The sequence below is a fragment of the Talpa europaea genome (assembly GCF_964194135.1).
Source record: "Talpa europaea genome assembly, chromosome: 10".
NCBI classification, from domain to species: domain Eukaryota; kingdom Metazoa; phylum Chordata; class Mammalia; order Eulipotyphla; family Talpidae; genus Talpa; species Talpa europaea.
In genome coordinates, this window is record NC_140077.1 from 63,750,567 (window position 1) to 63,821,618 (window position 71,052).

General features: G+C 49.1%; 4 protein-coding genes across 5 annotated transcripts in view; 1 reads left to right on the forward strand and 3 right to left on the reverse strand.

Moving 5' to 3' along the window:
* SLC2A11 (solute carrier family 2 member 11) overlaps positions 1 to 5,401 on the reverse strand; it is a gene marked incomplete at both ends in the record, with an annotated part of 20,376 nt that extends 14,975 nt beyond the window's left edge. Inside the window, 2 exons of the mRNA XM_084245388.1 lie at positions 2,009 to 2,107; positions 5,381 to 5,401. Coding sequence (XP_084101514.1) covers positions 2,009 to 2,107; positions 5,381 to 5,401 — 120 coding nt within the window. The remainder of the gene's footprint in view (positions 1 to 2,008; positions 2,108 to 5,380) is intronic.
* A 10,784-nt stretch (positions 5,402 to 16,185) lies between these two features.
* Positions 16,186 to 18,301, forward strand: DERL3 (derlin 3; the record flags this gene model as incomplete). Its single annotated transcript, XM_084244446.1, has 7 exons — positions 16,186 to 16,278; positions 16,386 to 16,451; positions 16,534 to 16,607; positions 16,720 to 16,813; positions 17,283 to 17,478; positions 18,025 to 18,115; positions 18,220 to 18,301. The coding sequence occupies 7 exons, from the start codon at positions 16,186 to 16,188 to the stop codon at positions 18,299 to 18,301; spliced, it is 696 nt and encodes a 231-aa protein (XP_084100572.1).
* A 2,326-nt stretch (positions 18,302 to 20,627) lies between these two features.
* Positions 20,628 to 58,117, reverse strand: SMARCB1 (SWI/SNF related BAF chromatin remodeling complex subunit B1; the record flags this gene model as incomplete). Of its 2 annotated transcripts, none has more annotated exons than XM_084245810.1 (9): positions 20,628 to 20,866; positions 21,266 to 21,397; positions 26,872 to 27,062; positions 40,687 to 40,853; positions 47,413 to 47,540; positions 48,843 to 48,980; positions 52,249 to 52,378; positions 54,059 to 54,170; positions 58,025 to 58,117. In XM_084245810.1, 9 exons carry the CDS (start codon positions 58,115 to 58,117, stop codon positions 20,827 to 20,829), a joined length of 1,131 nt encoding a protein of 376 aa, XP_084101936.1. In that variant the 3' UTR covers positions 20,628 to 20,826. The 2 variants fall into 2 exon arrangements, with proteins under 2 accessions (XP_084101936.1, XP_084101935.1); XM_084245809.1 differs by having other exon boundaries at positions 54,032 to 54,170.
* A 1,965-nt stretch (positions 58,118 to 60,082) lies between these two features.
* On the reverse strand, positions 60,083 to 70,534 carry MMP11 (matrix metallopeptidase 11; the record flags this gene model as incomplete). Its single annotated transcript, XM_084246140.1, has 8 exons — positions 60,083 to 60,216; positions 61,166 to 61,423; positions 62,212 to 62,428; positions 62,545 to 62,786; positions 62,932 to 63,065; positions 63,146 to 63,289; positions 64,250 to 64,479; positions 70,418 to 70,534. The coding sequence occupies 8 exons, from the start codon at positions 70,532 to 70,534 to the stop codon at positions 60,083 to 60,085; spliced, it is 1,476 nt and encodes a 491-aa protein (XP_084102266.1).
* Between the last annotated feature and the right edge of the window lie 518 nt (positions 70,535 to 71,052).

Below are 71,052 nucleotides of genomic sequence, written 5' to 3' on the forward strand. Positions count from 1 at the left end.
GAGTTTCCTCAGGACCCGGACAATGATAAGCTCCTGTAAATGTTCTGTTAGATACACCTTCTGCTGTTCATTGTTAAGACTGGGATTTAGGTCCAGAGAGGTGAAGATTTGCCCACAGCCTTAGCCATAGGTCAGGGCTGTAGCCGGGTAGTTTGGATACCCTGGGCCCTTACCCCCAGAGCTGCCACTTCAGGTAATGACTGCACTTGGAGAACCTAGACACCCTCCCCCCAGTTAGAGATGAAATGTGAGTGTCTGGATGCTCTCAGGCCACCCAACAGGACATGAGGGCGGATGTGAGAGCGGTGGGTTTAGGTGTTGGCAAACTCTCTCCTGCCCTGGCGGGTCAGCTCAGGGAAATATCTGTGCCGCCAAGCACTTCTGAGGGGAGGATCTGTCCAGGTAGCTGAGATGTTGGCTGGAACTCCTCAAGAGTGTTTATTCAGGAAAACAGGGGAAGCCTCTGAGGCCATATTTGGGGACTAGTGATAACCCATGGGAGTCCTGAGAATGCCCAGCTGCCAATGGATCCCTTCCAGACCTATAAATTTGCAATGAAGTGGGTGCTCTCATGCTTGTTGAATACAGTCAGCTCAGACTTCCTTTCTAAACTCTTCATCTCCATTCATCCTTTCTTTAAGGGGCTGGGCTGCTACCTAGAACGTACTCCTATTCCTGGCTCCTGCTAACCGCTACTTTCCCTGGGGAAGTTCTCTCCCATTGTCAGTTTCCCTCCATAAAAGTGGTCAATTGACCCAGACTTGGCCCATCAAGGTGCTCCACCCTCCTTATTACATGACTGCTCTTGAGGTGATCATGTGATACAAATCAGCCAATCAGAGTCTTCCCAAAACTTGCTGCAGCTACCAGGCAAGACTTGTTTGGGGGTGCCCAGCTGGCACCAGGTGAGTGTGGTGACCAATGCTCTCTTGTCCACTCGGAGGAGAATGAGGCCAGGCAACGTCAGAGGAGAACACTAGTTCCCTCCTAGGGCCTGGTTCATGCAGCTCTTCTTCACACACACACACACACACACACACACACACACACACACACACTATGCAGATCCACATCCTCCCTAATGATATATGACTGGGTATTTGTCCTTCTTAAGCAAGTTAAGAAATTGGCTTCTATCACTGAGTCTGAAAGATTCGTCTTTTCCATAGGCATTCAGTGAACACCCACACAAGCCAGGTCATCCAGGTGCAGGACATTCAAAGATGACTCAAAGTGAGAGCAAGCCAGCAGGAGGATGTACTGGGCACAAACAGATACAACCTGAGTGATGACAGCCTGCACCAAGGGCTGGGGAGGTAGGGGTGATTTTCAGTTGATGGGATGGTTACAGGAAGGCTTCAGGAAGGTGATGGGATTTGGGCAGGACTTGAAGGGCTTCTGCAGGTGGGGCAGAGAGGACATCCCAGTGGAAGGAGGCTTCCAAGAAGGGCTGGGTACATTTGGGGAACTGCATTTTACCTACTTTGGTAGCAGGGTCGGAGGGAGAAGAGGTAAGTGGACAGGTTCTGATTCTAGATCTTGAGCTTCAAGTGGATAGTCTATAGGCACTGGGGAGTACAGAATGTTTCTGGACAAGGTAATATCTTGACCAAACTTGAGAGGATGCAGAATGCAAGGAGGCAAGTGAGGAAGCTAAGTCTAGAGATCTAGCAGAAGAAACAGGGCCTAGCTGGTGCTGTGGCAGAGACACAGGAGAAATACATGGATGCTATAGGTAGTTAGGAAGGACTTGGTGTTGGAGAGATGGAGGCAGAGTCAACACTGATCCCCAATCATTGGGAAGATATTGGAGTCATTCGCTGACAGCAGGGACTAGGGAGGACATGCAGGTATAGGAGAGGATGCTGAGCTGGATTTGAACCTACAGGACCTTGGGACATCCCACCTATGGGAGGTGAACACATGGGAAAAGGCGCCACCATGAAACCCCCCGCAGCAGGCAGCTGCTGGCCCTCACCAGGAACCCACTCACACTGAGGATACATACCAAGGTTGGGGCATTGATGATGGAGAGGTTGTAGCCAAATTGAAAAGTCCCACCAATGCCAGCTGCACAAATGGTCAGGAACAGGACTCTGCCCTGAATCTGAGGAGAGAGGGGAAGACACAGAGTGACCATGAACAGTCTCTACCTCCATCCCTGGGCTGGAACATACCAATCACAGCATTACAATCTGTTTGAAGCAGGCAACAAAATCTCCACTTTGAAGATGAGGAAAGCGAGGCACAGAGGAGAGGCATTATCCAGATACAGGGCTGGCAGGTAGCAGAGAAACCCAAACCTACAATTCTGAGTACAGAACACCACTGCCTTCTTACCCTGCCACCCTGTCAGCTTTTTCTCAAGATGGACAGAAGTTCCCGGCCCTCCTTGCCAGGCTGATGCTGGGCATGCCTGCTGTGGTTTGGAAGGCCACCCTGAGTTGGGGCTCCAGGAGGGTGAAGGTCTGCCCCTAGCAGAACAGGAGCTCCTGAGTCCAGTGACTCTTACCCCATCAAAACACTCTCCAACAGTGGCTGGGTTCCTTCTCTTGTCTCCAGCCTGTTCTGCAATGAGGCTAAGAGAACAGGTCACCCAAACAAACTTGTGTTGAGATTTAGAGAGCATAGCAGCCACAGAGCAGTCGCAGCTGGCAGCAGTGCCTAAGTCCCAGAGACGGCTCTGCCCTACTCCTCAACCTGAGTCACTTCCTTGCCTGGACCTGGAGATGACAATGCCTACCTCCAGCCCAGGGCGAGGGGTAGCCAAGGTACACATGCACCACACACACCTGGTACAATAAAGTACAGCTCTCCATCCTAGTGGGACCCCTTAGAAATGGAGGGAGAAGTCCCCAAGACATGCAGTCATGAGATCTGATCTGATGCCCTGTCCCATTTAATTGGCAATTTTTAAAGGATTCACAGTCTTATTCATATTTTCCTTTTATGATTTTTAATTTAAAAAGAGCAAACTCATCAAGTTTTTAAAAATTCAACGTATACTCAAAGCTCCTCACCCCCTCAAAGGAACAATGCACAGCTGCTCTCAGATATTTTCCTAGGCATTTACAGTTAATAATACAAAAAAATCAAACTGTCATTTTTTTCCCCTCAACACATCAAATTTCTTTTCTTGTTCTGGCGAATGTTTCTACAAATCTAAAGTCCTACAAGCCAAATTTTTAGAAAAATACAAATTTCATAGTAGAAAAATGTTTGGTAGAGGTTTTCTAAAGACTTTTCAGAATATTGAACTATTTATTAATTCATCAGTCAAATACTGAGTGCCTGTCCTGGCCAAGAACTGTTCTGGGGGATGAGCAGGCGCAGCCAGGGAAAAGACAGAGGTGCATTCAGTACTTGGTCAGACTGTACAGGGGGTTTGAAAAGGCAGAGGAAGCTCCACAGATCTTGCCACGGATTTGGAGACAGGGCCTTGTCAGGCACCCTATCTGCCTACCTATAATTCCTATATGGCCTGACTAACTTCCTCCCAAGCCAGAAGCCATGGAGGAAGCCAGGTGAGAATCTGGGAGTCTGGTCTCACTGGAGTCATACTGAAGCTCTACATGTGAGAGTTCTACTAGATAGTGCATTTCCAGGAAGTAGCAAGAGACATAGTGCCTGATTACCACTGAGCCCATGAGGCAGGGGATGCTGGCAGATCTTCAAGACGGCAGAAAATTATTTAATTCAATGAGCTCGTGCCTAGAAATCACCTAGTGCATTCCCTGGTCATGGAAAGCATTCAGGTTATTAGCTAGGATGATTAATTCAGTGAATGAATATTTATTACCTCTCTACAAGGCATAATAAATCTGTCTTTGGTGCTGGGGATATCACAGTGAACAAAAGAGACACAATCTGAGACCTCGTGGAGCTTTCCTCCAGAGGAAGGAGAAAGGCACAGGAAAGACTACAGAAAAGATTCGCACACAGTATGTCAGCTGGGTGACCGAGCCATAAAGCAGGAAGCTGTGTTCAAAGAGGTTGGTCAGGGGTTATGTCCTGCAGTGACATGCACACAAGGACTTGAAGGAGGTGAGGGGGTGTTCCATGCAGACAGCTGAGGGAAATCATGCAGGTTGGGGGTCGTGGGGACAGATGAAGTGGACATTCTCTTCTAGCTGCTGCCATTCCCTCTGTGAATGCGGAGAGAGGAGAAAGGACGCATAAAGGAGAGGGTGGGAAACAGGCACAGGAGGTGGCCAGGAACACTGTGCCTCTTGGGGCGTGTCTGTCCTGCACAAGGACCCAAGAACCTCCTAGGGATTAGGAGGGGGTGCCACCAGTCCTGCAGATGTGACCCCACGCAGCCTTGCACTAGCCTCCAGGCTATCCCTGCGCGTGAATACCTGCTTATGCTTGTCTAAGCCTAGCACCTAACTCCACTATACAAACAAGCACAAGATATTTTTCTACATTTGACGCCTTTCTTAAGACTTCCAGAGTGGCTTACGCGGATCCGAAATCCTTCATCTGAAACTCCTGGCCGGGATGGGTTTTGGAATTCAGATCTTTCCAGGTGGCAGGAAGGCATTAAGCACTCACACGCTTTTCCAGCATTCGGTGGTTGCTCTGCCGGCGCGGTTGGGCTCTGCATGGATCCACCCTGAGCGCAGGTGCCCAGCCCAGGTGGAGGCGCATGCGCGTTGAGAAGCCTGTGCAGCCATTTCAATGGGACGCCGGCAAAGGCTGTGAGGGGAGCGCGAGGGGGGCGCGTGCGCAGTGATCCCTTGGCTAACGCAGGAGCGCGCGCGCAAGCGCGGTGGGTGTTGAGGCAGGTCTGGCGAGCAGGAGGCTCGCTGGAGGCGCAGCCTCGATCCGGCGCGCTCGTTTTTAAAGGGGTCCGTGATCCTCTGAGCCTGAGGCCGTAAGGGCGGTTTCTGTTCGTCCTCCATCCCGCCCTTTCAGCAATTATGAAGCTCAAAAGCCACTCAGTCTTATTCGGCCCAGCTCAGGGTCCCTCTCTGCACACCGACGGGCTGTGGACGAGGTGACCCCAGCCAACGCCCCGCATCCTCCCCGGCGGGCCCCAGCCGGTCGCTCCCTCCAACACGCTGCCCACCCGCCCGGAATTCCTGCCCCCGCCACTGCCGCCTCGGAAGTGCATCTCTGAGGCGCCGGCCTCGCCCCGGCGGATCTCCGCAGTCACCCCGCCTGCCTGTCCGCCGGCCGCCCCTCGCCCGCCCCTGGCGCCCCTGCCCGCCACGCGGCCCAGGGTGGCCCGGGCTCCGGGCACTCGGGTACCAGGGCCGACCCTTGATTCTGGAGGCACCCCCACCCTTCCCCGGCCCCCGCGTCCCTGCTCTTCCCGACCCCCTCCCCCGGCCGGACGGAGGAGAATTTGGAGATGCCGAGAGGAAACCCCACCCACCAGTCTCTGGAGCGCTCCCATCTGCGGGCGCCGGCGGAGCCGCAGGCTGGATGAGAGGGAGAACGGGTCTCAGATCGCCGCCCGCGCCGGCGGGGCCGCTCCGGGAGAGGCCGGCCGCAGATCCGGGCACGCCTGGAGCTGAAGAACAGAGTCCACTGGGCCGTATTAATCTTTTGTTTCTCAGAGCTCCTCAGGACTTTATCCAGGAGTAGGATGAAGTCCAAAACAAAATTACACTTGCCAAAGGTGCTATTTTTGTGATCACAGAAACACAGACTTGAATGTGACCTTAGGAAGCCATCTGAGCAATCGGACACGTACCACAGTGATAGCGCAGTATCATTTTCTCACGCTTGGGTTTTGTTGCTCTGAACTTTAAGATATTTCTAAAAACATCACGCATTTTAAGAAAAATTACATTAGGAGTTGCTAATTGCATGCTTTTTCTGGTTTCTGTTTTACTTTTTATGCTATCAGTTATATTAATAGTGTTTAATGTTACTCATCCTTGAATTCTTGGGGTAAACACAACTTGCTCATAATGTTATTGTTGCTATCAACACCAACAACATTGTTGATTTCAGTTGCTAAAATTTAAAGATTTATTTATTCATGCATACAAGAACTGGGGTACAGACCAGAGGTGGGGGGAGGTGTGTGAGAGGATTCACCAGAGACAGAGTAGGAACAGAACAGACTGACTGAAATGCGCTGCTGAGGGGAGCAGCAGATGGAGGCAGGAGAGGTCTGCTGCGCCATGTGGGTAGCTCCCTGGCCAGCCTGGGATCAAGCTCCTGCTGCAGAGGCTGCGGATAGCTTTATAGTGCTGAGACTCAACCCCTGCGTCACCAGGGAGGCCCCTCAATTGCTAACATTTTAAATAGATTTATTACTTTAAAACAACTATTGTTTATTCCCTTTTAGAAAATTGGTAGACAAACAAGGAATAAATGGAGCTAGACAACTGATTATTTATATGGGGAAATGAAGTTGAATCTTACCTTACTCTATACATAGAAACTATTCCAGGGCCTCCCTGGTGGCACAGGGGTTAAAGTCTCAGCGCTATCAAGCTATTGCCAGTCACTGCTGCATGAGTTTGATCCCTGGCCAGGGAGCTTTCCCTCATGGCTCAGCAGACTTCTACTGTCTCGCCTTCTACTCCCCTCAGCAGTGTATTTTTTTTTTTTAACATTTATTTATTTATACAAGCACTGGGTACAGTCAGAAGCGCGGGAGGATGAGAGAAGTCACCAGAGCCAGAGGGGAGAGCAGAGCAGGCAGACTGACGAAGTACACCGCTGAGGGGAGCAGCGGGCGGCAGGAGAGGTCTGCAAGCCGTGTGGGACCCTCGCTGGTGGCCAGGGATTGAACCAGCGCTGCAGAGGCTGCGGGCAGCTTCGCAACCCAGCACTCAACCGCTGCGCCACCGGGGAGGACCAGCACTGTATTTTAGTAGATCTGCCTGCTCTGCTCCCCACTCTGTCTCTGGTGAATCCTCTCACACTCGCGCCCCTCTTCCCCCCGAACCTCTAGCCTACACCCCAGTTCTTCTATGCAAAAATAAATGAAAATAAATCTTAAAAAAAACCATTCCAGGTGTATACAACCCTAATGCAAAACACAAACTTTAAACATAGAAGAAAATATGGAATATTTGTATAATCTCAGGATAAATAAGGAAAAGCCATATGAGTGTCATGAGTATTTAACCTCATTAAATTAGGAATCTGTGTTACAAGACAACACAAGGTGAAACTAAAAGCTTGGGGGCCTCCCTGGTGGTGCAAGGGGTTAAGTCTCAGCACTATCAAGCTACTGGCAGCCATAGGAGTAGGTATCCACAAGCATATGACCAACAAAGTATTAGTATTCAAAATAAAAATTTCCCATATCAGTAAGGAAAAGAAAATAGGCAGTCTACAAAAAGAGATTTTACAGAACAGGAAACTGAAGTGGCCAGAAAAAAGAAAAAATTTTACCTGTATTAGCAATCAGAAAATAGAAATTAAATTCACAACAGCATATTGTTTCACACTCCACTGCCTGGCAGCTTAGTTCTGGAAATTCCATGATGTTAAGAATCAGTTAAAATTTCCTAGTACTTTTGAAAATTGGTGCAACGACCCTGGAGAGCAATTTGGACATGCATCTAGTAAACTGAAGTTGCAAATTCCTGACAAGTCAGCAATTCCAATAATTCCTCCACTCCTGGGTATGTCTTAAAGAATTTTTAAAAAAGATTTATTTTAATTTATTTATGCATACAAGAACTGGGGTGTAGGCTAGAGGTGCAGGGAGTGAGAAGATTCACCAGAGACAGAGTGGAGAGCAGAACAGACAGATCTACTGAAATACACTTCTGAGGGGAGTAATGAGAGAGACAGGGGATGTATATAGTGCTATGTGGGTTAGCTCCCTGGCCAGGGATCAAATTCCTGCCCCAGTAACTGGAAATCGCTTGATAGTGCTGAGACTTTAACCCCTGAGCCACCAGGGAGGCCCAGAATTTTTTTTTATTATTATTTTTTTAATAGAGACATGTTTTATTTATTTATTTGTTTGTTTGGTTTTGTTTATACAAGCACTGGGTACAGTCAGAAGCGCGGGATGGTGAGAGAATTCACCAGAGCCAGAGAGGGGAGCAGAGCAGGCAGAAGGACTGAAGTACACTGCTGAGGGGAGCAGCGGGCGGCAGGAGAGGTCTGCGCGCCATGCGGGACCCTCCTCTGGTGGCCGGGGAGCAGCCGGGGATCGAACCGGCGCCGCAGAGGCTGCGGGCAGCTTCGCAACCCAGCACTCAACCGCTGTGCCACCGGGGAGGCCCCAGAATTTTTTTTTTTTTTAATAAATCTGACATGTAACATTGTGTGCATCAGAAAAACTCATAATCTCAAGCTCAAGAACTTCTGCTCATAAATGCAGCATTGTTTATATCAGAAAACTGGAATCCATCAGGCAAATGGAAAAATAGACAGTTGTACACACTAGGAAACCACTCATCTGTTAAAAACAAGGAACCAGAGGAACAGTACTAATATGATTAAATCATAATGCTTTGTGAATAAAGTTGCATAGACTATAATGTCTTTATATTTGAAAATACACAAAACAACACCTTAAGTCTATGGCTGATGGGAATACATGCACATGTACTGAAAGCTTAAGGGTGTACATGGGATGAGAAGTCCCAAATTCAGGATTCTGCTATGCTGATATTCCATTGCTAACCCCCTTCCCTTGGTTATCCCTGAAATGCTACTTGGACACCCTAAAGCTATCCCACCTCACTGGAGTCAGGGTCCAGGTGTGTAGGTACCCACAGCTAGTAATTTTTATCCTTAAACAGAAAAGCCTGAGGTTTCTCCTTGGCAAATACAAGGTAGGAGTATAAAAATCTTGACTATATGAAAATCATGGTTATGAATATTTGTGGCATCTGGGTGCTGATTTCGATTCCTCTCAACAGCCCACAAGAGGTAGCTTTGACATCTGTGGCTGGAGCCCTAGACTGGTGCCCCCTGAAAGGGATTGCTGGTGAGGCTAGATAGCCCCAGGGAAAATGCCAAAAAGTGGGATGAAGCGACTGATAAGTAATACAAGTGACTGCAGAAGGGCACTGATGCAGTCAGTCTCTGTAATTTAGCTTTTGGGGTTAGTGGATTTGGGCCCCCACCAATCCGATTTTTCAGAAGGCTGTTGTGGCCTGGCGAAGAAGGTGGAGACCAGGAGCCAAGCCTTTTATTTGGATGCATGAGTGTGACCATCTGTCAGGGCTTTTCATGTAGCCAAGTGACTAAAACGGTTTCAGTTTTGCTGTTGTTGCCGGAGCCAGACACCTTGCTGAGATGTGTGAGTGTGGTTGCTTGTGGGGCCGTTTGGCCACTATTGTTTTGAGTGTCACTTATCTGGTGTTGTGCTGGGGCATCCCAGCAGCTCATGGAGCATCTCCTGTTGCATATTTTGTTGTCTTTGTGAGTCAAAACCTGGCCTGTAGTCTGGCTGCCATGTGTACAGTGACAGGAAGACGCCATTTTGGACACGTGGCCTATTGTTTGGGAGAGGAGCTCCGCATCCTCGTGGCGGGAAGACGCCATTTTAACTGCCTTTGTGCAGGACTAGAAAACACTGGACACAGCTTTGGGTAAAGTAAAGGCCATTTTGGGCCTCAGTAACTCTCTGTTTTTCCCTGGCTTTTAAATGAATCCCTTTGTTGTTGTTCCCTGAGCCTAAGTAGTCTTACAATTGTGTGCATGGGTAAAGAACTCAGTGACCAGTAAACTATGTGGACAGTGTCCTTGGCTGGTTTTAATGCCCCTTGCTGCCCTGTATCAGCTTCAGCCTTTTAGAGGGAGTCCCTAAGATTCTGTAAGGTCAAGCACTGGAAGGCATCAATCCTACAACTCTCTGGACTTTGGAGCTGTTGTTTTACAATCTCCAGATCCTGATAGCAGATCCTTTGGTGTAGGGTTCATAGCATTGCCAAACCAAATGGTGAGGTATAACAGGGTGGTCCCCAGGAAAAAGGGAAGTTCCAGGTTTCCTGCCCCACCCAAGGGATGGTGGAGCTGAGCAGGGAGAAAAGAAGCTACAGAGGAGACTGAGAAGGAAGGAAGCAGGATGGAGAGCCAGAAGGAGACCCGGAGGAGGCAACACATGGAGCAGAGAGACATGTGAAGAAAGTGCCCTTGCCTTTTGGTTGTGGACTGGGTGACACAGATGTGGGTGAGAGACCCACAGGGAGGTGACAATGGTGGTTTTTGTCTTGATTTTGATTTTGCTCTTTTCCTCCCAGACTTATCTGGGTTTCTGATCCTTTTCTGTGGGTCCCCACTGAAAGGGTCTTTAGACTTGTGGCAGGCTTTGGGACCTTGCTCTGGGCCAATCCTGCTTGGGTGGACTTTTACCCATGAGGGGATGGGTAACCGTGGGTGCTTGATTTAGAAACTATATTCATTGCCTTTCTTGCATTGTTTACTAATTGTGTTAAAATTTCTTTTCATTAAAGTCTCATATGTTTTGTGTTGATGGGGTGGATGGCAGAACCTATTTAGAGCAGGTAGGTTTGCGGGGTCTGGGGTGCCCCTCTCCCTGCCCTGTAACAGGGGGAGTTTTGAAAGAAACCCTTTACTTCTGGGCCTTGCCTTCCTGCTTTGCATTCTCATCTGGCCCTTGTTCCCCAGGTGTGAAAGAGGAGTGGAGGCGAGTGGAGGAGGTATAATTGACCCAAAGTCACTAGCTGCTCAGGGACTTTTGGGCAGATGATCAGTGGTGGATGAGGAGCCTTCACCCTGGCCCTGAGAGCCATGCCCTCACGTTCCTTCCTACATGCTATACATGCCACAAGCCTCTCTGCAGACGAGGAGACTGAGGCCCAGAACAGATAGGCACTCCGCAGGAAGCCGGGAGAAGCTCAGCACACACTAAAAATAATACAGCAAACTCTGCTGCTCCTCTCTGACCCCAACCTGTCCCATAAAATACCTCTGCTGGCTACTTGGGTTTCCAGACCAGGCCCGCACGAGGGGCGTCCCTGGGATTGGGCTTCCAGATGGGGAGGAGGGCGGAGAAGAGGGGACGGAGGGCAGAGGGGCAGGTGTGGGGGTGTGGGGGTGTGGGGGTGTGGGGTGTTGTGGGCCACGCATTCCTGGTAGGTTTCTGGGGATTTCTCCCACACTGCCGAGACAGGCTTCCACCACAAGGGGGCAAGAGAAACCCGGGCTTTGCAGGAGCAGGCACCTACCAATCCGCAGGAGCCATCAGCTCTGAGGATTCCACTGCAGGCGGGGAAACAAAGAGGCCTGCGCTGGTGCGCCCCCAGATCTGGTGATATTTCTTTGAGCAAGCCGCCTCCACAGTCCTAGACGCTTAGACCCTGGCAGATATATCCGTACCTAGGTGCCTCCTGTTCCATCCAGCCCGAGGTGATTTCACTTTATCCTGGGGGTGGGGTTGGTCGTGGGGGGAAGGTAAAAGCTGGAACATCTCCTTCTTTCCCTGCCATGTCTGTGCCTCTGTGCCCACCTGGTGGGACCCAGGTCAGGGCAGTGCCTTTCACTAGAGCCAGGGCTGAGGTTGGAGCTCAAAGTCCCTGATCTCTCCCCCCCTACCCCACTCCCAAGCTCAATCTAGCAACATTACTGCCTGAATGTGGTAGGTGGGTTCCCATCACAGTTTGGGGTAGTTAGCACTTGCTCACCAAGGGGCTCAGCAGTTCTGGGCCCTCCTCTCTCTCTTGTTGAGCCTCGGTTTACTCATCATTCAACCTTGGTATTGAGGAAGTGCTGCAGAATGGAAGCAACCCATTACTCTAATAGGTACAAAGCTACTCAAAGGGCCCTCTTCGCAGCCTTTCCTGTTCTTCCTACTTGGACTGGAACGCAGCCCCACACCAGGTGCCTCCCCAGGGGGCACTAGGGTAGAGGTTAGGAGGGCCTGTTGACCTTGGGCACCAGACGACCAGGATGGGCAGTAATCTGCCACCAAGCACAGCAGCCTGGCCACAGGCCTGGCTATGGCCCATGTAGGGTAAATGGAAGTGATCAGGTTTTTCTGCCCTCCTATGCTCAGTCTCTAAGCTCAGGTGCGCCAACTCCCGCACACCCACACTGTACTCCAGGTGCTGCCATCAGGCTCGCATGTAAGACCACAGGTGTCAATCATTGATGCTAATGGCAGGAGGGCGGGAAAAACCTGATCACTTCCATTTACCCTACAGTGTCTGAGCATCAGCGTTTGGGATTCAGTGTTTTTGGATCTTCAGTGATTCCAGGGTCAGTGATTTCAGCCTCCACTGCACCCATCTTCCAGAAGGCTGTTGCAGGCCTCAGAAAGACATGGAGAGGCCTTCAGCAGCCAACCTCAGAGAGGAAAAGTTCAAAGGCTTTGCAAATAGCCAAGAGACTGCAACTGTTCTGGTTTTGCTGCTGTTACAGCCTGGCATTGAAGGTGAAGACCCAGAGCTGGGCACCTCACTGAGCTGCATGAGTGGCTGTTTGTTGGGTCATTTGGTTGCTGCAGATGCTGTTTTGAGTGTCGCTTGTGTGGTGCTGTGCTGAGGCACCTCAGCAGCTCCGGGAGCATCTCCTGTTGTCTTTGTGAATTGGAACCTGGCCTATAGTCTGACTACTACGTGCTCCAGGCCTGCAGTGGCAGGAAGACGCCATCCTGGGCATGTGGCCTATTGTTCAGGAGAGGAGCTTTGTGTCTTCAATGGCAGAAAGACGCCATCTTAGCTGCTTTTGTTTAGGACTTGAAAACACTGGACATTGCTTCGGGTGAGGCAAATGGCCATTTTTGGCTTCAGTAACTCTTTGTTTTTCCCTGGTTTGTTAAATAAATCCCATTATTATTGTTTTCTGAACCTGAGTAGTCTTGCAATTGTGTGCATGGGTGAAGAACTCAGATAGTGACTGACCAACTATTCAGGCAGTGTCCTTGGCCAATTTCAGTGCCCCTTGCTGCCCTGTATCAAAACCATTTCTACTCTTATCCCCTTCTTCCTCCAAAGTGTGCGATGTAATCCTAACCTACTGTCATGCTTGAAACTCTGTCTGGCTCCTAAAAGGTAAATGAAGTTAATGAAGTTATCAGGCTTTTTTTAAAAAAAAGATTTATTTATTTATGCATACAAGAGCTGGGGTACAGGCCAGAGGTGTGTGAGGGAGGGAGGTGAGAGGATTCACCAGAGACAGAGTGGGGAACAGAACAGGCAGACTGACTGAAATACACTGCTGAGGGGAGCAGTGGGTGAGTCAGGAGAGGTTTGCTGCACCATGTGGGTTGCTCCCTGGCTGGCTGGGAATCGAACTCGTGCTGTAGTGGCTGTGGATAGCTTCATAGGTTGCGTCTCAACCCTTGTGCCACCAGGGAAGCCCGGCTTTTTAAGCCCTCCTGCCATTAGCCTCTATGGCCGGCACCTACGGGCTTGCTGCCTCCTGTGATTGTGGGTACATGGGCCCAGAGTACAGGCATGCGCATGTGTAAATGGGGCCACTTGTGCCAAGGGCCGAGGCAGGTCACTCTGAGACGGCAGGGAGGAGAGAGCCAAAGAAATGCTCAGGAGAAAGCTGGTCTGTCCCCTGCTTCAGTATTAAAGGCCTGTAAAAATCTACTGAAGGCCCCCAGATTATCTTTTCATCTGTGAGAACCGAAAATGAACCTACCCAGCCTGGATGGTTCCAAAACCGCTCCCCACTGCCTGTGGGACAGATGGTCCAGCCCTTCACAGCCTTACACGTCACATACAATTCCTGGCTCCCACATTGTCCCTATCCACCCCCACCCCATGCCACATCACAGTTTGACTAATATTCATCCGCTGCCTCCCTCCCCATTCCCCCCAGGGACCCACTAATTGCTGGGAAATCCAGATTTGGCTACCAGCTTTAGGAGGCCAGCCCTGGTTACTTCTTCCGCCACCCAGGCCTGACAGAGGCCACCTGGATGCTTTGTGGCTGTTGCACACGGGCCTGAGCAGCTGCTGCTAAGTGGGTTCCGGATTCAGTGCTAAAAATATCCCCATGACCCAGACAGGAAGGGCCAACATGACACAGCTGCTCTTGGGAGGGGCTGACTGGAACTATGGTGGAGGCCAATTCACTGTGGTTTTGGGGGTATCCATGTGTTCACAGCCCCCAGGAAAGGCCTCTGATGGAGGAGTATGCAGAGCCTGAGCGGAGCACCATGTGTTGTCAAAAGGAAAATGCAACTGCCTCCAATATGTTCACACGCACTCAGAGTGAATGGGATCTATTCTGACAAATGTGACCATGGCCTGCTTGATTGGAAATGGAAGCTCTCCAAGGGGGGCTCCCTCAGCCTGCTTCCTCTGCCCAACCTCTCAGTACCTGGGTCCAACTCCTGTATCAGGCAGACTAGACCTCTCATTACTCCTAAGCCAAATGCACCTCCCCCTTTATTGCTCCCACCTGACAGAGGCTCCTCAAACCACTCCTAGGGAACCTTTCTTAGCACCCTCATTATCTTGGGATCCACTTGACATAACTTTCTTGGCTGATTCTTCCCCGTTTCAGGAGAGGCCCTTAGGGACTTCAGGGCCCCGACCAAAGCATCCCTCATTCTGGACACTTTTGTCCAAGGCTGAAGACCCTGAGTTAGTAAAGGCACACCCATCTGGCACCTTCGTCTCCTTCATACCCACCACTGTTCTAGTCACCAGCGAACCTGGCATGGCTGCGTGCCACAGGCCCCCGGTCACATGTCCCAGGACTTCTTACGGCCTTACTTCTGAAATCCTTACGTGGCTCAGCTCCTGGACCACCTCCTTCAACCTTCCCTAGTCTCCCTGGCTGGGTTGGTCTCTCTCTCTGACCACTGAAGTTCAGGCTACACAGCACTGCCTTTTCTCTTCTCTATAGTCTTGCCTGTGGGGCACCTCATGCAAATTCAAGGCCACAAATGCCACTGGTCTACTGATGACTGATACCCACACTCAGACCACTTGCCCAACTTCTCTCCCAAAACCACACTTGGATTTCTCCAGGAGCATGTCATACAAACACTCCACTCAACAAGGCCAGACACAACTCTCCATCCATCTGTCCTTTGCCCACACATTTTTCATCTCACTAAAGGCCAGTATCATTCATCCACCTTGTGGCTCAGACCTGGAAGTCAGCATTGACTCCTCTTTCACAGCTCTGTCTAGTCTATGAGAAAACTTTTTCCACATACTATCCCTGATCACCCTTCAGGCTGTACTTTGTCCAAACCACCAATGTCCTCTGCAGTAGCCCCCCACTCCACCCCCCCACATAATTGATTCCTCTGGCTGTCTGCGGTCCTTATAGCACCCGCAGTGACTTGTTAAAAAGTAACAAGCATCACCTCACAGGCTTCCTGGATCACCCCATCGAGCACTGGGCCCGCTGCACTATCTCCCACCTGCTGTTACTCCCGTCAGTACTGTCACAGGCCTACTGATTGCCTGTCTCCTCCGCTGCATCGCAAGGGATAGTCGTTTGTTGGCTACTGAATCTGCAGCATCCAGAACAAGGGCAGGTACACAGTCGTCACTCAGTAATGGTTAATGAATGGATAAGTGGACTCTCCCTTTCACCAAAGTAGTAAGGGCCTCTCCAGTCTGTCCACTTGTTCCGGTCTGCCGCGACACCCTTACGCCCCGCCAGGGGCTGCAAGTCTCCAGTCCTGCCTCTACTCCCGTCGGTCCCAAGGCATGTTCAAACGGGCTCCTGGATGTTAGGGGCGGAGGTGTTTGGGGACGCTGCTGAGCATCGCCTTTGCTATGTGTGGGTTAGGAGGCGCTGTGTCTGGTTCTCAGCGGCAAGAGCTTGTACCTGGTCGCAGGCCCACAAAGGTGGACCAGCGCTAGCCCCGTGCTTAGCTCCCCTCCGCCCCCACCCGTCTCCTCCCCCACCCGTCTCCTCCCCCTTCCGGTCTCACGGAGCCTGTATCCGGTCTTTTCTCCCCTAACAGAGTAACCTTAGTCCCGCCCCCATGGTGGCGCCGTGGGTCTTCGCTATTGGTCCTCCTCTAAGAAGGCCGCGAAGCAGGCCAGCTTCCATTGGCTACATATTCTCTTGCACCGCCCCCACGGCTACCACAACAATCGCCACGTGCTCACCCTTGGGGCCTACTCATTGGCCGCCAGGCTCATCCCCATCCTACTCCAGGCTTCCCGCTTCCTTCCCCTATTGGTTACAGGGCCCAGGGCCCCGCCCACCCCGCGTGCCTCCGACGCGGATTGGCAGAGGGAGCGAGGCGGGACTTGGAGAGATTAAAGACCACGCCGCGGGTCTGGCCCCGGGGGCAGAGACGGCTCCATGGCGTGGAGGGGACTGGCAGCCGAGTTCCTGCAGGTGCCGGCGGTGACACGGGCCTACACCGCGGCCTGCGTCCTTACCACCGCCGCAGTGGTAAGAGGGCCGGGAGGGTGGGGCGACGCCATGGTTAGAGCGAGGGGTTTTCATGGTTACAGATGGATTTCCCCGGGGCAGCCTCTGACCCTCCCCTGGTTCCGCAGCAGCTGGAGCTTCTCAGCCCCTTCCAGCTCTACTTCAACCCGCACCTCGTGTTCCGGAAGTTCCAGGTGAGACCACCCCGCCCCTTGCACCTGCCGGCTCAGCCCCCGCCCCGCGCCGCGCCTGACTGCCCGCCCCACTCCCTCGCAGGTCTGGAGGCTCGTCACCAACTTCCTCTTTTTCGGGCCTCTGGGATTCAGCTTCTTCTTCAACATGCTTTTCGTGTATCCTGCGCCGCGACCCAGGCGGGAGTGGGAGGGGCTGAAGGGCTGAAGGAGGTCGGGAGCGGGGAAACCGAGGCCCTGCCAGGTGGCATTTCCTATATGAAAGCCGCAGGTTCCGATACTGCCGCATGCTGGAGGAGGGTTCCTTCCGCGGCCGCACGGCCGACTTCGTCTTCATGTTTCTCTTCGGAGGCATCCTTATGACCGTATCCTTCCCGGACTCTACAAACACAGCGTCTCTGGTTCCAGCCTTTGTTGGTCTCAGGCCCTGATGTGAGCGCCGGGGCCGGGGAGGGACATCACTCCAGCTTAGGCATCATCAGGCATACATCCTGTGCTTGCTCAGGGGCCTGGACTAGATCCTCAGTGCTGTACCACAGTACAAAATACCACCAGGCGATAGGCCAAAGAGCCAAATGGGGTGCTGAACCCTAAACACCAGTGGTCGGGAGAACCTGGGTCGGGGGTAACCGGCAGCTGGAGACAGAGATGAGGTGGGAGGCAGGGAAGATACTTTGGGCCTGGGAGTTAGTTTGGCCTTGAATGGAAGGGTGCATATAGGGGTGATGAGAGATGGGAAACTAGTGTGAGGATTGGTAAGTCAGAGGACCCCAGGCAGGAGCCAACTTGGCCTGCACCAGAGGAGGGCCTCTCAGCACCTTGACTCTGGCTCAGCTCCTGGGACTCCTGGGTAGCCTGTTCTTCCTAGGTCAGGCCCTCACAGCCATGCTGGTGTATGTATGGAGTCGCCGCAGCCCTCAGGTGAGGGTCAACCTCTTCGGCCTCCTCACTCTTCAGGCGCCATTCCTGCCCTGGGCACTCATGGGCTTCTCACTGCTGCTGGGCAACTCCATCCTCGTGGACCTGCTGGGTGAGCCTGTCTGTCCATCCAGCCCATCCCAAGCAAGTCTGTCTGTACCTGAAGTTATGGGGAAGGGCCACCCCAGGCTGGCTGCTTTGTTAAGAGCCCTTCCCTCCCACCTGCACTGAACCTCTCATCTGTAACCCCAGCTCTTCTTTCTGCCCTCCCGGGATCTGTTGGCAGTCTCTTAAACAAATTAGCTGGCCTACAGGCTTCACATATTTAGGCACCACCTGCTGATGCTTGTGTAGATCCTGACCAGGTGGGGAATGGCTGGGTCAGGTTTCCAGCCATGGCTCCTATTTCTAGTGTCTCAGGCTCTACTCAAATTCTGCCCACTGCTGGGCCCTGTAAGCTTGTCCTTCAAGGTCAACCCTGACTCTGCCCTGGGCTGGCAGCCTGTATAGGATGTTGGGCATTCACGCTCCAGGGCTTAAGCTTACTCTGGGCCTGGCTGGGCCGATAGAGCTCTACACAGAGGCCTGTAGTAGGCTTTGCTGACCTCAAGCACTGGACCATGGAGGGTGGCTTCAGCAGTCTGAGGCTCTCTCACAGGGATTGCTGTGGGCCATATCTACTACTTCCTGGAGGATGTCTTCCCCAACCAGCCTGGAGGCAAGAGGCTGCTGCTGACCCCTGGCTTCCTGTGAGTGCTGCAGATGACATCATTCCCCTACTCTACCTTACAAGGTTCCCTACCTCATCGGGGTCCCACCGGGGCCTCAACTCAGTGTTGGTCCCTCCCCACAGGAAGCTGCTACTGGATACCCCAGAAGAAGATACCAATTATCTGCCCCTCCCTGAGGAGCAGCCAGAAACCCTGCCACAATGACCCTACCTAGGGTCAGGGCAAGGCCACAAAGCATGTTTTCCTGGCAGACCTTCATCCCACGCCTAACCCCTTCTTGCAGCAGAGCAATCTCTTCTGGAGGCTGGGCCTATACCCAACACTCACCCAAATAAACAAAATGATCTGCAGTCTCCACGCATGGCAATGGCTTCCCCTGTCTCAGCTGGCACATCATGCCAAGCTGGGCAGGCACTTTAGGCCACCAAATCCGGTTGGGCCCTGCCTACCCTCTGCTCTTGGATTGGGGCTGGTACAGGGCAGTTTTACTCCTGCCAAATGGGGCCTGCCCTCTCAGGCCAATTGTAGGAGATAGAATGAGAAGCTCAGAACATTAAGAACTTGCCTGTGGTTGCCCAGCAGATGCAAATGACCTCACAGAGGCACATTTGGGATTTTTATCCCAGCCTGGTCAGTGCCTTGGTGGAGCCCTTGATAAATCCCTCCCAGTACCCAGATGGGCCTCTGCTCCTGCCAGTCAGCATGGAGGATAGACAGATCTGCATAGCAAAGTCTGGGACTAGTCTGTCCCCATGTGCCAGAAGCCCATTCTGGGGGCTTCTGCCTGTGGTGCCTTTAGGCTGATGTCTCAGTTGCTCCCTTCCTGTCCCTTACCAGTAACAAGCGGTTCTTTGCCCATTTTCCTGCTGGGCAGCTAACAGACTTGGGGAAGGTCCCTGGGGTCAGGTGCAAAGGAAGGTCAGGACCAGTCCTCTGCCCTTTCTGTGACTCCAAAGCCTTGAGTTTTCATCTTAGCAGGGGCAGCAGCTATCTCTCAAGTTCTGGCCCTGCCATTTTTTGCTGAGGACCACGGAAACTTTATATGATCCTGCAGCTCACTTTTCTCTTCTGAAAAGTGGGCAGCTGAAGACCTGGACAGCTATTTGTGTTGCCCTAGACTAGCATTATGGTGTATTTCTGGATGCACATAATATGGGAACTCCTCCAGACATAAGCTGTCATGTTCATGGATGCCAAAAAATTCACCAGTCTGACCTTAATCTTGTAGTGAAACCTTGTAGAGCTCTGCAGTGGTGTGGGCTGGCAGTGCTCAGATGAAGGCTCTTTCCTAGGCCTCTCCTGGGTAGGTAGGCCAGCCTGCCCAGTGGACTTCAGGCAAACAGGATTCATTTCATCAGACCAGTTGTGAGGGCACAGGACTGTCTATTGCACACAAATGAACACCTTAGCAATGGAGCCCACTGGTTTCTAAGGTTGCCAGTTGTCCCCTCGATATGGGGCTCAGGTTGGGAGCCAGATGCCACAGGTTCCCTCCCAGGCCCTCAGGGAATAGAGCTGCCCTGACATCCAAAGGTGCCAGGGGACTGGGCCCACTCTCTTCAGTTAAGACTGCAGCTGTGTGTCCAGACCACTAAGCAGTGCTTGGCTTAAGTAGGAGACTTATACATGCCATCCTCATGGACCCCAGATCCCTTCTGTGGTATGGATACTTCCACCTTAGAGACAAGGATGCAGCAAGCTGATCAGAGTCAGAGCTGGGAAGAGACCCAGAGCCGTGCCTCCTTTCCTACCTACCAACTCACCCCACAGACCCAACACTGGGCCGTGCATGGCTGAACTGCTGGATATGCTTATTCCTCACAAGTGCCCAGAAGGGAAGAGCCAGCCCAGGCCCCAGCACTAGCCAGGGATGGGACTGCACCCCAGCTGCCTACTTTGAGTGTGCTGTTGGGAGGTATAGTGAGTGGTGCATACCTGCTAGAGCTGGACCAGCCAGCACAGGTCCACAGGGACCCTGGCCGGATATGTTCCCTACAGTGCCTACATGGGACAGGCTTCTGCAAGGGACTGACTGGACACAGCAGAACCCAGGGATAGTGGGAGAGTCTGTTATTACTTCAAAGCAAAGGGTCTGGAGATAAGGGCTGTCACTGAAAGAGCAAGTTGACCCCCTGCCCGAGGAGCCTCCTGACCACATTTCTCATTTCCCCCTCTACAAGGATGAGCCAAGCATGGATCTTGGTGGGAAAATGGAGGACTAAAGGAAAAGTAAGGATTATGCTCAGACTCAGGAGCCTGGGAGGGGTGGGGGTGACTAAGTAGAGTCTTGGGTCCCAACCATCCCCCCATGCCCCTGTCCACCTGAACTCGAGAAGTGCGAGAGGCCTAGCACACCAGCCTTGGCCACAGATCACTCAGCTAGGGGGGATCTTGTTCTCTCCCATTCTTATTCTTACATTACCACTTTGAAGAAATGGAACAGGACCTGCTCCTTTTATTTAAAAAGTGTTGCTAGCCCTGCCTGGGGCTCCTATAAAAAAACGAAACACAACCCCAGACAAGGCCTCTTCCCAACCAGAGACTGGAGTGCTGGGGACCGGAGCTCAGCAAATGGAATGTGTGCCTGGAGGGAGGGTCACCTGGAAGGCTCCCTGCCCTGTGCTCCTCAGGGCTGCCCAGGCTGCCCCCTTGCCTCCCTCTTCGTCAGATGAAGGAGAGGTGGCTCCATCTTCTGAACACACTGTGGGAGCCAAGCGCTGATGGGCTGGTTACCAGGCTGGGGCGGTGTTGGCGAGACGCCTCATACGCCTAGAGGAGGGGAAAGGATGGTGACCTGGGGCTAGCTCCCAGCCTTGGGTAACTGCCTTCCCCAGAACTCTCTAGGGTAAGCAGATGTGGGAGCGGGGACCCAGCCCCTCCCCTGGCCTGGGCCTGTCTACCACTTGGTCCCCTGAAGCTGCCCTCTCTCTTACCTGCCCAGGTTCCACCCTCCTCTGCAGGGATCTGTATAACCAGGTGTGGGCTGTGGTCAAATCCGACCTAAGGGCTTACTTTTGTGCCCTACAAGGAAATTCATTCCTGGCGGGCTAGACAGGGGTTCTTCCTGAGAAGGTTTTCTGAGGTCCCTCAGAAATCACTAGGGAAAGCTAACATCCCCTACCACTGCCTGGTAGGGCAGAGCCTCCTATAGGGGACCAGGGGAAGTACCTCGTGTTCCTGTCTTGGTCTCGAATCTTCTTTTCCATCTCAGCATCTGTCAGAGTCTCTAGCAGTGGGCACCACTGGTCAGCATCGCCTGTGTTCCGGATAGCAATCTCCACCGTGGGTAGGGGGTTCTCACTGTTGGGGGCGGGGGCAGGGAAGAGCAACTGATAGTTTCAAAGTTGTAGCTGAAAACATCCACAGAAATCACTGTCCAACCCCTCCCACTGTTTGCAGAGCTCAGCAAACAGCACTGGAGCCAGGACATGGCAGGAAGGCACAGGCCTTTCCTGCTTCTTCCTCCTTGGTGGATCCATCTCAGTGCCAACTCCTCAGAGCAGTACTCCTGAGCAGAATGGCCAGGGTGCTCCTGTCACTCAAACATCAAAGCAGAGCCTCTGGAGATGCCAGGACCTCTCCCAGCAACAATAGTGCTGCCCCCAAGATCCTGTGGGCTTCTTCTCAAAGCAGACTCTCAGCAGGCTCTTTGCTGCCACCCCAGCTATCACAGCATCTCAGTCCTAGAGACAGATGTTGTGGAGGTGGTTCCCCTTGACAGTACAGTGTTGCTGGGCTGGTGTTATCACAGCCTGGCTGGGGGTGATGGGGGAAACAGGGAAGAGGGCTATTGCCCATTCAGTGTCCAGGACTAGGACCAGTGATAAGCCACTGCTCTGACTCTACCCGAAGGCCACCTGCGCACCCTCTTAATAAGTGGACACAGTGTTGGGTTGCAGGGGTCAGCAGGGCACATGCTTCAAAGCTGGAGGATGGGGGCGGGAAAGTGTGGGTAGGAAGCAGGGCCTGGGGCTGCCACCTCTTTGGGCTTTGGTTTCCAAGTCTGTGACAAGAGGCTGAAGGGACAGGAGCTGCCAGGAAAGCCCGTTTTCCTCCTGCCTTCGGGGCTGATGCCCAAATCCCCAACCTGGCAGATGTGCCTCAGAACATGATTTTAACTCCTTCCTACTGTCACCACTCTGACCTGTCCAGGCCCTTTTTTCTATACTCCAGCTGGGCAGGCTGCCCAAACTCATGCTTATGACTCAGGCCACTGACTAGGCAGCGTCAGCCCCCATCCTGTGGCACCCTGGGCAGACCCTTCCTCAGCAGCTCCTGACAGCTGTTCTCAAACCAGTGTGGCGGTTTGCCAATCCAGGAACTGCCTAGCCACAGACCCAAACATCATTCCTCACCTCGAGGGCTCCCCCCTTCCTTGGGAAGGCAGACATGAAAGGCGCCAAGCCCACGCTGAGGGGAGCAAAACAAGTTTTCCTCTTAATTTAAACAAGAGCTGGTGAGTGGTGTTTACCTCCTTTTGGCTCTGGGAAGATTCCACTCCAGTGGGCTGTTCTAAAATAGGAACTGCTTGAGTCAACCATGTAAGCAAGGGCTGAGAGCCAACAGGCCTGGCTAGGGCCTGGGGGAGACATGCAAGCAGAACTGCCCAGTCTCCTACCCCTCAGGGGATTTTTCTGCTCGACTTCCAGGCCCCCTGGGACTCCAGACATTCCTCCCACTCCCGTGTCCAGGTGAGACCCAGAGCCTAGGGAGGGGAAAGCCGTGGCTGAGGGGACAGAGGTCCCAGACTAAAGCTTGCAGGGCATCTTGAGGTTCATTTGCAATGTGATCCCATTTTTATTCCTTCATACGTGATACAACAGGCCAGCTGAGCAGCAATACCATGCCTTCTTTATAAACAGTTTAATTGTGAGAGGAAGAGACAATGAGGGGAAATGACTTGCCTGCGGGTGCACAACTAAAAAGAGGAGACAAATGACGTAACTGTTTACGATCAACTGACTTTCAACAAGGATGCCAAGTCCACTCAATGGAGAGAGAGCAGTTTTTCCAACAAACAGTGCTGGGAAGAGACCCTAGATTAGGCAATGATTTCTTAGGTATCACACTTAAAGCACGTGCAATAAAAGAAAAAAATAGACAAAAGTGAACTACATTAAACTTTTAAACTTTTGTACGTCAATGACACTGCCACGAAACTGAAAAAAGACAATCCACAAAATGAGAAAATATTTGCAAATCACATGTCCTAAGGATCTATAGAGAACTCTTAGACTCAATAATGGAAAGACAATTAAAATAAACCAAGGAATTTAGCCTCTTCCCCAAGATATACAACTGGTTAATCGCACATGAAAAGCTGTCCACTAGCAAGAGTCATTAGGGAAATGCAAACCAAAACCACAGACTGCCAGAATCAAAAAGTCGGCTGGTGAGCACCTGCCTATCCCTGGACCCCGCCCACCCAGCAATACTATACTGGCCACTTTACTCTAGGAGATCCACACACACTGCCCCTTCCCCATGCCAACAGCTTCTGGTGCCTTTGTTGGTCTCTGCTAGATGGGGTGCTGTTTCTTTGTGTCATCAGCTTAGACATAGGGCTGGCCCAGAGAACATGCTGTTGACTGCTGGCTGGAACTCTCCTCACAGGCACACACACATATTGGTCAATGTCTAACACCCTCACACTTGTGCCCTGCCTAGCCCAATCAGAGCCCTCTCCCAGTCCAGTCTTGTGCCTCATGCCACTGTCTCTGTTCTTGTTCCATTGGCTCTAGGTCGTCTCTATGTTGTTCTGGTCCAGCTCTGTGTTCCAGGAATTTGCCGTGTGCCCTTGTTTCTTCCTTGTGCCACTTAAAGCTGTGATTCCTGCCTCCACTTGTATCAGGCCTGCCCATCGACTGCTGAGGAGAAACAGCCTGTTCTCTGCCCTGTTTCCCCTTGACTTGTGGGCATCCTGCCCCTGCTCACACACAACCTGTGACCAGCAGCTTTTCTTACTCCACCATGAACACAACTCAATGTCACTATCGCTTGAGGAGGGCACCACAGTCAGAGGCTGGACACCATTTGTGGGAGATGGAAAGGACCGGCTCATAGCATTCAGAGTGTTTCCAACCTGGGGAGATGGAGGCCCAGAATGTGAAGCCCCTTCTAAGGAGTCACATGAGGGCCTCTCTGGTGGCATAAGGGTTAAGTCTCAGCTCTATCATTGATATAGCCCGAGTTCCAACCCTGGCCAGGGAGCTAACCTACATATGGCTCAGCAGACCTCCCCTGTCTCACCTGCTGCTCCCCTTATCAGTGTATTTCAGTCAATTGGCCTGTTTTGCTCCCTATACAGTCTCTGGTGAATCCTCTCACACCCAGGGCACCTCTGGCCCACACCCCAGTTCTATGCAAAATATAAATAAATAAAAAAGGAGTCGTGTATCTTAGTTGCTATGCATGGGAGACAAGCTAGAGCTTCTGGCTCAGACTGCCAAGGGCCCCTGGCTCTCGCTCACAGGAGGCCACTGTCCTTTTCATAGGCAGAGGCCTGAAAAGCAGGGAAGAGTTGGTGGTGTTCTCCCTGGCGGGGAGGTTCCGAGGGGTGGTATGATGCAATAGGAAGAATGCTGGTTAGGGTCAGAAGACACAAGTTCTAGTCCCTCACTCACTGCAGCAGGCCTGGATGAGGAGCTAATCTATGACCCTAAGTTCCCCTTCCTGTCCTCATCAGCTCTCCCAAAGTATCTGGCTGCCCAGACAAAACACAGTACACACAATAGGCCAGGCCCAGTGTGAGGAGGTCATGAAGTCTGGTCAGCTGGGAAAACACCGGGAACATGCCTAATGCCAAAAGAAGTGCCCTGGACACTGCCCAGATTCCTCTCTGTCTGGCCTGGACTGCTGCAGAAGTAATGCATGCACATCCTGGTCTCCAGAAGATAGACCCCATCTTCGATTCTGAGGACACAAACCCTACAGACTCAGCACTGAGACCATGGAGTAATAGAGGTCAGTGACACGCCCCACCCACATATATGTGCCTATCAGAATTGGGGTTCTGACTCGATGAGCATCATAGAGGTACTTGTCCATGTCACTCTCAGGACCTGCAGAGCATCACCTCTGCTGGTCTAGGCCTGGAGTCTTCACTAGGGCACTATGTGAACCACACACATTGCCGTGCCCACCAGATACCACCACTCTGGCTCCTGAAGCCTCCTCTCTGGGATTGAACCACTGGGTTGCCAGAGCTGCTGGAGGTTATAGGAGGTGACAGATGTGCCCTCTCAGCCCAGGAGCCCAGAGCACAGGTCAGGCAAGACTCAGCTCCCCAGGGAGTTTAGCAGTTTCCCAGGCCTGGAACATCACACCCTACACATGAAAAGTCATTCCTTTTATCTTGCTCAGTAACAGGAAGTCACAAGAAAATTGTCTCTTGAGATTTCTGAGAGAACCAGCTGAGACCAAACTTACTAATAAGCTCCATTAGGATTCATGTTTTTGCAAAAAGATCTTTGCACTTGCTCATCATGTACCGTCTTAAGCCGTAATCCCTAAGTAATGACCACCAAATGTGCACAACAGCCTGACATCTGTTTTGATGCAGGGGTACACAGCATCACTCTTGCCCTGAAAACATCCCAGTGAGGAAAAGAAGCTTGGGGCGGGTGGGGTTTCCTTGGTGGCACAGAGGTTAAAGTCTCAGTGCTATCAAGCTAGTGCCAGCCACTGTGACATGAGTTCAGTTCTCATCCAGGGAGCTAACCCACATGGTGCAGCAGATCTCTACAAGCAGCACAGAAAGGAGAAGAGCTGCTGCCAGTAGAATGTGGCCCAGTTCAGCTCAAGGTGGGTAGGGGAACCTTGTGACACTTGAGGCAGGAGGAGCAAGTCAACAAATGAGCCACTATTCCGAATGGAGCCACTGGAGCCACTCCTATCTCACCCATTGCTCCTCTAAGCTGTGTCTTTCAGTAGATCCACCTGTTCTGCTCCCCACTCTGTGTCTAGTGAATCTTCTCGCCCCCCACACCTCTGACCTATACCCCAGTTCTTGGATACATAAAAAACAAAATAAATCTTAAATAATAAAAAAAAGCAGCTCAGGGGGTAGGGTTAGAAATCACAGAACAGCCCTGACGCTATTCAGTGAACACCTGCCCAGCTCCTGTCTCCTGGTCACACTGTCCCATGCCCACACTGCTGCCCCACCACCAACAGATATGTCATATCTGTCTCTCAAGGAGCCCTCACCTCAGTACACATGACACTGAAACAGAATGTTTGCACTTCCACCTTCTCAAGCAGCTGGATGCAGCTCTATTTTCCATGACACCTAGTGTGGGGTCGAACCAACATGGATGCCCACCAACGAACAAGTCTCAACTGAACGACCACAAGAAGATACAACAGTAAAAAGAAGCTGCTGGGAGCCCCTGACTCTGGAGAGCTGGGAGGGCCCTATGCAGTAGCCCTTGTTTGAAAGAGAAGGCAAGTCCATCAGTTGAAGAACCCTGGGGTGGGCAGCCCCAGTAGAGGACAGTCTACAAGCAGCACAGAAAGGAGAAGAGCTGCTGCCAGTAGAATGTGGCCCAGTTCAGCTCAAGGTGGGTAGGGGAACCTTGTGACACTTGAGGCAGAAGGAGCAAGTCAACAAATGAGTCATTATTCCGACTGGAGCCACTGGTGGCTAGACTGCATTTTACTCTGAGGCTCCAGAAGGTCCCCAAGGCATCAATATACACTTAGAGGCATCCTCCCTCCAAGACAGATTTGCAGAGGAATGAGTAAGGGATTTGTCAATGAGCAAATGATCCTACCTGAAGGCATAGGTCTTCTGATGCCAGCTCAGCTGTCCCCGAATGCTGTAGGCAATGGTGGTGACAAACTCGCCGCCCAACCCTAGCTCTGAGCATAGCTTCAGGGCGAACTTCTCCGGTGAGTTCTCCTTCTCTGACATATCCCACTCAAACTGGTCCACCAGCGAGATGTTTCCCACGTGGATGTTCAGCTGGGGCAAAAAACAAAGCATGTAAGTTAGAGCAGTCAGAATTATGTCCACCCCAGGGAGGCCTCAGGTGGAGCAGTCTGTTCTGGGGCTGCTAGGCTGGGCCGGACACTGTCCTGTATTTACCTGTTGAGAACTAGGGCTGCCCCCTGCCCTGGCTGCAGTTTCTTATTTGAAAAATGAGCCCACAAACCTCCCGGGGCTTCCACAAGTGCTCTGGCTCAGCAGTCGCTCTCAGAGGAAGGCACTGAGTTCCACCTCACCTCTATCCCAGTTCCCTAGCTCCCTGCCCTGGCCTCAGCTTTGTGCACCACATTCTGTTCACTGCAGCCAAGTTTCCTCAGTCCTTTCCTTTCTCCAGGGAATGAAAACAGGGTCTCAGAGGGGAATCAGAAGAGCTACCCGTCCCCCAACTGGAATCAAATGCAGGGTGAACCATGTCAGTATTATGGGACCAGAAAGACTGTGAAGCGGCAGGCAGTCCACAGAAACACATCAAACAGGACTTAAGGACCAGGGAGCCCAGTGGTCCATACCCAGTTCTGGCCCAGGCATGACACCAGGAGTCTTTGTGACCACAAGGTGACACACATCCTGTGGAATGGGTTGCCTGTCCTCTGCCAGTTGGTGATTAATGCTTTCACCTATTGAAAGCTACACATGCATACCTAGCAAGGAGAAACCTGAGGGATACAATGGTGTGTAAAACAGAGGAAATCTCATCTTCATGGGTTGACTCTACGGTGAAGAGAGACACAGACACAGCAAGTTAAATATGCAAATGTGTGGTGTATCAGATGGCACAAGTGCTAAGGAGAAAAAGGAAGGGACAGTCAGGAAATACAGGGTTGGCCCGGGAAAGGTGGCATTTTAGGAATAATGAGTAAGCTGAGAGATCCAGTCACCTGGCTCCTGTGGTGAGTCTTTCAACTTCCTTCACAAAACGGTGTTTTGAGCAAAGGAAAGACACAATGCCACTGAGATTTCCTGTAACAAGTCCTGGTGGTGGTGGTGTTATAGGGCAGCCCCGATACAAAACGGGGTGCCTGACTGGGGGTCCTCACCCGCGCGCTTAAAAGGACTTATCAATGCTCTACTGCAGGCACACGCGAAAGGTTAATAAAAGGCTTATTTACAAGGGAAGGGCAAAATGAGGAAATGTACAACTCAGGGAAAAAAAGTGGGAGACAAAGTTTTAAATGCATCCTACCCGATCTGCCGATCTGGAATCCCAAATGGCACTCTGAGAGCTGGCTGCAAGCCAGGAGCCGTGAAACCCAGGAGGCGAGCGAGAGAGCAAGACCCCCCAAGGCCCACGTGTTTGGTTTTTATACCAAACCTGGCTGCTTAACTCCACCTTCAGGTCCCAGCAACCTTCCCTTTGGTGGTGATGGGATTTGTCTTTCCCAATGTCCTGATGGCTTTGGTCTGGAGTGGGGGTGGAGTCCACAAAGCCTGCATGGAATTAGCTCAGGACATCCTTTCCCCCTAATAGTGGCAGCAGTGGGGTGGGGTGGTGAGTGGTGGCTGGACTCTAGGTGGACTCAGAGACTAAATAGGATCAGAACTCCCAAGCAGGTGCGCAGCACTGGGGCCATGTTCCTACCTACCTCCCCAGCCTTAACCTGTATCACCCTATATAATGTTTCACTCCTCAGAAAGGGGAGGGACCAGCCCTGCAGAAGCACTGTGATGGCTCACACTTTAGCAGCACTAAGCTTCTGATCAGAGCATAGTTGACCTGAGCCAGGGGACTTGGTACAGGCTCTGGGCCCAGCATGGCCAAGAAAAATACTGTAAGTGGCTGCTCCAAGCTAAGGCACTGTTTTGTGAGCAGAGAGACACTCCTCAGATGCTATTCCTCCAAAGGTTCCTGTCTTCTGCTGTGTCCCAGAAACCAAAGAAAAACATTCAACACAGAAGCACTCAGCTCTTCTGCAGTCCCACTTACACGGGAAAATCAGGGTGTGACTTTCAGTTTCCTCATCTACAAGATGGGACCTTGCTTCTAGGTAACTGTGTTCATAATACTTATGTCCTGAGAAATTTAACAGTGTCTTATAGCAACAGAGCTTTCCTGGGTCAGCTATGTCTGACCCCAGCACCAGTGAACACTCACACCTAACACCCAACCTGGGCATGGCCTCCCATTAGCCAATACCATTCCTGAAGTGAAGATTACAGATAATTTGGAGGGTCTGAAGGGGCCCCAGAACTAACAGTTGTCCAGTCTCCAATTTTCTGGTTGGGGAGCAGGTAGCAGCCTCAAGCAGGTTTTCAGCTGACTGTCCATAAGCTCCATCAGCATAATAAACAATTCTGAGAAAAATGTCTGGAAAGCCAGCTGGTCAGACTCATGAGGACCTGACCTTGGTCACTTGGAACCACTTTGCTATGGTTAACTCCCTAAGGCTGCATCCTTACCACAGTTACAGGACCCTTAAAGATGCAGCACAGAGAGACTTCTGGAACATACTCCAGAGGCAAGAGGCTATGCATGTGAACACAGATGAGATTTCCACTGCTATATGCCACACTATTTTTTTTTCCCCATGACACCCTCCATCTTTCTCACTTGTGTCCTTTTTCTGTTAGCTGGCTTAAGGTGAAGCTAAAATGGGTTAAGGAAAACAAGTTCTTGTTTATCTCAAAACAAACTAGTAAGATTGGATCAGTAACTGAAAACCTCCCAGAAAAAAAAGTCTGAACCTATCAGCTTCACTGTGAATTCTATCAAGCATTAAAAGCACTTTATCAATCCATCCCCAATTCTGTAAGAAAAATGAAGAGGAGGGACTGCTTTGTAACACATTGTCCCAATACCAAAGCCAAAGACACTGTAAGAAAAACTACAGAAGACCAAAATTCTTTACAAACACTGATGCAAAAATCCTCAACAAAATACTAACAAACCATTCCAGATGCCAAGTCACAAGACGGAGCGTTGGGTCAGGAACCTCACAAAATCTCTGTGGAACTGAGAAAGGGCTATCCCCTCAGTCAGAGGTGAGCTGAAAAGCATGCGCAAGCCAGGCCCCATTCCTGACCATTATTTGGAGCCCAGAGGGGGATCCATCCACCATTGGGGCAGACCCCGAGACCTCAAGACTCCCCCTCTGGAACTAAGTAAATACAGAGGGAGGGGATTTTCAGGGACAGCATCCATCAATATATCCATAGTACCACTGCCCTACTGGAGTTCTGGCATAACATTACTGGACTCGACTGGGCCACCAATTTCCGACATCCCAAAAGGAGTACCCCAAGATGCCTGCCAGTACCAATGACACAGTTTCCCAAAGCATAGGACAAATTAAAAAACAAACAGCAGGGAGAAGAAAAATTACAAACCACCAAGCAAGTCCTCAGGAAAAGGACACACCACAAAAAGAAAACCAACCACCAGAACGCAACAACAGTGACTTGGAAGAACTTCTTAGCCTTCTAGATAGAGAATTTTAAAACTGCCATGATTAAAAAACCAAAGGAAGACAAAAAGGAAAAGAATGATATGAGAAAAATAATCAAAGATCAGAAGAATGAAATTGAGTCCCTAAAGAGGGAAGTGAAAAAAACACAGGAGATTAAAAGATTAATGGAGGAGCTAAAGAACTTCAGGAAAATCAATGAAAACAGAATAGATGAAATGGAAGAACAAACCAGTACTCTCAGATACAGAAATAAAAAGAACTAAAGCAGAAAAGGAAAGAGACGTATGAAGGAAAACGGATGAAGAAACACTTTGAGAAATATCTGACTCCATGAGAAAAGGAAATATAAGTTACAGGAATCCCAGAAGGAGATGAGAGAAACATAGGAACAGAGAAAATACTCAAGGAGATAAAGAGAATTTCCCGAGAATGAAGAAAGAGCTGAAAATAGACATACAAGAAGCAAGAACAACACCAAACTTCCATGATGAAAGAAAAAATACAGCAAGATACATAATAGTAAAACCCAAGAATCCAAGACAAGAAAGAAATAATAAAGCTGACAAGAGGGAAGAAACAGATAACATACAAAGGAAAACCAATCAGGCTGACATCAGACTTCTCTGAAGAAACACTATGAGCAAGAAGAGAGTGGAGGGACATAGTCAACAAACTCCAAGACAACAAATGCCAACCAAGAATACTTTATCCCACAAAGCTTTCCTTCCTCTATGAAGAAAGAATAAGGACCTTCTCAAACAGAAACTCTAGAATTTCATTTCAACTAAACCCTCACTCCAAAAAATATTACAAGAAGTCCTACAGCCAGAATCAACAGAGGGATGAACAAGAACGAAACAAGACAAGGAATAAAACCACAAAAAGACAAACAAAAATGGCAAATACAGACGCCAATGTATCAATATTAACTCTAAATGCAAATGGACTAACCTCATCAATAAAAAGACACAGAGTCGCAGGCTGGATTAAGAAACAGAACCCAATCTTTTGATGTCTTCAGGAAACACAAAAGATAAAAAACAGACTGAAAGTAAAAGGATACAAAACAATCCTACAAACAAATAGACCAAAAAAGAAGGCAGGAACAGCTATACTTATATCAGATAAAATAGGCCTCAAACTAAAAAAGGTAAAACGAGACCCAGAGAGTCACTACATTATGATTAAGGGGACAATACATCAAGAAGACATAACACTCATTAACATATACTAACCAAATGAAGGAGCACTAAAATATATCAGACAACTATTATCATCTCTGAAAACAGACAGCAGAGAAAATACATATGTAGTAGGAGACTTCAACACACCACTCTCAACAACGGATAGATCACCGAGACAAAAAATAAGTAAGGACATTAAAGCTCTAAATAAGCTCTAAATAAGGATCTAGACCTCATGGGCTTAACAGACATCTATAGAACACTGCACCCAAAAAAATCTAAGTGCACATTTTTCTCAAGTGCACACAGATCATTGTCTAGGATCGATCACATACTGGGACACAAGACAAACATCAACAGATGCACTAACATTGAAATCATACCAACCATCTTTTCTGACCATGAAGGCATCAAACTAGAAATAAACCATAAAAAGAAGGCAAGAACCCTCCTATCTCATGGAGATTGAAACCCACACTACTGGAAGACAACTGGATCAATGAGATCAAAGAAGAAATTAAAAATACCTTGAGGGCCTCCCCGGTGGCACAAGAGGTTCAGCGTCGCACTGTGAAACTATTTGCAGCCTCTGCAGCATGAGTTCGATCCCCAGCCTGCCAGGGAGCTACCCAAATGGCACAGCAGACCTCTCCTGCCTCGCCCACTGTTCCCCTCAGCAGTGTATTTCAGTAGATCTGCCTGTTCTGTTCCCCACTTTGTCTCTGGTGAATTCTCTCACCCCCTGCACCTCTGGCTTGTACCCCAGTTTTTGTATACATAAATAAATCTTTAAAAAGAAAATACCTTGTGATGAATGACAATGAAGACACAGCTCTCCAGAACATATGGGACACAGCAAAAGCAGTTGTAAGAGGAAAATACACAGCAATTCAGGCTCACATTGAGAAACGAGAAAGAACTCAAAGAAACAACCTAATCTTCCACCTTAAAGAACTTGAAAAAGCACAACAACAACAAAAAAAAAACCCCAAAAGCCAGTAGAAGAAAGGAAATAATAAAAATCAAAGCAGAAATAAAGCAAACAATCCAAAAGATCAATGAAACCAAAAGTTGGTTCTTCGAAAAAATAAACAAAATAGACAAACCCCTACCCAGATCACAAAGAAAAAACGGGAGAAAGCACAAATAAATAGGATCACAAATGAAAGAGGAGAAATCACAACAGATCCAGCAGAAATCAAAAGAATAATCAGAGACTACTATGAAGTTACATGCAAACAAGTTCAACAATCTAGAAGAGATGGACAAATTCCTACAACTATACAATCACCCAATGCTAGATAAAGAAGAAATAGAACACTAAACAGACCAATTAGAAGCAGTGAAAATGAACTGATAACCAAAGCCCTCCCCAAAAACAAAAGCCCAGGACCAGATGGATTTACAAATGAATTCCACCAAACATTGAGAAATGAACTAGTGCCTATCCTACACAAACTCTTTCAAAAAATTGAGAAGGAAGGGATAATACCAAACATGTTCTATGAAGCCAACATTACACTATTACCAAAACCGAATGAGGACAACACAAAAAAAGAAAACTACAGGCCAATTTTTCTAATGAACAGTGATGCAAAAATCCTCAATAAAATCTTAGCCACAGAATCCAACAATGCATCAATAAGATAATTCACTATGACCAAGTAGGATTTCTTCTAGGGACACAGGGATGGTTCAACATCAGAAAATCAATCAATGTAATCTAACACATCAGCAAAAAGAAATATAAAAACCATACGATAATATCAATAGATACTGAGAAAGCTTTTGACCAAATTCAATATCCATTTTTGATAAAGGCCCTTGAAATTCTCAGGATACAAGGAACATACCTCAACATCATAAAGGCCATACATGACAAGCCCATAGTCAATATCATTTTCAATGGTGAAAAGCTGAAAGCATTTCCCTTAAGATCTGGAACAAGACAAGGATGTCCACTCTCACCACTGCTTTTCAATATAATACTGGAAGTCCTAGCCAGAGCAGTACGACAAGAGAAAGACATATAAGGAATCCAAATAGGGAAAGAAGTAAAACTAACACTATTTGCAGATGGTATGATAATACACATAGGGAATCCCAAAAACACCACAGAAAAACTAACCAAATTAATCAACCAGTTTAGTAAAGTAGCAGGATACAAAATCAACACACAAAATCAGTAGCTTTCCTATATACAAACAATAAATCTGAAGAAGAAATCAAGAAAACCATCCCTTTTATAATCAAACAAAAAAAAAAATCAAATACTTGGGAACAAAAGAGGTAAAGGACCTATACAAAGAAAACTATAAAACAATGTTAATCGAAATAAAAGAAGACATAAAGAAAAGGAAAGACATCCCCTGCTCATGGATTGGAAGAATTAACCTTATCAAAACGGCCATCCTACCAAAAACAATTTACAGATTCAATGCTATTCCAATAAAAATTTCAATGACAGGGGCCTCCCTGGTGGCGCAAGGGGTTAAGACGCACGCAACCTATGAAGCTGTCTGCAGCCACAGCAGCACAAGTTCGATCCCCGGCCAGGGAGACACATGGCACAGCAGACTTCTCATGCCTCACGTGCTGCTCCCCTCACCAGTGTACTTCATTCAGTCTGCCTGTTCTGTTCCCCATTCTGTCTCTGGTGAATCCTCTCACCCTCCACACCTCTGGCCTGTACCCCAGTTCTTATATACATAAATAAATCTTTAAAAAAAATTTCAATGACATTCTTCAAAGAAATAGAAATATTGATGAAATTCATATGGAGCCACCAAAAATCCCTAATAGCCAAAGCTCTCCTAGAAAAAAAGAGAAAGGAATGGAGGTATCACACCCCCAGACTTCAAACTATACCACAAAGCCATAACAATCAAAACTGCATGGCATTGGAATAAGAACAGACAACAGACCAATGGAACTGAATAGAAAACCCAGAAATAAACGCACAGATTTATGGTCAACTAATCTTTGACAAAGGAGCAAAGAATATGCAATGGAACAAGAAAGTTTGTTAAATAAATGGTGCTGGGAAAACTGGGTCGCTATATGCAAAAGAATGAAGCTTGAATACTACCTCACACCATGCACAAAAACCAACTCAAAATGGATTAAAGAACTAGGCATAAGAACATCACCCAAAGCAAAGGTAGTGAACGAAAGGAGAAACAGCTGGAACTACATCAAATTAAAGAACTTCTATACAACCAAAGAGACATTAACCAAAACTAAGAGATACCCCACTGACTGGGAGAAAATTTTTGCACACAATACTAATGATAAGGGACTGATCAAAAAAATCTACGAGGAGCTGACTAGACTCAATAAAAACAAAATAAATAATCCTGTCAAAAAATGGGCAGAAGACCTAAAAAGAAACTTCTCCAAAGAGGAAATGCAAATGGCCAACAGGCATATGAAAAAATGTTCAACATTGGGCCTCCCCAGTGGTGCAGCAGGTTGAGCGCAGTGCTGTGGAGCTGTCTGCAGCCTCTGCAGCGCAGTTCGATTCCTGGCCAGCCTGGGAGATACCCACATGGCGCCACAGACCTATCCTGTCTCACCCGCTGCTCCCCTCAGCAGTGTTTTCGGTCAGTCTGCCTGTTCTGCTCCCCGTTCTGTCTCTGGTGAATTCTCTCACCCTCCCGTGCCTCTGGCCTGTACCCCAGTTCTTGTGTAAATAAATAAATCTTTAGGAAAAAAAAAAAAGAAAAGAAAAAATGTTCAACATCACTTGTAATCAGGGAAATGCAAATCAAAACCACAATGAGATACCATCTTACACCAGTGAGAAAAGCACATATTAAAAAAACAAGCAACAAGTCTTGGCGATGATGTGGAGAAAAAGGAACTCTACTACACTGCTGGTGGGAGTACAAACTGGTGCAACCACTATGGAAAGCTGTGTGGAGGTTCCTCAATCTCCTAAAAATTGAACTTCCATATGATCCAGCAATTCCACTCCTAGGTATCTATAGGACACAAAACCATTAATTCAAAAGGGCACCTGGGGGCCTCCCCTGGTGGCGCAACAAATGAGCGCGCTGGGCTGCGAAGCTGCCCATAGCCTCTGCAGTGCCGGTTCGATCCCCAGCCACCGGCGAGGTTCCCACATGGCACGCAGACCTCTCCTGCTGCCCGCTGCTCCCCTCAGCAGTGTACTTCGGTCCTTCTGCCTGCTCTGCTCCCCGCTCTGGCTCCGGTGAATTCTCTCATCCTCCTGCGCTTCTGACTGTACCCAGTGCTTATATAAATAAATAAATCTTTAAAAAAAATTTTTTTAAATAAATAAATCTTTAAAAACAAACAAAAAAAAAAGGCACCTGGACCCCTATGTTTACTGCAACACTATTTTTTTTTTTTAAGATTCATTTATTTATGCATACAAGAGCTGGGGTACAGGCCACAGGTGCAAGGGGGTGGGGTGAGAGGATTCACCAGAGACAGAGTTGGGTACAGAACAGGCAGACTGACTGAAATACACTGTTGAGGGGAGCAGCAGGCGAGTCAGGAGAGGTCTGCTGCACCATTTGGGTTGCTCCCTGGCTGGCTGGGGAATGAACTTGTGCTGCAGAGGCTGAGGATTGCTTCATAGTGCTGTGTTTAAACCCCCTGGGCCACCACCAGGGAGGCCCTGCAACATTATTTACAATAGGTAAGCTATGGAAACAATCCAAATGCCCAAAAATAGATGACTGGATCTAGAAGATGTGATACATATACACCATGGAATATTACTCAGAAATCAAAAAAGATACACTCATGCCATTTGTAGCAACATGGATGGAACTGGAAGGGATCATCCTCAGTGAAATAAGTCAGAAAGAAAAAGAAAAATATCGGATGGTCTCACTTATAGGAGGAATGTAGAGGATCCAAATCAGTGATCAGGAAAAAAAAAAAAAGTAACTATAATAAAGTAAAAATCAAAAGTAACAGGCAACTATAAACTGGAGACATTCTGGGGGTTGTGGGGGGAAGGGAGTAGGATCAAAACAGGGGTGGAAGGAGCACAAGGGACCATGGTGATAGTTCACAGGTGAATGGGTAGTGGGAATTTCACAGGGGCTATAACCAAGATGAAAATGCATTACCTGGTACAAAAATGAAAAATGTTGTAAAAAATATATAAAATAGAATAATAATAATAAAAAAATACTACAAACCAAATCCAGCAGGCTATTCAAAGGATTATACAACTCCACGAAGTGGAATTTATTTCATCAATGTAAGGATGGTTTGACGAGAAAATTGGTCAATGTAACTAATTAATACAAATTACAGAATGAAGGACAAAAACCACATGATCATCTCAGTTGATGCAGAAAAAGCATTTGGTAAAGTCCAGTTCATTTTCATGATAAAAGTACTCAACTAGGAATAGAAGAAAACTATACCAACATAATAAAATCTATACATGGAAAAGCTCAATGTCAATTTCATATTCACTATCTGACAGCACTTGACCTAAAATCAGGAACTAAGCAACGATGCCTGCTCTTGCCACACCTATTCCACACAGTACTATAATTTCTAGCCTGAGCAATTATGCAAGAACAGAAATAGAAAGGTATCCAAAACAGAAAGAAGTAAAGTTATCTCTGTTCACAGATGATATGACCCTATATTTAATAAAACTCTACAAATTCCACAAAAAAGTTAGAATAAATGAGTTTATTAGCAAAGTAGCAGGATACAAAGAAACACACAAAAATAAGTTGCATTCCAAACTACTAACAATGAACAATCTGAAAAGAAAATTAAGAAAACAATTTCATTTATAACAGCATCAGAAAGAATACTTAGGAATTAAACTTAAGAGAGTAATATACTTGTACAATGAAAATTACAAAACATTGTTGAAAGAAATTAAGATGGTACCAATAAATGGAAAGACATTTCATGTTTATGAACTGGAAGACTAAATATTAGAGATCTACCAATCAATATAATCCCCACTAAAATCCAAGTGATGTTTTTGCAGATATGAAAAAAAAATCCATTCTACAATTTCATATTAAATATAAGGGATCCGAATCTTTTTGAAGATTGTGAAAGCAATCTTCAAAAAGAACAAAGTTGGAAGACTTACACTTCCTAATTTCAAAACTCACTGCAAAGGCAGTAATAAAAACAGTCTGGTACTAACATAAAGACAGACACTTACACCAATGGAGTAGGATAGCAAGCCCAGAAATAAACCCTTACATGTATTGCCAAATGGTATTTGACAAGGACACCTAGACCACTTAGTGGGGTAAAGGACAATCCTTTCAATAGTGCTGGGTGGAATATAGAAAAACAAAGTAGAGGAACAGAAAGATCTAAACCAAAACAAACCCTATAAATATGACTACAGAATTGAGAATACTAGAGGGGGAGTGTGTGTGGTGGGTAGGGAACAAATTAGAGGGGGGCCAATGGTCTAAGGTGGATTATGGTTCCAGTGTGATAACATATATCTGAAGAGGTACAAACCTATTCCCTTATACACAGTGTTATAAACCAATGTGATTTCAATAAAGAATGGCATATAGATTTAATAAGTGAGTTTAACAAGGTCCGAGATTCTAAATTCAATACAGAAATGTTTCTATATCCTAGGAACAAAAACTGCAAATAAAAATATTTTTAAAGTGATACCGTTTTTTTTTTTAAGATTTATTTATACATACAAGAACTGGGGTACAGGTCAGAGGTGTGGGGCATGAGAGCATTCACCAGAGACAGAGTGGGGAACAGAACTGGCAGACTGAACAAAATAGACTGCTGAGGGGGGCAACGGGCACGTCAGGAGAGGTCTGCTGCACCATGTGGGTAGCTCTCTGGCCAGGGATGGAACTCGTGCTGCAGTGGCTGCAGATAGCTTCATAGGTTGCGTCTTAACCCCTCGCGCTATCAGGGAGGCCCTAAGTAATACCATTTAAATTACCATCAAAAAACAAAAACTTCAGGGCCTCTCTGATGGCCTAGAGGTTTAGGTCTCAGCACTATCACCACTGTGGCCTGAATTCAATCCCCAGCCAGGGAGCTAACCTGCATGGTGCAGCAGATCTCTCCTGTCTTGCCTGCTGCTCCCCTTACTGTATTTCAGTAAATATGCCTGTATTGCTCCCGCCCCCGCAACTCTATGTCTGGTGAATCCTCTCACCCCCTGCACCTCTGGCCTACACCCCAGTTCTTCTATACAAGAATAAATTTAAAAAGAAACAACAAAAACATAGGTATAAAAAAATAAATGTTGCTAGGAAAATTGAATATCTACATTCAAAAGAATAAAGCTGGACCCTTACATAACACCATGTACAAAAATTAACTCAAAGTGTATAAAAGATACAAGAGCTAAAGCTATAAAACTTTTTTTTTTAAAGATTTATTTATGCATACAAGAACTGGGGTCCACGCCAGCAGTGTAGGGGTTGGTGAGAGCATTCACCAGAGACAAAGTGGGGAACAGAATTGGCAGATTGACTGAAATAGACTGCTGAGGGGAGCAGCGGGCAAGATAGGAGAGTCTGCTGCGCCATGTGGGCAGCTCCCTGGCTATGACTGAACTCGGGCTGCAGTGGCTGGTGATAGCTTGATAGTGCTACGTCTTTAATCCCTGCACCACGAGGGAGGCCCCCAAACTATAAAACTTTTATTTTGTTTTATTTTTTTAAGATTTGTTTTTTTGGGCCTCCCTGGTGGCACAAGAGGTTAAGCACCACACTGTGAAGCAATCCGCAGCCTCTGCAGCATGAGTTCGATCCCCTTATGCATACAAGAGCTGGGGTACAGGGCAGAGATGCAGGGGATGAGAGGATTCACCAGAGACAGAGTGGGGAACAGAACAGGCAGACTGACTGAAACACACTGCCAAGGGGAGCAGCGGGCGAGCCAGAGGAGGTCTGCTGCACCATGTGGGTTGCTCCCTGGCGGGCCGGGATCGTACTGTGCAGCAGAAGCTGTGGATTGCTTCACAGAGTGGTGCTTAACCCCTTGTGCCACCAGGGAGGCCCCAACTATAAAACTTTTTTTTTTTTTAAAGATTTATTTATTTATGCATACAAGAGCTGGGGTACAGGCCAGAGGTGTGGGGTATAAGAATATTCACCAGACAGAGTGGGGAACAGAACAGGCAGACTGACTGAAATACACTGTTGAGGGGAACAGTGGGTGAGACAGGAGAAGTCTGTTGTGCCACGTGGGTTGCTCCCTGGCATGGTGGGGAACTCGCTCCGCAGAAGCCACGGACAGCTTCATAGGTTGCGTCTTAACCCCTTGTGCCACCAGGGAGGCCCCCAACTATAAAACTTTTATAATAAAAATGCAAACCAGAGAATGGGAGAAAACATTTGCAAGTCACTCATCTGATAAGGGACTGATATCCACAATATACACAGAACTTGTAAAACTCAAGACAACAAAATCCTAATTCAAAAATGGACAAAATATTTTAATACATTTCTCCAAAAAAGATATGCAAATAGCCAATTAGCACATGAAAAGATGCTCAAAATCAGTAATCAATAGGAAAATGCAAATCAAAACAAGACACCATTTCACACCCAGGCAGGCTCTATTCTATAGCAGACAGGCCTGCAACCAAAGCATAGTTATACCACTTCTAGTCTGGATAGGTAACTTGGTGGGTAGGGCAGTACCTTACCCCAGGTCTGCAGATGGACAGTGAGAAAGTACAGGGTGTACTTTGCCCAGTATAGAGGTGATGTTCATCTTACTGTGGCCCACCCTGCTCTGCCTGTTACTGGCTTCTTCTCTTTTATGCCACTTGGGTTCTGCTCAGTGCCTGGCAGTGCCATAGCAATGTGATAGCCAAATTGTAAAACTCCTCTGTGATGCCTTCCCTGGGGTGAAGAGAGCCACATACTGCCTGAAAGAAAGACCACTTTCCAGAAGGGAAAAGACCACTTTACTCAAAACAAGGACCTCAAGGACAGGTTTACACAGTGACCTCGTTATATCCTTCAGCACACCCTAGGAGAAGGAGCCACCTACCTTGATGATGACACGCTGGTCTGACTGGTCTTCCAGGATACTGTCTGTGGGATAGGATTCAATCTGCTGCCTGATGGCAGAGGCGATGGCTGGCACAAATGTCAGTGGATTCAAATCCAGGTCATCACAGAGGATTTCTGAAAACATCTCAGGGGTCATCAGTTTCTCTAAAATCAGAAGACAGAGAAGGGATTGCTGATTGATTGCAGGACCACTGTACTTGGCTCCAGCCTCCCTCCTTTCCCCGCCCCTTTTCTTCTGCCAAACATCCTGACTGACTGAAGAAGATGAGGACGACAGAGGAACTGAGGCTGGCCCCCAGAAGATGGAGGAAGAAGTAGCATAAGACAACACCCTCCCTTTCTAGCCTTCATTCCACACACACTCACTCCTCCACAACCCTAGGGGTGAGGTCAAGGTCCTAAGCACTCCCTCACACTCCACTCACAGGCGTAGCACTACACTGCTGTGCTCTACCCAGTGAGATGTCTGGAAGGAGTTAAGAGTTCAGAGAACAGGTAACTGGGGACAACTACATCAAGACACAGAGAAGAGGGCCTCCCCGGTGGCGCAGCGGTTGAGCGCTGGGTTGCGAAGCTGCCCTCGGCCTCTGCGACGCCGGTTCGATCCCCGGCTGCTCCCCGGCCACCGGAGGAGGGTCCCACATGGCGCGCAGACCTCTCCTGCCGCCCGCTGCTCCCCTCAGCAGTGTGCTTCGGTCCTTCTGCCTGCTCTGCTCCCTGCTCTGGCTCTGGTGAATTCTCTCACCCTCCCGTGCTTCTGACTGTACCCAGTGCTTATATAAATAAATCTTAAAAAAAAAAAACAAAAAACAAAACAAAAAAAAAAAACCACACAGAGAAAAGGCCATCTACAAGCCCAGGGGAGAGAGACCTCAGAAGAAACCAACCCTGCCGACACCTTAATCTCATACTTCTAAGCCTCCAAAACTGAGGAAATTAATTTCTGTTGCTTAAGTCCCCTAGTCTGTGGTACTTTGTTATGGCATCCTGAGCAAATCAACATAAGTTCCCCTTCAGAATCAGTCACTTTGAGGCCAGTGTCTCAAGTGGATCCAGCAGGCACACATCTGTCTGTCACTTCCTCACCAGCGGAGAAACTCCTCTGAGATAACACCAGGCTCCTTGTGGCTCTTTAAGAACATTCCCTCAGCTCTGACTCTGGTCAATACATGTACTCAATAGATGACAAGCGTGGAGATATATGTGGGATATGCAACACATCCAAGCTCACAAGGACTGTCTGCAACCAGACAGGCTACAGCATGACACAGCAAGGTCCATGAGGCCATTACATTTTCGTCCTGCTCTCTTAACTCCAAACTTGATGACCACAAACCACTCTGTGATGAGCCATAGACAAGAGAAAGTCAAGAATTAATTCCCTCATGAGGACATGGCATGATTCTGTCACAAGAATCAGGTCTGTTTGGGCCTCCCTGGTGGCGCAAGGGGTTAAGCACAGTACTGTGAAGCTCTCTGCAGCCTCTGCAGCACAAGTTCAAGCCCCAGCCAGCCACGGAGCTACCCACAAGGCACAGTGGACCTCTCCTGACTCATCTGCTGCTCCCCTCAGTAATGTATTTCAGTCAATCCACCTGTCCTGTTCCCCACTGTGTCTCTGGTGAATCCTCTTACCCCCCACACCGCTGGCCTGTACCCCAGTTCTTGTATGCATATATAAATAAATCTTTAAAAAAAAAAAAAAAAGAATCAGGTCTGCTTAACAGACAACTGATCCCATATTTTTTCACTAGCCCAAAAGAAGGGCTAGACTAGCTGTGTTAATAGCACCATGGGGACAGACCCTGAACTCAATCAGTTTATGATTGATAACCCACAGAGCAAAGGAATACAGTATATTTTGGAGGCTGCAAGCAGGAAACCTCTAAGGCTGCAGTCTAAGCAACCTCTAAGAACACTGTCCAAAACATTTTTTAAAATTAATCTTTTTGAGAGAACTACAGATTTAAATGCAGTCTTGATTATTGTAGCCAAGTGCCTGGGGAGACCAATTTCTCCCACTTATTCTTCTTGTTCAAAATTTTTTTAGCTATTCTAGTTTCTCTACATTTCCATATAAATTTTATAATATTGTCTAAATCTACCAAAAAAATCTTTCTGGATTCTCATACGAGTTGCACTGAACTTATAGTCATTTTAACAACTGACATGTTGAGTATTCTAATCCATGAATATGGCATGTCTCTACATTTAGATCTCTAATTACTAATTCAGTGTTTTATTGTTTTCAGTACACAGTTCTGTACACAGTTTGTTAAGATTTACACTTAAGTGTTCTTTTTTATTGAATGATTATAGTGGCAATGTATTTTTAACTTGTGTCCTTTGTTTTTTTTTTTTTATAGAGGCATGTTTTATTTATTTGTTTGTTTGTTTGTTTATACATGCACTGGGTACAGTCAGAAGCACAGGAGGGTGAGAGAATTCACCAGAGCCAGAGAGGGGAGCAGAGCAGGCAGAAGGACCAAAGTACACTGCTGAGGGGAGCAGCGGGAGGCAGGAGAGGTCTGCGCGCCATGTGGGACCCTCCTCCGGTGGCCGGGGAGCAGCCGGGGATCGAACCGGCGCCGCAGAGGCCGAGGGCAGCTTCGCAACCCAGCGCTCAACTGCTGTGCCACCGGGGAGGCCCTAACTTGTGTCCTTTGTATAGTCAAATACAATTTATATTTGCATGCTTATCTTATAGTCAGTGACTTCCCTGAATTTAGTCATTAGTTCTGGCAGGTGTTTTGTAGCTCTCTCAGGGCTTTCCATGTACACAATCAAGTGATCTACATTTCTTTCTGCTTTAGATCTATTTTTTTGCCTAAGTGCAATGGCTAGTATTGCCAGCACTGTGTTGAACAAGAGGGTGATAGCAGACATCCTTGTCTTATCCCTGATGTTAAGACAGAAAGTGTTCAGGTTTTTTACCCTTAAATATAATGTTAGCTATAAGATTTTTTTAGAAGATTTTATTTATTTATGCATACAAGAACTGGGGTACAAGCCAGAGGTGTGTGGGGGGGGGCCGAAAGGATTCACCAGAGACCGAGTGGGGAACAGAACAGATGGACTGACTGAAATACACTGCTGTAGTATAAGAGTCAGGAGAGGTCTGCTGCGCCATGTGGGTCACCTCCTTGGAGATGATGGCTGGAGATGATGTGTGCTGCAGTGGCTGTGGATAGCTTCATTGTGCTGCGTTGTAACAGGAGAGGTCTGCCGCGCCATGTATCTCTGTGGCAGGCTGGGATCAAACCCGCACTGCAGAGGCTGTGGACAGCTTCACAGTGCTGCACTCAACCACCTGTGCCACCAGAGAGGCCTAAATAAAATAAAGCCACTAAATTTACAAGCCTCTAGCAAGACTGGCACAAAAGAGAAAAATCTGAATTACCAAATTCAGAAATGAAATGAGCTATCACTGCAGACCCTATAGCTATCAAAAGGGAAACTGTAACTTGAAGACCACCTACAAAAAATCCTATAGCTGGGCCTCCCTGGTGGTGCAAGGGATTAAGACACAACCTATGAAGCTAGCCGCAGCCACTGCAGCACAAGTTTGATCCTGAGCCAGGGAGATACCCATATGCGCAGCAGACCTCTCCTGACTCATCCGCTGCTCCCCTAAGCAGTGTATTTCAGTCAATCTGCCTGTTCTGTTCCCTGCTCTGTCTCTGGTGAATGCTCTCACCCCTCATTCCTTTGGCCTATACCCCAGTTCTTATATGCATAAATAAATCTTAAAAAAAAAAATAAAATAAAAAATACCCAAATCTCTAAAAACTGCTTCCTATAGCATGTCCTACAGTATAGATCCTCAGGGTCCTGATCATCCCTTCACCTATGTGTGGGAACAGATTCCATACTTTTTCCTGATTCAGCAGATCATCCTTTCTGGAGTATTTTAACATTGCCCCAGAAGGCTGATTGTTGAGGTAAATGATGACACTCTTCATCAGATAAAATCTCTTTTAAGTCCTTCTCAAAGAAGATAACCTGAAATCATTGTTAACTAACGTCTACCAAAGGCTTCGGAGACAAATCCCTTGGTGATAAAGACTCATGCTCACCTTTAGGATTCCTTCAAATTCAAATTACATCTGACTGAAAAAATAGTAAATCAACAGCAATTCTGAATAATCCCTTTCAACTACAAAGACAGGGGCAGTGTCTCCTAACCACCAGTTAAGAATCACATTTAGACATTCTAAATATCACTTTGGGCTGAGGATGACTTCACAAAATTATTTTGGTTCTTCAAGGGTTCGTACTGTAACATTTAGCGGTATGTGATATGAGGACTCCTATGAGGATCAGACTGGAGAAACTCACAGTGGTCTTCATTACATTATAACTGTGCCCTCTTCATGGGGGTCACAGGGAAAGATTCTCTCAGATTTAAGGACTTTTTATAATTCTGCTTCTTCTGAGTCATGGGTTGTTACTTACCTTGATCACACTGAAAATCATGTCCTCTCTCTGCCCATCTAGCAATGTATGCCCATTTAACTGTGATTATAAACTTAGCACTGGCTCATTCTCTATCTTCTAGTTTCATTTTCTCCTTTATTCAGTTTTCCTAACCAGTTTTTACATTTGCTTTATTCTTTTGTACCAGTAGTCCTTATGTAATTTTTTATATCCCTTCTGGAACAGGATGCAGACAAATAAATAGTAGGAGCTTTTTAGGTGTTGTACAAAAAAAAGTAACAAGATAATACATGTACTGATTCAGTCAAACAACAAAGTTCCAACACTGAGCCAGCTTCTATGCAGCAATAAAAAACAAGTCCTTGACCTCAAGGGACTGAAATAGAGAGGAAACAAGATGAATGAACAATAGGTATAACAAGGCCAGCTGAGACAAGTAGAGAACAGTATAATGGATGGGTGATGTATAGCACTGACAGTAGGCTGGCACCATTGAACTATTCTGTCCTTAAGTTGGGGCATTACCAGTGCACCATACCTGACCCTATCTATACACACCATAGCCTCCCCTCACCTATCATGTTTGTCATGCCTTCTTATGGCCATGTCATCTCCTTGCTGACATCCTCTCTCACCAGCTGATCTGTGGGTTCTGGAGGACAGGCACTCAGGCCCAAATTTCTGCTCCCAGGGTTGGACAAAAATACTCAGACTCAGGCCTGGCAAACGAAATGCCTGGAGATGGCCAGAGGAAGCTCCATCCTTCCAAGAAAGTGCAAGGCAACCAGGTATTAACAATCATGCATGTTCCTTCCTGAGAAAATCCCTTCTGGGAGAAAAATGTTGTAAGCAAATAGTTATCTGCCATGGAAATGTTTAAAAATAGCAGGAGAGATTTAGCAAACTAAGGTACTTCAACTCAACAGAAAATTCTGCACCAATTAAGAAGACCAAAGTAACCAGGATAAGTGAGGGAAAACAAAATTACAGTTGTACTATAACTCCAACTATGTATGTATGTGTGCATACGGAAGTTACTAGAAGAGAAAATGTAAAACAAACTATTATTAGGACAGTAAGATTCTGCCGATTCTGAACATTTATTTTAAAATGATGTTTGCTGGGTTTTTTTGGTCTGAAAACAATTTTGTAAAAAGTCTAAGATTCAAGAAAAAAATAATAAAAATGTGTAATTCCTCCCAAATGGGATAAGAACTCTAAATGCTCCTCCTATCATTCCCTTCTACATTAGCCAACAGGTTCATGTTTCAACTTTGGAAGTTAGGAAGAGTGGAAAGAGGGCCTCCTCCATGGCACAAAGGTTGAGTGCAGCACTGTGAAGCTGTCTGCAGCCTCTGCAGCACGGGTTCGATTCCCGAGCGGCCAGGGAGATTCCCTCATGGCGTGGCAGACTGCTCTCTCCTGTCGCGCTCACTGCTCCCCTCAGCAGTGTATTTCGGTGGTCTGCCTGTTCTACTCCCCACTCTGTCTCTGGTGAATCTTCTCACCCTCCCATGCCTCTGGCCTATACCCCAGCTCTTGTATAAAAATAAATCTTAAGGGGCCTCCCCGTTGGCGCAGCAGTTGAGCGCTGGGTTACAAAACTGCCTGCAGGCTCTGCAGCGCCGGTTCGATTCCCGGCCGCCGGGTGAGGGTCCCACATGGCGTGCAGACCTCTCCTGCCACCCGCTGCTCCCCTCAGAGTGTACCTCGTCAGTCTGCCTGCCCTGTTCCCTGCTCTGGCTTTGGTGAATTCTCTCACCCTCCCGCGCTTCTGACTGTACCCAGTGCTTGTATAAATAAATAAATAAATCTTTAAAAAAAATAAATAAATCTTAAAAAAAAGAAAAAGAGTGGAAAGCACATGCATCTGACTTGAGACTTAAAAGAGTGAGTTTAGGGAAGGGAAGAATGGAAGGGGAAAGGGAAGGCCTCCCAGCTAAGGGGACAACAGATGTGTGCAGGTACAGTGCCTACAAAGAACAGCAGGGAGTTAGACAAGGCTGCAGCAAAGGTACACAGAGCCAGGGAACTAATACATCAAGATCATCATCAAGCTCTGTGGACTGGCAACCTAGATCCAGGCCTCTGAACCACCTGTGCTCAGGAGAAGGAAGGAAACCAAGGCTCTGTTTCCTATGCTAACCCACGGGAAACAGTGGCAAAAAGAGAATAAAACCCAGAGTCGACATATTCCAAATCTATACCACGGTGCTCTCAATGTCATGTTGAGAGCCCAGGATGTAGGAGTTGCTGGCCCATGTACCATTCATGTTCCAGGTAAAGGCGTCCCGCAGCTTCTGCCCATCAATTTCCATGTCCAACCGGATAGGGACCAGCACCTCAGGCTGAGATGCATTCTCGTGGATCACAGCTGGGTCGTGGTCATCAAAGCTGGAAGTGAAATGGCAGCAAATTCAAAAGGGAGCACCATGGGACCCCCACACCTGGGGCCTCCCTCTCTGCACCACTGCAAACCTCTGAAGGGAGGGAGATTTCAACCTCAAAGGAGGACTTTCCCAGAAAGCTGTGGGAAAGGTAGGAGAACTGAGGAGCTGCTGAGGGAGCAGCCAACGCACTAAAGGCAGATCTGATGATGGGGGGCAGACCAGGGACAATGGGAAGCTACTGAGCTGACAGTTCTCAGGAATCCACCTCCACCCTGAGGGAGTCTCAGAGGACTCTGAGCAAGGCAGTTGCATGGTCATGTGTGTAGTTTCAGAAGTTAAAGAGGAAGACACCAGAGAGAGGTGAAGAGGGGGGTGAGTGAGGAGGGTGTTGAAAAGCAGAGGAAACTTAAGGGCATCTGCAGAGAATATGGAGACTGAGAACTGCTCTCAGAGAGCTTGGGGAAAAGATGACACAAAAAGAAGGAAAGAAACCACACACATGCCAACACAAATGCTCCAGAAAACATGAATAGATACTGGAGGATGCCATTTATTGGGGAGGCCAGTTTACAGAGATAAACAGAACGGGAGCTTAAAAAAATGCCCCCTCCCCAAAACTATCTACATCCTAATCCCTAGAACCTATGATAGTTACTTGCAATGACCACCAGCTCAAAAGGGGACTTCACAGAGGTGATAAGTTAAGGATTTTGAGAAATTATCCAGTGGGCCCTAAATTATATCAAAAGCGTCCTTATAAGAGACAGAGGGAGATTTCATATACACAAAGGAAAAGACAGTGTGACCTCAGAGGCGGAGACTGGAGTGAGATGGCCACAAGCAAGGGAATGCTGGCAGCCACGAGAAGCTGGAAGAGGCAGGAAAGGAATACCCCCAGAGCCACAGGAGGGAGTGTGGCCTGGCTAATACCTTGCCTTTGGCCCAAGGGATCTCTTGGCCTCTAGAACTGTGAGAATAAACTTGTGTTGTTTTAAGGCACCCAGTTTGTGGTGACTTGAGCCACTGCTAACACAGCAGGAATCATCTGCATTTGAAAGTGAGAGAGAAAAGGTCTGAGGAATGTGCCACCAGGAACCTCACATGAAGCACTGGGGAAAAGAGTGCCGTAAATCTAAAGCAAGCAGAGTGAGAGGGGCTGAAACAAGTGGACATAAAGGGAAAAGTGTCATGAAAGAGGCACATTTAGGGGAACAGAAGCTCAAAGCAGAGTGTTTTTCTCAGTAGGAAGAAAGTTAAACTGTTGGAGTACTAAGGTGGAAGCAGGGAGAGGATGAGGCATGCTCACCAGAGAGGGAAGGTCCTCTTCTTGTCCCGACCCATGCGGTTCCTGTTGATGGTCGTGGAGCAAGGCACAGCATCCAGATGGTGGGAACTGTTGGGCAGGGTGGGCACCCATTGACTGTTCCTCTTGGCTTTCTGTTCCCTGTCGAGACATGGGAAATCCCCCCCCCCCCATATTCAGTTTAGGAGCCCAGTGCAGCCCACGAAGCATCATGCTCACTAGATGTCCATGTGTTCCTGCCAGGCTCCTAGTACCTTTGAGGACTCACTGTACCCTAGACTCTGCAAGGGCCTATTCCCCAGGCTCCTGCTGGTAACCAATTAGAGGCACTTGAGCTAGGGAAAGCATGCAGAAGTTGTCCAGATGTGGCAAAGCAGCCTGCAACCCAGTGTATGAACCATAAGGTAAGACAGTAAGTGACAGGTATGGCTCCAGAGAAGCACTATCCCTTCTGCAAGGAAGGAGAAGAAGCTTTAAACACTGAGTTGGGGCTCAAGGGATAGAGGGAAGGGGGTGGCATTGTAGAAGGATCACAGGAGACAGCAAGAGGAGGCATGGGTAGCTTGTGGTATCAACTAGTGCTGGAGACGTAAGGCAGACACAGAGCTAGCACTCTCCCTGGGAAACAGACCACACTTGGCAGGAGGCTAAGAGCTTCCAGGCATTTAGATTAGGGAGAGACAGGATTAGACTGTTATTTTAAATGTGTGGGCCAATTTGAGACTACTGAGCAATGCTTTAGCCTCCAGCTTTCCACAGACCAGTAGAGGTAGAAAGATATACTGGTAAAAACTTTCTAGAAAATGATACTCAAAGTAACTTAAGTAACCGATGTCCCACAAAGGACTCACTGTTCACTCTGAATTACAAGGTGCTTTCACTACTAGCAAAATACCAAAAGCTGCTTAACACTGAGGCTCTAACACTGGATCTGACAGATCAGAGGGCTCCAGTTCCCACTCTGTTCTTTGTGCCCCTTTATCATCTGTGGGCATCCTCCCTACTGAAGGTGTGCAGGACTTATCATTATATCCCCGAACCTGTACCAAGTCTCCCTTAATAACTTTTGCCACAGTTCAGAAAACATGGTGACACTACTTGATACCACTTAAGTCCCCCTGAGGAGGGTCAGAGGCATGGCTGGCAGCCCTTCTTCTCTTCACAGTATGCTGGAGGGCAGAGGTTTTATGACCAACCTTTACTTTATATACACCAGGAACAACAGTGGACAGAACCTGCTGGAGCAGCAAGACCCAGGTCCCCAACAAAGCTTTTCTAAGCTGATGGTTTCTAATTCTAGCTGCAGATTTACTTAAAGAACAGACTCTCAAGCAGAAAATTCCTGAGTCCCTTCAAGTGACAAGTCCCTTCCCTCCCTTCCTTCAAGTGACTCCTCTTTGGGGAGCGTCCAAGAATATGGATTCATCTCAATTTCCACAGGCATTACCAAAGTGGCTGGACCTGTATTTGGGAACCTCTGGTTCAGACTACCAACTCTTTTCTGATGGGCTCTCCTCCTGAAGTCTGTACTGAGGTCACCCCTCATCCCAAAAGTCCAACCCTATCTAGTAGCAATCTCTCTCATTTCCAGGTCTGGGCTGCTTTGTCACCCTTCTGCCTGGTAGCCGTCTCAAGTAGAAAACACAAGTCATGTCTCAGACACCGTAAGTGTGAAGACACAGCCATACAGAATCTGAAAAGTTGAGCCACTTAATTCAACCTTCCATCCACTGCAAGGAGGTTTGGCCTGAGAGGTTTGGACCCCTCCAGTCCTCTGTGCAATCTGTTCAGTGATGGGGAGCAGAGGGACCAGTCCCCCTATGGGGCTGACCGGGCAGTCAGAAGGTGCTTTCTGAGCATGGAGCCCATCAAAGTGGCTTCCCTGGAACTTGTCCTCTACCCCCATAGTTCTGACCTCCACAGTAATGAGATTCTATTCCCTCAGCTGTTTCTCATATGACACTATCATCAAGTAAGTGTTTACCACTCCATAAAAGGTTCCTGCTGACATGTGCAGACTTGAAAGACCCATGCATATGTACATAATTTCCTCCCGCCACTTCCCTGGGAAAGTCTAGCCATGGGGGAAGGGGGGAAGATGAAGAATCTGCAGAGCACACATTCAACTGGCCAGGTTGGATGCATGCCACTTTGGGGGTTGGGAGATTATAAAAACAATCTAACAGCAAATTTGAAAGAAAATCTTGAAGAAATCATTTTCCATAACCACATCACTCTGAACAATAAGCCTTTCCCCCTCTAGTACCCCAGGGTTTTGTGCACATGTTTTCTAGAGCGCTAAAAGTATAATGTAGGTATTCTGCACATCTCATGCATGTGAATCGGGTTTTGAGCTGCTACGAGTTACATCTTAGTCCATGAGGTGGTTGCATCTTTACTCTCTCTGTCCCTAAGCCTGGGAGCTCAGGTGGTTCCATAGTTTCCATTATTATTCACAATGCTACCAAGAACACCTTCTGCACGAATAGGTTTTTTTTGCTGTTGGTATTTTATTTTATTTTTTTAAAGATTTATTTATTTATGCATAAAAGAACTGGGTACAGGCCAGAGGTGTGGGGGGTGAGAGGATTCACCAGAGACAGAGTAGGGAACAGAACAGACGGATTAACTGAAATACACTGCTGAGGGGAGCAGTGGGCGAGTCAGGAGAGGTCTGCTGCACCATGTGGGTAGCTCCCTGGCTGGGGATAGAACTCATGCTGCAGTGGCTGCAGCTAGCTTCACAGGTTGTGTCTTAACCCCTTGCACCACCAGGGAGGCCCATTGTTGTTGGTATTTAAAATTATTTTTGTGGGACAAATTCCCTGGGGTAAAATTTAAGGACTAGAGAGCAACAAGAGCAAAATAATACCAGGATGCTTTACAAAAGCCCAAGCCCCCCAGCAGACATGAGACAGCCAGCGCTATCATGCTGTTATCCATGCTTTCTGTCTCTAGGTACTTATTTTTTTACTTTGGATGTTTACAATTACACATTGCTCCCTATGTTTGTGTACTCCTTGTCCTTCTAGTGCAGACTACCCTTTGCCTATTTATTGGGGTATTCAAGTTTTTCTTACATATCTGAATGAATAGACTCTTCATATAACATTAGCAACTTCCCAAATACTTGTTTGTTACTATCAATATTCTTGTAAAGGTTTATACATCTAAATCTATTTGTGTTTCTTTTGTGAGTTTTTCTAGGTCACTACATTTTCTGACAGATGAGTCCCACTTTCAGAGCATTCCTAATGATTCTTCAAAACCGAGGACTTAGCTTATATTTCTAAGAAATTTCAAAGAATCAGAAGAAACTTAGAAACCTGGGTAAGATGATTTGTAAGTACAATGTAACCCTAACCATTTCTGGAGTATGAGAAAAATCCCCTGGCCAGAAGGGCATTACCTGAGGTAGGTGGGGGGCTCCGTGCTGATGGACACAGCCTTGTACTTCTCATCATTGCCATCCAGAATCTCTTCCACTTCTGAAGCTTTTAACAGAGTGACGCTGGTAGCCAAGGTTGTGTATCCATGATCTGTAACCAGAGACACTGCTGTCGTCACCCTGCTGGTAGGGCAGCCAACAGCAGCAGCCAACAGATGCAGCACATCAAGGTCCTCACATGCGGGAGGTGGGAAAAGCAGGTGTCAACCTAACTACTGCTGAATGCTGGCCTCTTCCAAAAGGCAGTCTGGGCTGAGCACTTGATTTAGAGGTCCTACTGGATAAACACTTGCTTAGGACTGACATGGACTAATTTGTCCCAGGGACACTGGCTCCAGGCGCAGAGTAGATGCATAGGGGAGCAGCAGCCACAGTGCAGCATGGGCCCACAGGGCTTTTCAGGGGACAAGGAAGGCTCCAGAGTAATAGCACCAGTGGGAAGAGGTCTGACACCCACTGCAATCCATGATTACAAAGCAAAGTGAAGAGATGGAATGAAAGATGAGATACTTTTCTTTTAAAACAAGAGCCCAGAGAGTTGGAAAGAGCTGCTGCACACCAAAACACCGAACTTGAATTCCTGGCCTGGGCCAGTCAACACAAGCTTTCTGGGAAGCAAGACAGATTCGAGGCAACTCAACCCATAGCTCTTCTAGCGAACCTTGGTCAAGAGCTGCTACCTGTCTGCGCGTCCAGCCTGGCTTCTCCTAGAGAAACAAATCGGTTATGGGGAAGGTTTCTCCAAAGCACGAGGAGTCACCATGGCTCAGTTAAGGCTTGCAGAGAGGAAAGCAAAGCTAGAAACTCACTGCGTTAGTGACTGGTGCTCCACAGGGGAGGCAGAGGGAGGATAAAAAGACTTTTTTAAGCAAGTGAGTTAAAATGTTATAGCAGCGGATAAAAAGCTCCGGCTCCTGCATTAAAAGAACCACTACTTTTCCCACAATGACAAGACCACAGCAACACCTAAAGACACAATCAAACAGAAAGGACTGCAGAGAGCACACAAGTGCGCACACACATGTACAGTGCTTCACAATGGGTCTTCGCCCAGGCCTGGGGCAGCTCTCTACAAGGCGCCACCGGTAAGTGGGAAGAAGCTTTGTTCCTGCCAAATGTTACACTGCATCCAAATCCAAGTATCCGCTAAGACTCTGCCAACAGAGCCCTGAGAAAGCGTGAAAAGCATCCTCTCGCCCTACACAGAGCTGCCACAGCCGAAGCACACTAGTGTTTCTAACGTTGGGGAACTCACAGAGCAAGCCCCAGGTATACCTCAGACACAAGGAGAGGGGACATGCACATGAACTCTAGCACACTGGCAGCCAGAATGAAGTGCTATGGGATGGATATCTATGGTAACCAAGCAGTGAAAGCCCCAGAGGGGAGTGGGAGCTGGGGTCACCACCCGCCACTAGGGTTGCATGGAGGGTGACTATGGCAACACACCCACGGCAGATGGCAGAGCATCACAGCATTCCTAAAACGTTTTGAGACCACCATGTCTTCATAGCACCCGCCACTGTCCCTGCCCCGCCCCCTTCATGCCCTCTGGCCCTACTGACAGAGGACCCCCAAAGGCCACTTGAGCCATAGGGTGGGCTGGGGGCAACCTTGCCCCTATGATGCTGTTTTCCACACTAAGGTCAGGGCTGCTGAAGACACTCTGGAGTGAAAACGTTTTATCTTCATGACATAAGCGAGTGGTTTTGAAACAGGTTTACAAACCCTCGTGAAGACGCACCCTTAGTGTTAGGTTTTGTTTTTTTACCATGTGACGATGCAACTATTTTCTTCCTCTCCTCCACAGTGGCTAGTCGCCTCCAGAGTGAGGGGTATCTCTTGTACAGAGAACCTCGGAACATACGGAGGTAGTTTCCCACCTATGAGTAAAGCAAGAAGGCTCATTATGAGGGTCATGTCTCTAGGTGAAGGGAAGGGTCCTGGTGCAGAGGTTCCAGTGGATCAAATAACAAATGGGTCTCCATAAAATCACATTCTGCTGACATCAAGGGTTCAACAGCAGTGCACATCTGGCCCACATCTGCCCCTCTAGGCGTGGGTAATAACATCTGCATCCTGATGATAAGACCAAGTTTCTACAAGGCCTGACTAGACACACGTGAAGCAGGACCCCAAGAGTTCACTGAGAAGCTCGTGGGGATTGACTCTGGACCTAAGGATCTCTGGCACTTTCCAGAAATTTAAGGCCTCTTTGACTTTCTTTTATCTTAAGAACATGACTTTGATATTTTTACGAGGTAATAAACACCAAAAAGGTCTTTTAATTTTAGACAGATGCAGGGTAATTTCCCCCATGGCCCCTGTTGCTTTGTTTAGTAACAAAACCTCAACCAGGAATACCAAAGGAATTTTCCAAAGAGTTTAAAAAGCACTTATCAGCAATTACCAGACAGCTACATAAATCATTACTGCGCCAAAAAATAGCTTTTGTTTGTACCAAATACTCAAAGTATGACTTCCTTAATGAAAAGACATGTAGTGCTAAAGTTTTTCTAAGGCAATCCCGCTGTCTCACTGACCTTTCAAAAACGGTCACATTTTTGAGTCAAATTCCAGGGGACAACTAGTGGAATGGCCTCCAGAGTCTGGCTCTGTGATAGGGAATCACTTCTCTTTTAGATCTCTTTACGCATCTGTTAAATACTCAGCAACCTTAAACTTTAGCTCACAAAGGATTGCTTCTATTATTTTTCCTATTTACCTACCCAGCACAGTGTATTTGTTAAAAAGTATGTTTCTCCATTTTTCATGCATCAAAGAGTTATACGATGGACAATCCAAGTTGCTGAACAATATGAGAAGAGCGGCCACAGCAAGGCATTTATGCACCACACAGCACAGACCTCTCTGCATTATTTGGCTCTAGTGTTGTTAACATCCAAGAGTAGTTTCCATTAGATTTCTAAGAGGCTGACGATAATGCCTCCCCATTACTACTTCATGAGTAGAGAAGGGCTCCAGGACTCCTGGACCCTTCTCCAAGACCCCTTCAGAACTTAGGAGACCAGGGCTCAACTTCCTGGGTTTTCCCTGAACCAGTCTTTGCCCTCTCTGGACCCAGTTTCCCAAAATTAAAAGGAAGGTGTAGAATCTAAGACTCTGGCTTGGTGAGCAAAGCTACCTACAGATGGCAGAACAGTGACACACAGATTGCAACTATCAGACACCCCCACACGTGTGGTATGGAGGTGCTGGGTGTGTTCCTATAACCAGCCTCCCTCTCTAAATACTGTGCCTGTTTTCCAAGGAGAAGGGGCCATCTCCTCAATGCTGTCCCTGGGACAACTGCATATCAACTGACAGAATTCAACTGTGAACCCTTCCCAGATCTCCTAAGATCTGACAATTCTTAAGCCAGTCTCGAATAGCAAACCACCCTCTCCCACCTCAGTCACTACAGACTGGGTCTCAGGATAATTGTTCTCATTTAATAGGGCTTTGCAGTTAGCTTTTTAGAGTCTAGAATGTGTCATACGGATGAACTCAGAGAGACGATGGAGTCTAAAAATCTCTTATGCACATGAGAAAAGTAACATAGAGACAATGCAGGACTGGATGCAGACCTCCTGATATTCCTCCCACCTGGCTATATGCTTCCTTCAATTTGCTCCACCTGTAATACGGTGATTCCCCAGGAAAGGGGGAGGTTCCAGGTTTCCTGCCCCACCCAAAAGGAGGATGGAGCTGAGCAGGGAGGAGAAGAAGCTGCAGAGGAAATGAGGAAGAAAGGAAGCAGGCCAGAAGGAGACCTGGAGGAGGCACATGGAGCTGAGAGACACGTGAAGAAAAAGCGCTTGCCTTTTGGTCATGGTCTGGTTAAAACAGATGTGGGTGAGAGACCAGTGGGGAAGTGACAATGGCAGTTTTTGTCTTGCTTTTGATTTTGCTCTTTTCCTCTGAGACTTGTCTGGTTATTTCTGATCCTTTTCTGTGGGTCCCCACTGGAAGATGCTTTAGACCCGTGGCAGGTTTTGGGGCCTTGCTCTGGGCCAATCCTGCTTGGGTGGACTTTTACCCATGAAGGGACAGGTAACTTTGGGTGCTTGATTTAGAAACTATATTCTTTGCCTTTCCTGTATTATTTTCTAATTGTATTAAAGTTCCTTCCCATTAAAATCTCATGTTTTATGTTGATGTGGTGGATAGCAGAACCTATTTAGAGCAGGCAGGTTTGGGGGATCTGGAGTGCCTCTTTCCCTGCCTTGTAACAGATTTGGTCCCTCTCCCTGCCCTGTAACACACCTAATAAGTGAAAACTTTTCAAAAGTATCGCTCACTCAGCATCAAGGCCAAACTGACAACTTTCCCTATTCATTAGGTCAGGTAAAGTTATTTTTAAAGAATCTACTTAACACCACATACTGAAACTCAACTGCCTTTTGTTCCAACTGACTGATGAGAATCAATGTGAGCAAAGGCAGATGGACAAGCACTGATTCTATTTCCCCAGCACAGCTATCTATGAACAAACATTTATGTGATAATGTGAAAAACTGATTGCACCCTACCCTCTATGTTTTATAAATTGGTGAAAAGTAAAACACTAAAGCTCTAATGCTACTGGTCTTATAACTTAATACAAGTAAGATAAATCAGGAATCACAGGGTGCCCTGAAAGCCTCAGATCACATGAGGTTTAAGTCATTCACGCTATATTCAACCATGACAAAACACACACACACACACACAAATTGTAAAAAGAGGAATGGAATGTTGGTGTATGATACTGAAAATTGCTATATGGAGAAGCTACCTTGGTGTTTTGTAACTGCTTTAGATGCCCAGGATTTGGCACTTACCTTGTTACATGAGTGAGACTTTACTGGTTGGTATGTGTACAAACTATTTGCATGCCCACAATTCAAAAAAACGAATTTACCCTGGCTAGTGACTGCCTTTAGACCAAAATGAGTTAATCTGCAGCTACCTGAGAAAACATAATATACTTAGTACAAACTCCCTCTTAAGAACCATTGTCAGCCATCCACTGATTCAACAAAGTGCTGCCACTTCTAGTTAAGGGTTAAAATCTTTAGGACCTTTCCCTGGTAATAATTCAAAGTCAGTTCAAGATCTCCAAAGTTAACCGCTTCTGAATTGCTGATAGATCTAGCTGGGAGAGGGGAGCTTTATCCACCAAAAAGCAAGCTTTATCTCCCCCCAACCTGCTTCCTCACTGGCAAACAAAGGTCAAAACACCCCCTGCCCAGCTCAAAGGCAACGAACACAACTGGAAGTAACTCCCCTCCCACCCACCTCCACCCCCTCCCCCACCCCCACCCCCCCTCCGCCAAGTCCCAAGTTTCCAACCGGCAATTTCAGGATCACAGAAGTAGCAAAGGGGGCAGAGAGAATGTGAAATGCTAATTTACCCCTGAGCGCCCCAGGGGCTAACCTAAATATTCCGTTTCTCTGCGGCTAGCTGGAGTTGTACGAACTCATCGTGGAACCAGCGGCCCCTCGGGAAGCCCTAGGCCCAGGGCGGGGTGCAACCGCGACCAATTGACAGATCTTGGTGAAGCAGAGAAATAAACACAGATATGGAGGTGCGCGGGGCGGGCCTTCCAGGCCACGCCCCCACGAGGCCGAGCCCGGTTAGCGCGGTACGCGCGCTCCCGCTGCGATGAATGGAGACGCGCTTTCCCGGCGCGCACCCGCCCCGAGGCTCCCGTGGGGACGGGGCCGGGAAGGGCGAGGACGCGCCGCGGGCTACCTCAGAGCCGATCATGTAGAACTCGCCGTCGTCCTCCAGCTGGAACTTGACGGGTTTCTGCCCGAAGGTCTTGCTCAACGCCATCATCATCATTGCGGCGGTAGAGGCAGGCGGCCGAGGCCGGGCTATGAGGGGGTGGTAGGACTGAGGCAGCGTCGGGGCACGTGGAGCCGAGGGGAGCCGGGGCCGGGAGGCAAAGGCGAGCCAGATCAGGTGCTCGCGCTACCGCCGGCCTGTGTAGCTGCTGCCGCCGCCGACGACCAGGCCGCCCTCAGTGCGCTTGCGCGGGCGTTGACGCTGACGCGCGCGCCGCCGTCACCCAACAAAAGACCGGGGCGCGCCTCCAAGTGTCCCTTAAAGGAACCACGACCCCATTTTTCTTCCAAGGCTGCCTACTAAGTCGAGGTACCATGGAAAACACGCAATGAAGTAGTATGCGAGGTGGTGGCTTTTCCAAGCCACCATCTCACAGCTGAGACCAGAACAGTGGAAGAGGAAACAAAGTGAAGGCAGATCAGAGTCATCTGTGCCTCAGTTTCCCCACCCGAAAAAAAAACCACAGCGAAGCTAAGTAGATAAAGTCCGCCTAAGAATAGATATCTCAGTTCTGGGCTCACATCTGTTCCTGCAGCTGTGGGAGTGGGCAGAATGACAAAACTGGTTGGGGGTTGGGATGGGCAAAAGGCTCTTCCAGGGCTTGGCAGAATTCTAGGACCCAGACGATTTTAGTTTGGCTGATGCATCACATGGGTGTTGGAGAAAAACCTTCTCTATTCGGTCTTTAGCTTTGTGCTCTCTGCCTACAAGCTCAGCCATGCTGTGCTGAGTGAAATTAGACAGCTCTGCCCTGTGTGCTAACAGCTGGGAGTGGGAACTGACTCTAGTGAAAAGTATCAAAGCAATCTGCTGGGTGGAACAATGCAGTAGGTCAAAAATGGCCCATGCTGACAATTTTATGTGATTCAGTTAGGAAGGGTGTGCCTCAGTAACCCTGAGTTTTGTTCTGTGTCCTGAGAGTAGTGGGGGAGAGTACTTTAGGAAAGGGGATAGGTTGTGGCACAATCATAAAATGACTACCACTTAGTGGAGGATGATCCCCAGATGGGGAAGCAGGGAACCAGTGATGAAGACTCTACAGGTATCCAATGAGACAAGATAGAATGGAACATAAGTCCTGCACCCAGCCCCAAGGACCAGAGGCAGTGGAGGGGGGATCGGGTAGTTGTAAACTTTGGTGCTAGCTTCCAGGACAGAGTTGATCCCAAGCCAGTCCTCCCACCTGCCTGGCCCAGCTCTTTCCTTCACCCCTGCCTTACACTCACAGAGAGACCCCAGACAAGCAAGTAGAAAATGATTGTTTAATGACAGTCTTCAGTTAAAAAAAAAAAAAAAAAAAGGCTTTGTACAAACTTTACATACATTTACATGGCTTTGGAGGGACCCAGTGCTTGGATGAGAACAGGGAGGGCCCATGACAGGATTGAGGTATGTGGGGCCTCCCGGGCCCAAGGTTTTCAACAGGAAGCATCCCCCTCCCCAGTTTACTTTGAACATTTTGGCCTGGACCCTGGGGGAACAGAGATCCAGGATCACTGGGGATCACTGAAAGCCAGTTTCAAGCATCTACCCAGAACTGACTTCTCAGGAAATGGAAGAAGGCCATGTGACCTCAGGATTCCAGGACCAGCCCACTGCAGAAACCTTCTTGCACAGATAGAGCTAGGGTTCCAGTTCCCCCAGCTCTGCCAAGGTCCTCCTCTGAGGGAAGAGATGGAGATCAAGGACAGCTGGGTTTGACCATGACCTGCCCAAGACTACCGTCACCCTTAATGCCAAAGCCTTCTTATGCAGTCTGAGACAGTGCTGGCAGGCGACCATGACCCACATGGCCCTTCCTGCGGTTGTTACAGTGGCAGCACCCAATCCCTAACACCCTGAGGAAACACAGGTCATCCTGTGCCTGGTGTCCACAGCCACCAAGCTGGTCACAAGTAACTAATTGATGTCAGCGGTCTGGCAATGTCCAGGTCAGGGGCCCTGAAGATATCCAAGCTGTTGTTAGTGAAAAGTGTTGGCAGGTTCAGTACAGTCGAAGAAGTCAGGGCCCACAAGGCGGGGGAAGCCCTCCAGGGCCTTTATCTTCACAGGGTCAAACTTCCAGTAGAGGCGGCCACGCAGGAAGTAGGCATAACCTAAGGAGAGAGGAGGGTCAGGCCCAGGCAAATGGACACTGGAACTTGTACCAAGCTGTGTCCAGGGACAGGCACAGGGGAGTCCAGGGGGATAGTCCTTCACCATTCTGAGTTAACTGAAACCTGTAGGCCCCGGGGCAGCCCAGCTAGAAGCTCCCTTCCCATGGGGGAGCTCTTTTTTTCTGCCACAGGGTCTGAGCTAGGCTCCACCCACCTTATAGATACCAGGAGCCTCAGAGCCCAATTCATAGCCTCCTGAAGAGGAATTCCCACTCCCTGACTGCCCCTTCCTCCATGCCACTCTACTGCACACACCCCAGCCAGGCTACTAATGGACATGCTCAGGAAAGACTGGTGACAGAGATGACCTGGAGCCCCAGAGCCTGAAGTCACCACAGAACAGCTTTTCCAGCAAGAGGGATGGCACAAAGCAAAGGGGGCTCCACTGGGAGAAAGTGCTGAACTTCAAGTCGCCAATCTAGTACTTCGAAAGGCCACATGGTTCAGTGGTTAGGAACAGGGACTACCTGAGTGGGAGTCCTGGCTCCCCACCATCTATCTACTGGGTGTCCTCAGTTAGGGACCTCATCACATGACCTCCATTTGCTCCTGTGGAAACTGGGTGCTGTATCAGAGCTGTTCTAAAACTGCGTGAGACAGTTAAGGACCTTAGCCCTGTGCCTGAAGCACTGTCGGCCCTCGGTGTACAGTGTTTATTATTTTACCAGCTACAGCCAAAGGACCTGTGCAAATCCTTCCACCTCTCAGGACCCTAGTCTGCAACTCGGAGGTATCGAGCTGTCCTGGCATAAGGAAGAGGGCGGAGGGGGATGGTGCTGGACAAAGGGCTTGTGATGAAAAGAGCTAGACCTCCTACATAGGGCATGATAGTGCCCAATAACCACCAGGCCTGAGATGCAACAGCGTCACTCCCCATGCCCCTAAGCACCATTAGCATCCTGGAAGGCGGCATCAATCTCAGAAGGCACCCCTCGCCAGTCGGTGGCCCGGCGGGGTACAGGGCTGTCCACTCGGCGAGTGCTGGGGTGAAAACGCCAGTAGTCTCCGCCTCGGAAGAAGTAAATCTTGTTCTTCTCAGAGCCCCAGACCAAGGCAGCATGGACCTGGGACTCCAGCAGGCCCAGCTCAGAGAGAGGTGCAGGGCCCAGGACTGGCTTCTCACCATCATACACCCAGTACTGAGCACCTGTAGAGAGGGGAGGCTGCAATGGAGCTGCCCAGCTGCCATACCCAGTCACTGTGGACCCAATGGCCCCACCACCACCACCACCACCAATTTTCCCAGCCTTAGTTTCCTCATCTGTAAAACACATAGGGCAATAATACCCATTAGGCACCATACCCAGAGGAAAGTTGGAGTTAGCTAGGATTAGCCAGAATCGTGTGTGCTCTGGGAGCTATCACGTGGAAAGGGTTATTCTAAGCAGCAGAGAGGCCATCTGAGCTCCTGTTTCATGCCCTGGCATGCAGCTGCCCATAAGTGCCTGCTGACCACCCTCTGGGCCCTGTTCCTGCTGCAGCAGGTGCTGGCTGGGCCTGTTTATGAAGTGCCTGCTACCTGGAATGCTCCAGGCTCCTGTCTCTGCTAGTTGAAAGTAAATAGCACAGGCTTTCAGGTAGCTAGACTTGGGCAAATCCATGCTGTTTCCACAGGTGAGTAGCTCTCCGTCTCTGAGTTCCAGAGGTCTTATTTAGGGTAATAATTATACCTGCCTCACAGGTTGGTTTTGAGGATTGAATGTGCCAGTGTGCTGCTCATATCCATTATACTGCCATCTTCAGCACTGCCACCTCTGAAAGCCTCCCAGTTGTGCCCAGAGAAGTGAGTCCTGCTCTCCTTTGGATTACTGGAGTACCGTGACCCAGCCCATCAATCCATCTGTCCCCATCCTTGGCCACAATGTTCCTAGCTCCTAAAAGTCTCCTGAGTGTTGTGACACCTCCCCTCCCACTCCCCGGTAACCCCCAACTCACCTTGGAAGAACCAGATGTGACCCTGGGCATCCTCGAAGGCTGCGTCCACAGGACTAGGCAGTCCCTGCCAGTGGCGAGAGGCCAGTGCAGGGTAGCCAGGCTGCAGCTGGCCCCTGCGCAGCCGCCACACAAAGCCCGCCTTGAAGAAGAAGAGCTCACCTCGGATGGTAGAGACCGCGTCAAAGGAGACCTCACAGGCATCTGGCGGGGTTTCTGGCTGGGGTGGGAGAGACAGGTCAGGAAGAACCCACATTGGAGCAACAGAGATCAGTGGGATAAGGAAGCTGAGATCAGGGCCCCCACCTTCTGTCGTCCCACTCTCCTGGGCCTTACCTCCACCAGTGCAATCTCGTTGGTGTCCACCCCTGCCTGGGGGCCCAGGGCCGAGGGCTTGGAAGTGGGGTCTGACCGGGGCCTGCCATATAGGTGTTGGATGCCCCTGAGGTCATCTGGGCTGAGGCTCAGCGGGTAGCGGAAGGTATAGAAAGGGGACATAAGGGCCTTAGCTGCCGTTGTGTGCTGCAGCCCAAGCACATGACCAAATTCGTGGGCTGCCACATGCAGGAGGTCTGTGCCTGGAAAAGGGAGTAGCTCAGCAATCCCTGAACCTCCCACCATAAGACACCCAAGCTCGACCCCAGTTCAGACACCCTTATTAGTTCCCCATTCTCTATAATCTTCATTTGCCCCATCTGGAAAATGGGTCCTCAGCCCACATACCCTCATTGTCCCCGATAGTCCAGGTCTCATCGTAGTCAAAGTGGACATCCCCTTCTCGGTGGGTCTTGGGGAAAAAGGCATGGGCCAGGATGCCCCCAGGCCCATCAAATGGCAGGTTGTCCCCATGCCAGTACCTGTAGGTGGATGGGGGGAGAGTCAGTGGCTGCTGACAGATGGGGCTTTTTCCCAAAAAGATCTCAAGCAGGCCATTTACCTTGTGAAGTCGATCGTGATATCAGCATGGCCCTCTTGCACCTCAGTGAAAGTGAGTGGTGTCACCTTGCTCCATACCTGTAGTGCCTCTGCCACTGTCTGCCGCACCTGCTCTTGTACCAGCTGCCATGGGAACCGGAGGATCCTGGGATGGGGGAGGGTGTGAGCAAGACAGAGCTGGACTTGCTCAGGATAGATTCAGTCCCTGATGGCTATTGGGTTCAGAGTTGCCTCAGAGTTGCTATTGGGTTCATGCACACAGGGTGCAGGCCAGGTGTGCTGTGGGCCTCAGGTAGACTGCACTAGTCCTTCTGTCACAGGGATACATCTTTGCATGGGTTTGTGCACACAGGTGACTATATTCAATGGAAAGAGCACAGGACCAGGAGCCCTGATACCCACCTTCCTGACCTGATTATGGGGCTCATTGTGGAGATATCTTGGCTCCTTGACCTCCCCTTTAGTTCCAAGTCCCCACTCAGGACATTTCTGAGGTCCCCAGCAACCCCAGCTCCAGTGCTCACTCTCTTTATGTGCCTTCTTTCCCAGGCCGAATCTCTTACATGCAGAGCATGTAAGTCTCAAATTCGGTACCGCTTCCTAAGGAACTTAGCTCACCTGAGCTCATCACTGTTTCCCCCTGCACACATACCAACTTGTGGTGGTAGACCTGAACAAGGATGTGGTTAACACATCTAGCTTCTTGAAGGATGGGTGGTATCTGCCTCATTTACTATGGAGTGCCAGGGCCTGGTCCTTAATGGGTGCCAATAGTGACTGCTTTGTGCCTAAAAGCTGACACCCAGCATGTCAATGGGCAACCAAGTATGTTTCGAGATGCTTCAACTGTTGACAGAGACACAGTCCCTTTGCTGGGGGAAGGCACTGGTATGTGTGTGTATCTACATAGGGTTCAGGGATGTTGGTCTACAGATGGCTTGGGGTTAGTGGTCACACAGACCCCTCCTGTTAACCAAGGAAATTCAGTCCTGGCATTTTTCTCAAGAAGCAGGTATGAGAGTGGCAGGCTCTCTCTCACACACACACACACACACACACACACACACACACACACACGCCTGCTCCCCTGGCCTATGGCCCCTACCTGTAGGTGAGGTCTGTCTTCTCCCAGCGCCCGCCTGACAGCACAAAACGCTTTTGTCGGTTTCGGCCACTCAACCCATCAGGTGGGTCAGGCACACCACACCGGGGAGGTCTAGGGCCCCTGGCAGGCTGGGGGGCCTCCTGGGTGGCTGGGATAGGTGCCAGGCTGCTGGGTAGAGCTTCATGCCAGAGCTGTGGCCCTTTTCTCACCAAGTGGCGGCGATGGGTATCCTAAGCGGAAGAGAGGATGCGAAGACCCAGTCAGCAGCACAGTCATGCTCAACCCAAACCCACTGTGTGGATGGGCAAAAGGAGAGCCAGAGAAGAGTGTGCCTGCTGTCAAGAGCAGGGCCCTTTGGCATAGGCTAATTGCTTTCCTGACACCTTCCAAGGCATCCCACTGCCTCTTTCCTTCTGCTGGGCTGCCTGTCACCTATTCCAGCCACTTGGGATGGTGAGAGCTGAATGGGATCACAGCCCTGACTGTACCCTACACATACACATACCCAGGAATGGACCCCACAAACTGTCCAAGGATAGGCCAGACAGTCCCCTCCTGCTCCCTCATCTACTCACTATCCCCTGCCCCCTGGCCTGGCACATTCCTTTCCACTTCCCTTTCTTCTGGGCCCCTACCTTCTACCCTCTCCAATTATGTGATCTGGCTGCTGCCCACACCACCACACCCTGGTTTGCTCACCTGACAAATGGGGATATATATCCCCACAGTGTTTATCTGAGAGTCAAGGTGATATATGAAAAGTATGATTTCGGGGGAAGGGCAATCTTGCTCACATCCCACTGAGCTGGGCACATAGTGGAGCTGGAGGTAGTCTGCCTATCCTTTCCAGACACCTGGTCCCACCTTGCAGAGTCCCAGGACCACAGATAGAGATTCTGACTTAGATCTCCCACCCTCTGTAAATCCCAAGAGCAGAGGTCATAGTTCTTGCATTAAAAAAAAAAAAAAAAAGCAAAAGCTCAGAGAAGTTGGGAGTCCCTTTGAGGTCACTCAGCAAGGGCATGGTAGGAGTGACTGAGGTAGGAGTGGGTGAGATCCCAGGTTGTAGGCAAAATCCTGGTTTGAGACACACACAAGTTAGCATGGAGCTGTACTATTTGCTGAGACTCAGTGCTTATCTGGTCAAGGCAACTGTGACCTCTCTGCAGCCATATTTGGGGTGGGAGCTGGGCTATGAGGCCCTACCCTCAACCTCTGGCAGCTCTCCCAGGTTCCAGGACTCTGTTCAGAGTCCCAGCACCCCACCTCCCCCAGATCCTGATTGCACAGTCTCCAAGAACTCAACCCTCCAGAGCCACCCAGGCTTAACCCCCAAGAACAACCCACAATGAAGGGGTCTTTTATTTATTTTTTTAAAAAGATTTATTTATTTATGCATACAAGAGCTGGGGTGTAGGCCAGAGGTGAAGGGTGAGAGAATTCACCAGAGACAGAGTGGGGAACAGAACAGGCAGATTGACTGAAACACACTGTTGAGGGGAGCAGCGGGTGAGACAGAACAGGTCTGCTGCACCATGTGGGTCACCTCCCCAGCTGGCCTAAGGATTGGGGATCGAACTCATGCTGCAGTAGTTGAGGATTGCTTCATAGTGCTGATGCTTAACCTCAGGCGCCACCAGGGAGGTGAAGGGGTCTTTCAAACACCTAGAACTTCTGGACCCCTGGGGGCTATGGAGCTACTTGGGGTGTGAGGCTCTGTGCAGCGCTCCCCTAGTTTTCAGAATTTGCTTAATGAAGAGCTGGTTACCTGGCAGAGGCTACAGCCTCTTTGGGTTGTGGCTTCCAGCTGATATAGAGCTTACTATTAATAAGTACTTATCACTATTGCAGTTCACCTGTGTCTAGACTCAGACCCTGCCAACAGTTCCACAGACGTGCTCTAAGCTTCTGATGGTATCTCTCACCAATTCCACCATCATCACTTCTGTTTCTTGGATGAGTTAGGCAACTTGCCTAGGTAAAGGCTGGTAGGTAGTATAACAGGGTGGTCCCCAGGAAAGGGGGAGGTTCCATGTTCCCTGCCCCACCCGAAAAGGAGGGTGGAGCTGAGTAGGGAGAGAAGAAGTTAAAGAGGAGACTGAGGAGGACGGAAGCAGGATAGAGCCAGAAGGAGACCTGGAGGAGGCACGTGGAGCTGAGAGACATGCAAAAAAACTACACTTGCCTTTTGGTTGTGGACTGGGTGACACAGATGTGGATGAGAGACCTATGGGGAGGTGACAATGGCAGTTTTTGTCTTTGATTTTGTTCTTTTCCCTCCAGACTTGTCTGGTTGTTTCTGATCCTTTTCTGTGGGTCCCCACTGGAAGATGCTTTAGACTTGTGGCAGGCTTTGGGGGCTTGCTCTGGGCCTATCCCATTTGGATGGACTTTTACCCACGAGGGGACAGGTAACTTTGGTTACTTGATTTAGAAACTAGATTCTTTGCCTTTCCTGCATTGTTTCCTAATTGTATTAAAGTTCCTTCCCATGAAAGTCTCATATGTTTTATGTTGATGCGGCGGATGGCAGAATCTATTTAGAGCAGGCTGGTTTGGGGGGTCTGGGGTGCCCCTCTCCCTGCTCTGTAACAGTAGCAGGTCATCTGTGCTCACAACCCACCCCTACTTGTTACCTCTGCTCTGCTCTTTACGATGGAGTCACCCTTCCCCTGAAGGAGGGGAACTTGGCAGGCCTCATCTTGGTGACAGAAGAGGAACAACAGGAAATTATTAAGATACTGCTACTTCCCAGACACTTTTCAGGTAGGCTCACCGGACCTACTCCCCAAACTCCAAGGCAGGGTATGATACATATGCAAAGTCTCACATTGTGGATATCACCACCAGACTTCATGGGACTAGCCCTGAAGCATCTTCTTGACCTTTACAAGACTCTTGACTTTTACAGTTTCCTTCCCCACCCCTGGCAGGGCCATATTGTCCTCTGGGGGCCCCAAACAGACCGTAAGCCAGTCTGCCAGTCTGTTTATCCCTGTGACCAGAAGTCTATCCTCTCCCCCATCCCCCAGTGAGACCTGGAGCAGCTAGCTGTGAAAGGAATGGAAGGAATGGATATACACTCCAACCCTTCCTTTCCTTCCTTCACAAGGACCAAAGTCAGACTCAAACCCCTGGAACTTGACACTCTCAGTGCAGCAGAAAAAGCCATCATCTGAGATTCAGAAGGTCCAGATCCATGCCTTGGAGACCCTGGATGGAGTGACCCAGGGCAAGTCACTGCCCTGTTTTAGCCTCAACTTCCCTATCTGTCAAATAGGGATGGTACCATGGCAAAGGGCCAAATGATCTTCTTCTGTAATGCTCACTGCTGCATCTGGCACAAAGAATCTCTTCTCTGGCCCCACTCCTTGCTCCTATTAGAGCCCTCCCATACCTGGAAATCTGTTCCCACCAAATTTCCTACAGTGCCCACCACTCACCTGGCTTCCAGATCCCCCAGTCTTCAGACTTTAAATTGTAAACAGGACTCACAGCTAGAAGGGAGCTTGTAGGCCCAGAGAAGAAGAGTGACTTGTGGAGGGTATCCCCGCAAGCGAAGACCTCTTGCTCCCAGTGCATGTCACATTCATTGGTGATGGAGAATGAGCAGGAGGCACCAACCAGTGGGACCTTTGTTGGGGGAGCTCATCATTTAACAGCTCTTGGCCTCAGTTTGCCCATTTACTGGGATGGGACACATGCTCCCTGCTGGATGACCTCCTGCACTTCATCTTTCTGAGTCTTTACTGGCCTGGGCTAAATGCCCTAACTGCAAGGTCTGGCACAAAGCAGCTTGCTGATTGCTAAGATGGGAGTGTTGGTCCTCCAAGGGGTGCTAGGATTCATTGAGGTAGGGTATTAGGCACAGACCACATCTGGCCTTATCTACAGCCCTGGATAAGTCGGTAGGCAGGCATCACCCCATTTCCTAGAAGAAATAGAATCCAGATAGCTCAAGGACCTTGCCCAGCAAGTCAGAAAAGAGCTAGACATAGACATAAGGCTGGGACTTATGTCTCCCCATTCAGAGCCCCACCCCTCTTCCAACTCTTGTTCTATCTCCAAAACCAAATTCCTAAAAAGTGTTTTTTCTTGCAGTGCAATCCCACCACCCCTTCCACACCCCACCCCACAAGCCCTGACTTCCCTGTGGTGGGTACCCAGCCCACTCACACCGCCCTCCTCTGATGGGCACCAAACCACTGCCTCAAATATCCTTGAGAAATTTCTGTCTCCTTGGGTCAGCACCCCAGATCAATTTCCAAACTAGAAAATAAGAGACACCCAGTTGAGGAGATATAAGGAAGACTTGGGGCTAGGAAACTACTGGGTAAGGCCAGGCTAGCTATGCCTATCTCTGGGCCCCAGTTTGCTGTTGGTCCCAAAGGGATAATTAATCATAGCTAAGCCTGCTGCTACCAGCAGGAGGCAGCCTGAGGGACCCTTCATAAGCCATGAAGAGGACAGAGAGCTTCATCCATCTCTTCTAAGCAGCATCAGCCCTTCTGAGGTTCAGAGATGTCAAGCAACCCACCCACGTCACGTAGCCAGTTGGCAGGCAGGTCTGTCTTCTCTTCCAGGCTGCGGTCTAATCTTCCCCTTCTCAGCCCTCCCCTGCTGGCTCCAGCATCCGTCCCACTGGGCTGCAGGGTTTTCATCAATCCTGAAAGTTGTGAACTGGGATGCATAAATATTTACAGAGCTTTCCTGGCCCCATGGGACGGCGGTCTGGGATAAACACATTGGAGGCGACCCCAAATGCTCCCTGCTTAGCTGCAGAGTGACAGGCAACAGACCAGCTCAGACCCAGCCCCAGCTGACCTTATACTTGAGTCAAAGTGGCAGCCACAGGTAATGGAGTGTCTCCAGTGTGCCCGAGTGAGCCCTCTGAATGCATCACCACATTTAATCCTCAGTGTCCAGTAGTGGGCACTGTTATTTTTCACCTACCCCTGATAAGATAGAGGATGGGGTTCTGAGGCACAGAAGGACTCCCCTATGATCATAAGGTTTATACCCAGATCTCTCCAATTCCTAAACCTATATGTTCGATCACTACCCGCATGATTCCTGACTGTCCCAAAGTCTAGGGGACTGGCAGGGGCTGTAAAGAGGCAGGGCATGGGGGCTAACCTGAGCTGCTCTCCATCCATCTAAGTCCTTCTGCTCCTATGCCAAAGGAGGAGGCTGATCAGGGCAGCCCAGCCAGTTAGACCTCCCGTCTCATAGGGTCAGTCCCATAATTCCTGACTGTCCAGATCCTACCCCCACTCTCCCACCTGCTGGATGCCTCAGCTGTGGGTGAGACCTGGCCTGAGTTGTCCAGGCTCTGTCCCCAGACCCTGCCTGGCCAACCCCTATGACTGAGATGCTCCCGGACTATTTATCCCCTTCTGGTTTCTGGAAGCCCCTGCTCAAAGGCAAAGTGCAACTTCTGGACACACACAGTCTGTTACACCCCAGGGCTGCCTTCCTCTCCTCACACTCTGCTCTCACATGGACTCTCCTCTGGCCCCATCCACTTCTTTCTCCTCCCTTTGCCTCCACCCTCCTGCTCTCTGAAGGTGTCCTCCATCCACTCCTGCTTGGCTCCCAGTCACACACCCGGCTGCTCTCACACTCTATTGTGTCCTGGCTCCCAAACTTGCAGCTCGAGGGTGGTGGCCCCTCCTCCAGGTTCAAACCCCATTTCTCCGGCGCAGCTGCTACCCTCCCAGCAACCCTCTGTCCTCCGCCACCGCACACCTGGGACGTGCACCGCTCAGGCCACACACCTGGAGGCTGACACCCGCCAGGGACCTGCTGCGCTTTGTCCCTGTGATGAATAGGGGGCCCTGTATCACTCCTGTGCTACCTCCTCCAGCACACACCTCGGCATCCGCGGTTGGGACGCCGCCGAGGGGCAGGTCCCCAGGCTGGGAGGAGGCGTTGTACTAGCGAAGTCCCCCCTCACCAGCTCGAGCCATCCTGGCACAAGCTGCACTTGCACACCTCCAGGGATGGGAAGCTCACTCGCACATCCACGGGGGCCCAGAAAGTACTTAGGGTAACGGGCCGCACCAGGCTTCCCCGGTCGCCCCAATGGGTCCAGCTCGGCCACTGGGCCAAAACCGCGTGCCCAGCGCCCCTTTGGCGAGGAGCGGCCGGCGGGCAGCGAGCACTCACCTGCGGCCGCGGGGCCCGGGCCAGCAGCGGCGGCGGCGGGATCAAGAGCAGCAGCAGCAGCAGCGGGAGCTGGAGCGCGCGCGGCGCGGCGCAGGGAAGCCGGGCCGCCGGAGCCATCCGCCCCGGGGCTGCTGGGCCTGCTGGGCCGCGCGGGCCATCGCCCCTTATAGCCTCCGCCCCGCCCCCGGCCCGCCCCGGCCCCGCCCCCCCGCCTTTTGTTCTAAATTCTTCCCGCAGCGGCGGCGGCCGCGGTGGGGAAGGTGGACAGGGAGGGGCTGGCCAGGCAGGGTCTGGGGGCCCGGAAACCCAGACCTCTTGGGGGCGGGACGAGCTTGTGGCTTCGGAGGCAAGCTGTCGGTGACTCTGACCGGCTGTTATTGCTGTGGGCCTCAGTTTCCCCTTTGGGCTATAGGCAGTTCCAGAAGAGTAGGGTTTCAGTCCTCCCTATCCCTACTTAACTCTGGAAGGCAAGGTGCATCTGGACAGGTCTCCCCGGTGGCTGACCTCTGACTTCCTGATAGTCTATGGCCAGTAGCTGTACTCATGGGCAAGTTCCCTCACCTCACAGAGCCTCAGCTGAGCCATTTGGAAGATGGCCCTCATGAGAAAAGGGATATTAAAATGTCTCAGTAGAA